The sequence below is a fragment of the Ceratosolen solmsi genome, unplaced genomic scaffold (assembly GCF_000503995.2).
Source record: "Ceratosolen solmsi marchali unplaced genomic scaffold, CerSol_1.0 scaffold26, whole genome shotgun sequence".
NCBI classification, from domain to species: Eukaryota; Metazoa; Arthropoda; class Insecta; order Hymenoptera; family Agaonidae; genus Ceratosolen; species Ceratosolen solmsi.
This window is the reverse complement of record NW_011948442.1, coordinates 68172-140260: the sequence shown is the minus strand read 5'-3', so window position 1 is coordinate 140260 and position 72089 is coordinate 68172. Positions and strand designations below refer to the sequence as shown.

General features: G+C 21.0%; 2 protein-coding genes across 2 annotated transcripts; one reads left to right on the top strand and one right to left on the bottom strand.

Annotated features, from left to right (window-relative positions):
- Positions 1 to 15704: 15704 nt before the first annotated feature.
- On the bottom strand, positions 15705 to 18110 carry lolal (longitudinals lacking protein-like). The gene is made up of 4 exons (XM_011503989.1): positions 17790 to 18110; positions 16979 to 17210; positions 16636 to 16850; positions 15705 to 15727 (listed from the first exon to the last, which is right to left on the bottom strand). Exons 2-3 carry the CDS (start codon positions 17165 to 17167, stop codon positions 16656 to 16658), a joined length of 384 nt encoding a protein of 127 aa, XP_011502291.1. The 5' UTR covers positions 17168 to 17210; positions 17790 to 18110; the 3' UTR covers positions 15705 to 15727; positions 16636 to 16655.
- A 3585-nt stretch (positions 18111 to 21695) lies between these two features.
- On the top strand, positions 21696 to 24300 carry LOC105365754 (CCAAT/enhancer-binding protein). The gene has a single exon (XM_011503988.1). The coding sequence runs from the start codon at positions 22300 to 22302 to the stop codon at positions 23473 to 23475; it is 1176 nt and encodes a 391-aa protein (XP_011502290.1). The 5' UTR covers positions 21696 to 22299; the 3' UTR covers positions 23476 to 24300.
- The last annotated feature ends 47789 nt before the right edge of the window (positions 24301 to 72089 follow it).

Genomic DNA, 72089 nt, shown 5'->3' with positions numbered 1-72089 from the left:
TCAGTTATCTATATCTGAGAAGTTATCTATACCTATATCACTATCAGAAAAGCTTTAAAAAATATATAAATGATATATTATATGAAAGAATAATATTGAATAATTTATATTTTATATAATTATATCAAATAATAAGATAATATATTATTAATAAAATTAATAATAGGATCATATATTTTTATTTTGTAATAGTTTCTAGAGTGTTATATTATTTAAAAATATTTAACTATACTTAATAGTAATGGTAACGTACAAATATTTTAAGTATGAATAAGACAGTAATATTTAATCTTAAAAAAAAAGAATTAGCATACACGTAATAAACACAAATAACTCTACGTATGCTTTACATATTTTTTAACGATTCGAAAAATAAAATTGGAATAATAAATCTATTAAAATAGTTTTATTGATTATTAAAAATTAGTTCATGATCATTAAGCATTAGTTCATTTAAAATAAACAAATTGTTTTACATAAATATCTACAGAATACATTTTTAACTAAAAAACATTATTTTTATTTGAAAATTCTAAAAATGGAACTAATAATAATTTTTATTTTGGTTATAATTTTTTGTATATCATTCATTGAAGGTATTACCAGAAATTATATAGCATTTTTATATGAAAATTTCGAAACATTTTACTTCTGTTATTCTATAAATCATTAATTTTGTTTAATTGTTGTACTAATATAAAGAATGTAAGATTTACTTTGATTAATCATAATTATGGGTAAATATAGTGAATATAATTTGCTATCTATATTTTTAATTTATTTTTTAAGCAATTTATACTTCATATTTTTCGGAGAAAGGAGTAATTTGATTTAGCTGAACAGTACGGTATTTTTAAATATTAATTGTCTGATATAATATATTACGTAAAATATTAAATTATAAAATTAATAATATATTCATATTTTATATTCTCAATCACTTTATATATCACTTTATAATCAATTTATATATTCATATTTTATATATTTTACATATTATATAACATATAAAATTATATATTATATACATTATATTAAGTTTTCATTCTTTAAACATACAATAAAACATATTATATTAAAATTTAGATGTATATAATTATTTATATTTGAATTTTATTGATAGAGTTGTAACAAAAAATCAAAAGGTTTAATTATCGGATCATAAGAAATGCTTTCAAATTTAAATATCTTTAATGTAATAAGTAACAAGTATATCAAAACTTATTTTGACGTAACTAATAAATTAAAATTTTTTATATAAAATATTTAAAAAATAATTCAAGTATATATACATAATGAAATTATTTATTGGAATAAATAAGCACATATGTAAAATAAACAAAAATTAATTTTAAAAGTAATATGAAAAAAAAATTTATGAAGAAATTTGAATGTGACAAACATTTAATTAATATTTATTTTAATAAATCTGTATATTATTGCACTTTCAGCATAAACCATTAATAGTTTAACCTTGTTTCTATGTCGTATATATATACATATTATCATATGATTTATTTCAATCTGTAATTATTCGAATATTTATTACTATTTCTAAGGAGTATCTGTTTTAATTTTTTTTAACAATTTTAACAACAAAACTAATTAATTTTATATAATTTAAAAACAAAAAAGTAATGAAATTAATTTTATGTTATAGCTGGTGAAACATTTGATTCGTGCATGAAAAAATGTATGAGTATGTTGTTTAATATTTTAATTTTTTATTCTTATTAATTTTATAACGTTATTTTGTGGAAGCAATAATAGTAGGGGCTACTTAAAAATACTTATACTATTAATCTTATATTTAAAATGATATAGTAGATAATATTTGATTTATTTTTTATTTATTTAAATATTTAATTTGAGATATAATCTTTTGATTCATCTGATGATTACATTTCTTATAACAATCTAAAATTAATAAAAAATTCTACATGGTGTTATAACTATACATATTGTATTTTCTATTTAACAAAAATATTGTACTAGTGAATTGATATTAAAACATTGTGTTAATTATCTTCATCTTACAATTACTTTATTTCAAATAATATTTTATATTAAATAATGTTGTAATTTAAAATCACTATTGTGAAAGTATGAATTTAAAAAATAAATTATTCTTTTTAGTAGTTACAATATAGTGAAAATAATATTAAATACATTTTGAAAGAAAAACATTCTTACTAAAGAGAAATTCATGTTTACCTTAGAAATAAATATCTTTTTATATATAGTTAAATCTTCTTTAAATATATAGTTAATATATATTTATATTTATATTAATTATTATATTAATCATATATTAATATAATTATTATATATTTATATATATATTATACGAACAAAAATATAACGTAACTGATATTTAAGAATTTATTACCATTTCAGCTTTTAAGATATATATTCAGATTAAAATATAATATAAATAATGCATTTTAAATAAATAAATGTTTAAAATATTTTAACGTACCCTAAATTTGAAAAATATTGAAAAATAAATGTCTATATCCACCTGAAATATAAATTTTATAAATTAAATAAAGTATATTTATTATTTATTATATTTTTTAGAAAAATGCACTGATCGCAGAATGAAACCAGCATGCGAAACTATGTGTGATGAATATCCCTAATGTTATACAAATATTTATAAAAAGAGTATCATTTCTTTTCTTTACATTATAAATAAGATGTACAACATTTATTGAACATTTTAAATTGTAAAAATGTTATAATTTATTAAAATCGAGTAATAATTGCAAGTATTTGTTAAATATTTGATGATATAAATTTTGATTTCAATATAAACAATTAATTAATTAAACATATGAATACATATTACTTTAATAAAATTTTTAATGCTATTATTCTGTGATTTTATCTTTAATCGACTCATTATTTTATCTTTAATAACTCTTTAATCGACATATATTTAGAGCTTGAAAACAAAATTTTGAGAAATTATAATTTGTTAAATTATAAAAGATTGTATATTTAAATTAATTAAAATTTAATACATTTTAAATATTGATTAAAAATATAAAAACATTAAATAATTAAGAAAATATCAAATATTAAATTTCTAATATTAACATGTCGTTTTAATAAAGATATTATATAATTTATACATTTTGTTAACTAGTAAGGCGAAGTAATATTTTTATTTATAAGTCATATTTTATTAAGTTGGGATTCAATGATTTGAGTTTTATTGTATATACTTATTATATATATATATATATATATATATAATGTATTTTTATCTAGAACTAGAATAATAATTCGGATCTTGTTTAATTGTACTCGTATATGTTATTTATTATTAATATTAATTTTAAATATTTTTTAATATATTTATAATAAAGGGATTTATTATGATATTTTCTTATAAATATGATTTTATTTCATTTTATTTTGCAACACATAATTGATGAAAAAAATATTGTTAAAAGAATCATGATTACAGTTTGGGCGTCACAAATTCTTCTTATGCACAATTATAAATCATACAGAAAAGTAATTATATAAAATGAACTAACATAAAACAATGAATAAATTAGATATAATGTAAATATGTGCTGGTTAGAAATTCGACAGTAGAGGATCTGAAATGTTATTGTACTATTATAATTTTCTAATAATGAACTTTTAAAATAAATTTTTTGTTTTACTTTTAAATTAAAATTTTTGTTCGCCAATTTTGTTTCTAAAAAGTTAAGAAAATAAATAATTAATAGAAATATTCCATTTGACTTGAAATAATTTGTTTCCAATAAAAATGTAAAACTTTTAAAGATACCACGTACAGTTAAAAGAGTTGGCCCTTTTATTCTTATTATAATAAGCTTATTACATAAGCTTATTTTGATATTTAACGATAATTTGAAAAATTAAAAATTAAAAATGATTGTAATTATTTGCATTGAAATCCATGATAAAACTAAATCAATTAAGATTTTTTTCTATTATATTATTGAATATAAATTTAATTATAAATCATTTATATTTATTTAAATATTCTTTACAGTATAAAATATAATTTTGAAATATAATATAAAAATAAGAATTATTAATTTTTAAGAAATGATCGACCATAAATAATTTATAATTATATAATACTAAATACATAAACGTATTTAAATTATTTTGTAAAGTATAGTCCAAAATAAAATACCTTGTATTTAATTTGTTCATGAAATTATTACTTTTTTAAATTGAATAAATATTTTGTAAATAATTTTTCATATTATTAAGAAGTATATATCATTAATATGTCATTAATATAATGAGACTAAAATAAAGAATAAAAATCTAATTTGCTGCATAAATTAATTTAGCATATGTACATTTTATATTCGAAAAGAATTAAAATCATTATAAAATAAAGAGTATAGAGTCTATTTTACAGAAAGATTTAGATGTTCTAATTGTATTTTAAGTAAAAATATATTCAATTTATATTGTTAAACAGAATATTCAGCAACGATCAAAGATTTTGTTCAAAATTGGGACAGAATTTGATCAGAATGAATCAGTGATGATATATAGAAAAAAAATCAATTCATATATTGGAAAATTATTTCACAAGCGTTGAAAATGAAGCAGTAATTATGAAATGAAGTATGTTGATCTAATAGTGGCCCTCAAAATCATATATATGTATATATATATATTATAGATGAGTTGGCTGTCTTTTTTTAGAACATTGTTGAGGAAAACAGTGATTCATTCTTGGCATTTTTTCACCGAATACACGACATTTTCTATGCTTAAAAATATTGATTTAGTTATAATATAAATTAAAATATACTGCTTGTAATAAACTTAACATAAATTAATTATTTCTTATCATTTAATGTGAATATTAATAGTTATTTTATTATTCGTCATATTTGATAATTAATGCATGTAATAATAAAAATATTAGTAAAATAATAAGATAATAAAATCATTTTTGTATTTCGATTGAGAAATTTAATTATAATACATGATTCTTATAAATGTGTTTTCTATTTTAACATACAATATTATTCACTACATAATACATTTTATATTTTTCATCTTCAATAATATTTTTAGAAAACGCTCATTTAAAAAAGTAAAAGTACTACTTATTTATATAGCATGTCCATTTATTGTAATCAATAAACAAACATATATTTTAAGATGATTCCCCAGATGAGAGTCTTTCTCTATTTAAATGCAATAAATTTTTTAAATAATTGGCCGAATATACTTCAATTATATTAAAAAAAATTAATAATGTCTATTTTCTACGTACTTTTAAAATTTGATTGCTTTCCTCAAATTAGTTATTATGAAAGCTTTACTATACTTATTCAGTGAGTATATTGATTATTATCAGTATATTTTATATTTATTTCTATGGACCATAATAGATTTTTAATAGATCATGAATTAAATTAAAGCTTAAATAAGCTTATTGTACTTCAAAACAGGATGTGTGTTTTAATTTTCTTTTAATGAATGTCTAAAATATTGCATTATGAATAGATTAAACATTTTTAAAAAAATTAACAATTGTAATTATAGTAATTTTCTAAGATTATTAAAAGTCAATTAAATATTACATGTGCTTAAATATATAATAATCTAAATGATATTATATATTGACATTTCAATACATAATAATCGTACAAAATACATTATTAAATACAAATATCAATAACTATTGATATATAACATTGATATATAACAATAAATATATTCTTATTATATAAACATAAAATTGATTCAATGTCTTATTACTAAAATATCATATAATAAATTACATTGATAAATTAAATTAAATGATTAAATGATTAAATTTGTAAATATTATAAATATAAAAAAGTAATAATATTCCATATATTTGATACAATTAATTAAAAATTGGATCTGTAAATGTTACAAAAATATTGCTTAAATATTGAATTAATGCTATTGGTACGGTAAAAAATATTTTGATTTTAAATTCTTTATTATAAAAATCTATGAATAAGATAAAGTAAATCAATTAGATATATTTTAGTATATTTATAAAGGTTCAAAAAGTAGTACTAAGATTATTTGACGTTTTGTTTTTTGAAACACAATAAAACAAAATGTTAGCATAAAATATATTTAGTATAAATTATATGTTTAAGTTTTATTGTTAATATTCTAAAAATAAAATAAAATAATTGGATTACAGCAAAATATTGAGCTCTCTACGTAACGGATTTATGTATTTCATTATTCATTCTGACTTTCTTTTTCGCTTTCTCAATTAATTGCTGTTCTAACTCATGATCTTTAGGCAACAAAACAGATCGTTGACTCATCAGGTTTATGAAAAATACGTGAATTTATTTTGGCTCAACTAACATTACATGCTTCGGAGCTTTCCTCTGACGTTTTTGTTATTCCCCCACTATCCGAACAAGAACGTATTAAATAGCATTGGCTAAATTTGCATCCCGTCCATCAGTGAATATACTTCTCAAATCTACACATCTGGGGAGACTAATCTGTAAAGAACTAATATTCAATACTACTCAAGCTACTCCAATTTAACCATAAAGTTCTTGTCTAATATACGTTATTGTATAAAGTTCGATTGAGATTATTGAAGATAATTGTAATCCTCGTAATGGACGTAGCGAAAGGTAAGAAGTTATAGGGCATATTAAAGTGTTTTTTATGATTTTTAACAATACTACTTTTTTTTTTATAAAATTATATTTTTGATAATATAATTTAATTTTTTAATATTCTACTGACAGAAATAATAATATGTTTTTATTAACATCAAATACTTTATGCATACTTATTTTATATTTGCCACTAATACTAATTTATTTAGTGTTTTACTAAGTCATACTTATTAATATTAAATTCTAATTACATATTAAATGATACAAAAAGAAGTTAATTATTTTTTAAAATAAAAAGTACATGTTTCAAATATATTAATAAAAATAATAACAACTTTAATACATTTTATACTATTAAATCTACTTTTTAATTATATCACGAATCTATGAAGTAGAATGTTTCATGACTTATTTTTACTTTTAAAAATACTTTTTAACTCTGTGTACATAAATAACTTTTAAAATTTTGAACTCAAATCATTTAACCATTATTTAATACTTCATTTATTAAATTTATTACATTATTTATTACATTACATTACAATAAAATACTTCGAAAAAGTTTGAGATAAAAAAAAGAAATATTTAATATTATTTATTACAAACCAGAGTTTTTAAGCTTATTAAAGATAAATTTTGTAATGTATTTAAATAATAGGATTTAAATGAATGAAATGGATGAAATATATTTATATTGTCTTTACTTATAGTTATACTTATATATTTTAAATATTATATTACTAATAAATAATAGTACTAAACATTAAGGATTCAGATCAATATTTCAATCATTAAAAATTCTGTAATTAAAGTATTTATTTGCAAAAAAATTATAATTGAAAATAAAATATTAATCTTAAAATTATCCAAAAAATACTTTATGCAATAGAATTTTTAAATAATTTTAATATATTTTTTAATTATATCAATTTTATTTAATTATATAAATAAAATTATAAATTTAGTAATTAAAACTCTGAATAACTCAATTTAATAATTTCTAGCTTATAAATGTTATTTTAAATAACAGGTTGTTTTAAAATAAATTTATATTATAATATAACATAAATAAACATAAATAAATTTTTTATTTGTTGTTAACACAGTTACAAACAACGTAATTAGTTTGGTAGAACAGCCACCTATTGTGACATCTCAATTGCAAATAGTCACAACTACTGAATCAACTGAGAATATTAAAATGAAATCTACTATCGAATCAACACAATCAGTTAAATTTATTACTGCGACAGCAATGAAATCTCAGCAATCACACGAAGTCGAAGAAATTATTGAGTACGAAGAATAATGTATATTAAACTCGTATCCCTTAAATTATTAATTAATCACTCATAAAAAATTGTGACGATTTTGTAATTATACAAAACTTATTTTTTTGTGGTAATTTGGAAACTTCAATTTTTGAGATAATATAAAATACAACCAATTAATATTTAAGATTTAAAATATTACATAATAATATTATTAATATTAAATAAAATTTAACTTGCACAATATTAATATAATTTTAAATGTTTCAGAAAATATTTTTCATATTTTAAGAAAATCAAAATTTTTTATACTTAAAGTTAAAAAACTGTGATTTTAATATGTATTTCTCTTTTTGAATATATATGTATTTATATATATAAATAATTAGGTTCTATAAATTGAGAACTATTTTCTATTAATAAAAATTATTCTATTATAAAAAATGTTTATAATTTTTACTATCATTATAAAAATTATTATTCTAAATGAAAATTATTTTAATAATTAAATTCATTTCTCATATTCTTTGAGAAAATTGTTTTTTTCTCAAATATGATAATTTTAAAGGAATATCAATGTCTTCAAACTTTAATATTTAATTGAATTTTGGATCATAATGAAAAGTCAAGTTAAGAGACATCTGAAAAATTTATAATTAAAGAATTTCATTAATAGACTGTAAAATACTATAAAATGTTACCGTACTCTATTAAATTTAAATTTGCAATGTAAATTGAATTTAAATGGAATCGGAAGCTTAAGTCAGTTAAAAAAAAATGAAGTTTTGAATGTTTTAATTGTCATTTATTTACAAAGCTCAGGATTGAATAGATAAAGTTATATTCATAATTTTTAAAATATCTGAAATAGCTGATATTTTAAGAATATAACGCTGTATTTGAGAAATTTATTAATACAGATTTTTTTTAAATGAGAGAATCGTATCGCAATTTATATAAATGCTTTAGAAAAACCAAGTCCGTAATAATCATGATAGTTCAAAATAAATTAATTTTTAGACCTATTATCATTACTATGAAAATTTACTCAATTAAGAAGTTACTCTTTGAATAACTTTAAAATAACGATATTAACGTATAGGCTTTAAATATGTTTTACAAAACAAGTTTTTAAAGATTCCATCTTCATCTATATCGCTTTCTTTAATCCTTCCTTATGTAAATAAAAAGTTTATCTCTCCATTTGTAAGCATCTACATTTAAAAATAATAATTATTATTTACCAACAGGAACTTGAAAAAATTCTTGATAGCTTGTCAATATTTTAAAAATTATACAACATAAGAAATTGAGAAGAACATTGAAGTTGATGAGAAACTACTTGCCACTAAAATGTAATAATCTGGGAATTCAGTTACTAAATTTGGTAAAAGTCCAGTTTCGATCAACATTCAATTAATTTAAACAAAATATTATTTAAAAACGTAACTATTAGTCTGAATTTACGATGTATTGAATGTTACTATATTTTTGTTTTAAATTTAAAAAAATTTTAATGTATGTCGAATAATGCTTTTATGTGTCACTGTAATCATTGTCAGTATGTAAACTGAGAAATATAGACATCTAAGGTACAATGTTTTATCCTATATTTTCATATAAGAGAAGCAGAAAATTGATTAAGATTGGATGTTAAAACAACATGAGCCTGCATTAATGAACTTTTATTATTTGTATTTTAGTAAGTTCAGTAATCTATATTTAATTATTATTTTATTAAGTTTAAGAAATAAAAAAGCATCAACAACCCAATATCAAATATATTATCTTCTATTGTTGGTATTTAAGAATATATAAAAAATAAAAATAGGATATTTGGTCATTTATTTCCTATCAAATATCTTTATAAATATACTTACACATTTTTATGGTAACGTTTATTATTTGTTCTACTTGAAGTTTAGAATGATTAATTCCATTGAAGTTGAACATAATGTAATACTTTCAATTTCTTGTTAAAATATTGTCGTTGTTTGTATCTTAACTCTTGAAATACAATATCGATTTAAAGTTTTGATTATCTCAATGTTTCTTTTATATATTTTTTTCTTGTTTAAATTGAAGATTTAAATTGAAGATAAAAAAAAAACATTCTTTTGTAAGTTTAAATTATATATTTTTACTTTCTTATATGAGTACACACAATGTATTTTATTTCTTTTTCTTTCATATGTGACTCCCCAAATACACTATATTTTGCAATGTATTTTGAAACTGTTATATTTTATGAAGTTAAATAAAAAAGATTTACACGCGTTAAGTTAAATATACTTCATTTTCAAATTGCAAATGACAATCGAAATTTTATTCTCTAGATTTCCAAGTATTAATGATCTAAGCTATTTAAAGCTGTAGGAATTAACTATACTCATAAATGAACATACTGATGAACATAGCTATTGTTTTTAACGCTTTTCATATTTTAAACATCGACACATTTATAGATGATATTTGCTCCATTTTTACATATTTATTAATACTTACTATAACATATTTGTAAATCCGTTTATATTATACGTACAAACATTTTGTTTTATTATTTAAAACATTATTAAATTATTTTTGAGTATACTTTAGGAAGACATAATATAGACTATTTAAATAAATATTAATTTGTTGATGGAAGATTGTTCATCTTTTTTTATAGTAAAAAAATCCTATTTCGACTATGACTTAAATCGAAGCAATAAACAAGGGAAAATTAGACTGCAATAATGATTGACGTATTAAGATCTAAAATATTACTATTAATGTTTTTTTTTTTTTAAAATTGGTCGAAATTTCTTTAAATATTTTGTAGTTTTTAACATGAAATAATTTACATATTTAATATTAAACAGATATATCACCATCAACATGGTTTTATGATGTCATCAATCTTTCATTGTTACTATCTGAATAATTGATTTAATATAATCCAGCGTATTTCTGTATTTATTTTATTTGTTTCATTTTAACTTTTCTATTCATAATTTATAAGCTTCAAAATGATACATTTTACAAAAATCTAAGTTTAAAAATAATACATTTACACCTAAAATAAGTTCTATCTAATTATAGAGACAAGTAATACAAAGTTTAATAAATGGAAGCATAAAAGGAATTAAAAATAGATTTGACTTTAATATCTTAATAATACATTATTAAAAAAAAGAATGCAATACTGGTATTTTTAAACAGCTGAGTATCGAAGTATCTTTTGTATTTTGTACTATACAGATTAGTCCTCTGAGACTAACAAAAAATGATTTAAAGTAAAGATGAATAACTTGAACTTCATATCGAATTATTAATTTGCAATTTTATGTTTATTTCTAATGAAAGACTTCTGTTTTGTTCTAATTAGTAGAATACCAGAATCTATATTTACAGTACAATAAAAGATCTTTTACTATTCATTGCCGGGTTAAATCCAGTTGCAGCTCAAATAATTTTAACTATCCTAGTACCGATACCGTGTATCAAATTTAATTTATCTGGTGCTAGATTAATTGATAGTATCTTTCAATTGTGATTCTCACACATATATATATATATATATATTGATTTTTTAGCACGTATCTACAAAGAAATTTCTCGAGATGGATCTTAATTCCAATACAGTACAATTAATTGTGGTAAGATAATAATCTTATATTTAGGCAGAAATTCGAATATAAATTCTTAAACATATAAAAGTAATAACTACTGTATATTTTATAACATTAACATAAAGGTTTTATATTTATAAAAACTTTACAATACAATTGAAATTACAAAGGATCAGTACATCTAAATATTTAATATATATATATGTCACGTGATATAATCTTAAATTCTATTAGTGTAACTAATGTATCTTTCAATTTTGTCCAAGGAAATTAAATAAATAAAATAAATTAAAAATGTACTAAAATAATTTATTTAGCTTTAATTTTTATCAATAAATTGGCATATTCGCAAACAGAATCGGATAAAAATACCTTTATGCATACGTTTTGTCGTAATTAAAATTTTTCTAATAATTATTTACTAAATTTTATAAATAAAAAAGTTTTAAAAAATCCATAAATAATTTATTATGCAAAGATATTAAATTTATATTAATAATAATATCAATGATTATTAAATATTTTGATTGAAAGCAAAAAATTAATTTTGTAAATTTAAATTTTATAAGATTAATGTATTTTAACGTTATCCATATAAAATATGAAAAATAAATTATATATTTATAGTTTATATATTTATAGTACTCTTAATTTAATGTTTTTATTTTTGAAACATTTTTAGAAATATTTTTTTATCTAAAAAGAAGGAAAATTCTCTAATTAATAGATTTTAAAAAGTTGGAAAACTATAATATTTACATTTAATATTTAAATATATTATTATTATTTATTTCCTTCATTCATCTGTTGAAAAAAATACGATTACTATTATGTGCGTATAAAAAGCATTTCTCTATAAAAATTTTAAAACTATAATACAATCATAATTTATACAACATACCATTCATTTTCATTTTTCAGGTTTTAAAAATCTATTTTTAATTATGTTGTTATAAATATATATTTTTATATATTCACTAAAACTGTATGTATTTATATTTTTATTATTTATTAATGTAATAATGTTGATTTTTTCTTCAATGCGGCTTCAAGACAAATTTTTAATATAGCAAATTCATTAAAAATATAAACCTAACAGAATTTTGATAAAATTGTTGATTCAATACTTAATTCAATATTGATTATTTAATGATTATAATTTTTATATTAACAATCGGTAGTGCAAGTAGTAACAATAACAATATCTGACAGAATTATTGCCATTTATGTTTTAAGAATACTGGAAATAAATAATTCCTTTATTGTTTATCTAGAATATGGTAAATTACCTATGTGAATATTTTAGATATAACATTTTTATTTTACTTATAAATGTCTTTTAATTAATTAAAATCTACGTGCATATACAATAATCAACAGGTTCTGTGGCAAGTAAAAAAAATGTAAATCAAATATTGACAAAAATTGTTCTAAATATTGATTAAAAAACCGGCATGCTTAGGAATATATTTAATTTTGCTCTTCAAAATAAATTTTTATCTAAAAATGAATAAATGAAAATGTTTTACATTAAAATTTCATAACATTATGTAGTCGATTATATATAATTTTCTGTAATTTTATTTATTTAATAAAGTATTATGTTAAAAGAATCTAAATTTGCTTCAAAACTAGTTATGTATTTATATTTAGTATACATTATTTATTTAATTATTATATAAATTTACTTATAATGTAAGTAACAGAAAATCAACTTTCAATATTATTAATATAAAATATATTATTAATTCCTATGTATATAGTATTTTACACATTTATTTATGTACTTAATGATAGGACAAAACTTAAAACAAAACTAAACAAAACTAATTATTATCAACAATTACATTAAATAGCTTTTAAATTTTCCATATTTCATAATTATGGTTTTAATCATATATCCCGTATTTTACATATACATATATTTTTAAATTTCGAAATTATTCGATTTGATCAATAATGATAAATTTGATTGATTCGAATGTTAATTGAACAATCCAATTAAACAAGTAATTATTCATTTATATGTAAATATTAATGAATTAAAATATATTATAAGAATATAAACTTCAAATTCTGTTCATTAGTGTTTACATTCAAAGTGTGATCATATCTTTTTGTACGTATTTTATTAAAGACCACGATTAAAACAATTAAAATTATATACACTGATAATTTAGTATTTTTAATATTTCTATGCAAATATATGCTAATTTTATTATGAAATATTTTAATATGTAATCTTTTTCTTTTAATTTTTGGTTATAAAATTAATACAGAAAACAAAAGATAAAATAAAGGTAGTTGGTGCACCTACTACCCTTATATTAGCTAAATTTATAATCAAATATTGTAATTAAAGTAGAAAAAGAGAAATAAAACAAAGTTTCATATATTTACACAATTTATTTTATATCTCACATCTTTATATCATAATCGTAGACATCATCGAGCCATGTGAGTATCAAAACTAACAATAATTAGAGAAATTATTTTTAAGGACAAAAAATTAGGAATATAAAATATCTATAAAATTTCAAAAAGAATTACTATTTTTGTTAGCTCCTTTAAAAAGCTTTAAACTTAATTTATAAAATACAATCGATATACAGAAAAATAATGGATTGATATTTTACAAAAGTATATTTTTATATTAAAATTCTTGTTATCAATTGTGATCGTTAAATATGTAAGAATTCTAAAATTTTAAGAATTGAACTCATTAAATATAATTATATACTTTTTTATAAGAATTGCCATTTATACCTACAAAGTCTTTATTATTTTTATTTAATGACGAAGATGACGCTTACAATTAAATACTTCAATGAACGAAACAGATTTATTTTTGGAATTTCGAACTAATTGTGTTGCTTTGACTTTATTTTATTATCTACCAACTTATGAAGTACACGTATCGTTACAGTAACATAACAATAAATTATTTTAATCGGAATTTTATTTAAAAACAGAAAATGCATGTTAGATTGTTAAGATAAATATTACAAATAGCATTACTTTTTCTTTGAAGTTTGTATACATAAAAACATAGCAACAATATTTTCCATCAATAAGTTAGAAACAAAATTTTATAGTATCAATGGTTAGAATTATCGAAAAGTATAATATTGCCCAAAATTATATTAATCTGTATTAATAAACAATATACAATTTTAAATTAATTCGAAACTCGACAATATATTCTATTTTTTATTTCTGATTTCTTTTAATTTATCGCAGTTCTTTTTTGCAATGTTCACTGTTCTCTCACCAATGGTCCTATCCTTTAAAAGAGAGAATAACTGTGCGCTCTAGCTTTACAAAATTTGCTCCCTTTATGTTACAATAATTTATTTGCCTCTGTTCAGGACAATCAACCTTTCAATATATTATTATCATAAATAAATTTGGTCTATCGGTAATAATGTGCATACGCCAATAAACATTACTGGCAGTATTTGGTTATACAAAGCCATAATTACTGAAAGTCATAACACTCAATTCTTTTATATTAATCTAGTTATCGATTTATTTTTTAAAGGCTCATTTTAATAAGCAAAAGGTAACAGATTTTAAAATAAAAATATAAGAAAAATTATGACTTGCAGTAATAAGACTTTCAAAATTATATGAGTGGCCAGAAATTATTTTATTTATAAAAAAGAAGCTTAAAAAAGTATTTCTGCATATTATTACTGTCCTAAGAAAAATTTATGAGACAATACTGACAACCACAAGTCATAAATTATAAATATTTTTAAAAATCTGATTAAATACTATACTTAATGTAATTACTTTAAATAAATGACATTTACTTTTCAGTACTTCACAAAACAGCCCTGGTCATCAATGTATACATTTAACAATGGTCATAAGTTGTATTTTTTCTGCAATATAAGTTGGAAAAATATAATTACTGTAATTGTAATAATATTGGGATCAAAACAAACATCAACAAACCATGTGATCATGGATTTAAACTTCATTAAAAAGAGTTTAAATTTAAATAAAAATAATATTCATAAGTATAGTTTTTGGATTACATTATGATAATATTAATTCTAGCCAAGAACTAGAAGTCAGTATGTCTAGTGCAGATGTGTTTAAATTGGTGTGGTATTTATATATGTGGAGTTTGTATTAACGCAATCACTTTATAACATTACGCTCATTTTTTAAATCCGCACACTTTCCAAAATATCTGAAAAATATGTAAATTAATTTATATTTATTTTAGAAAATAATAGAACTGTTGTAGTTTCCTATATATACATAAATAGTGTTTCTATATTTATTATAAATTTTAAACAAATTTAAAATTAATTATATATACTTTTCAGAATGCTTAAAAGAATTTTTGCATGATAAAAGTATTTTTAAATAAGCAAATCAGAAAAATTTTTAGCTTTGTGGATGTTTAAAGATTTCTATAAATGTATTATACTTATTTAAAATAATATTATAAAATATTAAATTTATTTGAATATTTTATTAAATGTCATTTCTAAAATTTGATATCTATAATTTATTATAATACAAAAATAAAGTCAACATGCGCATATGTAATTTAATTTAAGCTATATATAGATAATTGTAGTCTTATTTAATAATAGATTTTCTATTTTAATGTTAATAATTAATATTAATGATGTTTGAATGATTATTGAAACAAACTTTTAAAAACTTAAAAACCATATCTGTCTAAATAAGGAAAGTAATCTGATAATTTAAAAAAATATCTCTTATAATTTATATTTTTAAATGCAATGAAAAATAAGAAAAGTTGTATATTACGTTAAAATTTAAGTTTATAATGATAGCATCTACTATTAAAAAATAATCATTTATTATACTAGAAAAAATAAATATTTATTAAATAAATTTAAACTTTTACATTTTAACAATATGTAATCGTATTAAAATTTAATTTAAAATAATATTGTTTTCTTTCATTTTAATATTATTTATTATTTGTTTGCTTGTACTTAAAAATTAATAATAATTAAGGAATTAATAAAAGAATAATAGTTAAAAAAATCTTGAATATTTGCACAATACTGCTATACTTTATTAATAAATTTGCATAAAATTATACTTAATTAAACATACCGTATATAGTTGTAAAAAATTTAACCTTCCCTTTTAATGGCACCAGGAGCTTCTGCTAATCCCTTAACCTTTAATCGATCTGCTGTTTTCAAAAATGCTGGTAATTGATCTTGGGATACATTTACTTCGCCTGCATACATAAATTCTAAAATTGCTTGAAGATGACTATATGCTACATCTTTTAATATAATAATTGGATGTTTAGATGGATTTTCCTATAATCATTATATAAATATTTATTATATAATAGTTTGCAAATTAACTATTAATTATAATAGATATTAATTATAATAGAATTATATTATTTCTAATATAGTTTAAACGTTTACTTATATAGCCTTACCTCTAGTAATGATTTAAAATATGGACTGCATGCAGATAGTACCATTTTATGTGCTTTACATGTTTGACCATCACATGCTAATGTTACATCTGTGAAGCTCTTTTCATCACGCAGATGTTTAAACGATGAAACCATATTTGATTGGAAGTCATTCCATTTGAGAAAAAATTGCTGCTGTTCTCCAGCCATTATATTTTTCACAATATTTTTGTTGTTATTATGTGACCACTACCTATAAATATTGAAAATCAATCTTCTTTACATCATAAATTATCTATTACAATTTGTACTCAAATTTACAAAAGAATACTAAGACATTATTTTATATCAGTTCTCGATAAGTTAAAACACCTTATTTATAAAAATTAGAAACTAACCAAATCAAATCTTCACCTTTTGTTTTAAAATTTATAAATATAAATTTATAAATTTATAAAAGTAATAAAAAAAAATAGTATAAAAATAATCGCTGGTATAACAATCAATACTATGAAAACTAAGACCAAAGCAAACCTCTCTTAGTAACAAGAAATGAAAGAAATGAATTATTAAATAGGACCAAACTGATTTTTCGGAGCGTGTAATGAACTTGTAGGTTAACTTTACTATAATTCCCGCCTTTGCAAAAATATGATTTCGATTACCAATTACGCTTATTGATTAGCGTTTTTTTTCACTCTATCAAGAGTTAAATGAATTAATAATTACATGTATGGATAATAATAATTAAATATATATCATATACAATTCCTCATTATTGCAAAGAAATATTCGAAAATAGTTTTTCCAAAAATTGTAATAAATTACTTACCTTTTCCTTATTGAAGATGCGATAAAATTTTACTCCGCTCCTTTATTTTACGTTGGAAGTAGTTATTATGAGTAAAGTTAAGTTGAAGATACTATGATCATCCAAGGTGAACAGAGAAAAACAGGTCTGCAGTGTATGGTGAGGTTATTGAAAAAGCTCTTACTGTACAGTTAACTACACTTTTTCAGAATCTATATTATACGCGCAGTCATACACACGACGCAATTCGTAATGCTAACACTCTGTGTTATATGTAGTATATGTATTATCTAGTATTACACGCTGTCTAGAATTTAAGCACAAATAAAGGATTTAAAAGAATACAGACAGTATTCCTTTTTTCGACCAGTTCTTGTGATGACTTTTGACTCATTAGATTTTTTTCTATTAATTTAAGTTGTCTTCTTTCTAACGTTTCACATTCAATGTGAATACCCTGTTTTCGATTTGCTTTATTATGCTTTAATGCTTCTTGTACAAAAGCAATAAACAAAATAATGAAGAAATTTTTAATTCCTTGAATGTAATGACAGAATATGATGTAGTTTACGTTGATAGTCGAGAAACAGAAAATATGAATCTGTATGAATTTGATATTTTAGAGTATATCTATCAAACATTGTAGAAGCCACCTAAAGATGGCGTAGTTAATATACATATTTGATGTAGATTACTATATTGTATTGAACACAAGTTTTCTTTAAAATCTACAATTACTTTACTAATTATAATCCATACATATTCCTCCTATTTTATATGACACGATACAAAACTTCCTATTAAAATTATCTACCAAACGTAAATATTATTTGAAAACTAATAAAATTATGTAAATGCAAATAAATTATAACGGTTTTAAATTATTAAAATGAAACATTAATGTATGAACAATTATTTCATTTTACGTAATTGATATTTTTATTTTAAGTTCCGTAATCATATATTGAAAATCAATATATGATCATCATTAAATTTTCTTTTAAATTTCAAATTTACATTTTTTCTACCAAACCTTCCATTTATATTTTTTATTTATTGGGCTATCTGCGTATGTCTACTTCATACATTTAGTTATCTAAGAGTATCGTATAGCCCGTTAGTTTATTAAGTTTATAATTATTGATTTTTTATTTTACAATTTCTTATTTTACTCTTTATGATTTAATGATTTATGATTGTTTTGTTAAGTTTTTTTTTAAGAATCTCAAATTACTTTTTTTTCAGTATATAAAATATTATGTGTTGTATGTCCTGCTAGATAAAATGATATAGCTGAATAACATTTTATAAGTATTAATTTTTAAATTTTATACAACTAAATGAATATTTTAATTACAAATTTGATTCATATATCTTTAATCTGTTCTACGTTGTTTATCTATGCAACTTCTGATTTGTATTCATATTGCTTTTAATATTAAAACAGATTCTAGTTCTGGTGCATTTAATATTAAATATTAAAACTATAATTTGAAAATTATTAATTTTGTATAACTTTAATGTTTAGCATTAAATTTATTTTCTACATTAAAAATGTATGATTATAAATAAATAATAAGATAAATAAAGAATATGGTTATATATAAATAAATTTAATGAAATTATTCCACTTATTTATTGTACAATATTTATTATTAAAACCGTTAAAAATATTTTTCATTAAAATATATGAATGAAGCATTAAAAACAATATTTCAACGTATTTCTTTCCTTTTTTTAAGAAAAGAAAACAATTATTCCAAATGATACAGTTTTTAATAGTTATCGTTACAATTTTCATTGCGTTATAAGCTAGACATAATCTTAAAACAATAATTTTTGATATTATTAAAATTATAGATTATTTATAATCTTAAAATAGATTTTGATATTGGATTAAGAATACTGAAATTATAAAATTTATTTTACTTTTGTAATTGTGTTTAACGCAATACAGTATTTCATTAATTAAATTTATTAAACAAATTGTGAATAATATATTTTTTAAAATTAATTTATAAATAATTGATATTTTATACGTGTCAAAATCTGCTTTATGGCCTATTAATTTGGTATAAATAGTTTCTTCTTATATTGACTGGAACAACAAATAATATACATTTTGTAATATAAACCCTTTTAAAATATTAAATATCGTATGTATATTAGAAGTTAAACATACTACAGTATATGTAGTTTAATCGCAATACTAATTAAAAAATATGTATTATATTTTAAATTCATTTAATTACTTCCATGAATTAGAATATATAAAATCCAATATGTAACAAGAATGAAAATAATCAAGTAAAAATTACATATCTTTAATTACAATTTTTAAAAATGTAGAAAAACTAGTAAATAATTTTGACTTTATTGTAATATTCAAATATGAATTAGAAAGAATATTACATCTGTAATCTTATTTTCTATAAATTACTGATAACATAGCTGCCAAGAATTGCCAGAATCATAAGTTCATAAAAAATCGTCAAAAAATTAGATATTGTATTTTTTTCTGTTTGTTGGGTTTCTGAGTATGCTTTGGCTAAAGGAAAGGATAAAATATAAGGTAGGAGTGGCTTGTACATGGCATTGCAAAGGACGAGAGCGGCGGATTCGCCCTTGGCTTGGCCATTAGCCTCCCGCCTAGAAGGTGTTACTGCTACAGCCACCCTCCCCGAAGCCAATGGAGGAGTTTGCTTTCAATAACCGCCCCTTTACTAACCAACATATTTCATTTTTTAATAAATTTTTATATTGTTTCTTTTCACGTAATTTGATTATAAATTGGCATTCTAAATAATTTATATATTTTTGGGCATTTTATTCCCAAATGCATATAGACGGCATTAGAAGTATATCTCTTCCTGCTTATTAGTTAATTTAATATTTTTAAATGATTTGAATTAAAATTTTGCTTCTAAAAAAAATATTTTAATTTCTTATGATTATAATAAAATTTTATTATTTTATAAAATTCACTATATTTTAGAAGTAATATTTCCAAAATTTTGAAAAGTAATACCTTAATTTATATAAGCTATCGCACTCTTCAGTTTAATTTATTTAAATTTCATTCATTCGCGACCGTCAATCTATCTAATTTAAAGTAGTTAAAAGCATGTAAACATATGAATTGATTTTCAATATTTGATTTATATAATTACACTCCTAAAAATAGGAATAAAAAAGATGAATAAAAATTTTTTCTACCTAAAGTACGAAATGCTGCAAAAATGTGTTAAAAGATGGTAATTGATCAAAACATTTTACAAATATTTCTGATATTATTTAGATTATAATTTTTTATTTTATTAAAAAAAAATACAAACATAAATCATATATTATATATAAGAATACAAGACAATGTTATAAAGCACGTTCATTATTAAAATTAATTTACTATATAAAGAATTAAAATTTTTAAAATATATTTCATCAATGAATGTTAAAATGCTACTTCTAATTAACAAGTACTAAATAACATGTTATTATATTAATTAATAGTAAGTTTTCAGATACGCAAAAGAAAGCATAAAATAGTATACATTGAAATTAGTTTGTTAAATTATAAACATTAAAAAAATTTTATATTTAATATTTCAAATGTATTTGGTTAAAGTATATTAATTTTACAATATTTACCTAAAAAATTAAATAAATCGTTCTGAAAATTGATACGATTATTATGAAGATCTTCGTACGAATTATTTTGTTAATTAATTAATAATTTTGATCTTCAATAAATTTATATAATTTGTGTAATGGATATTTAAAAAAGTCAAATCTCGTTAAGAAAAAAAATTTCGAGCCAAGAAAATAATAAATATAAAAAAAGTTAGAAGCGAGTCGCAAACCAGTTTTAAAAATGGATGTAAAGATTCAGTGACTAAAGAATGATTACAGTGGAGCGCAAAAAGACGGTATAAGCGCAAACGGATAAGACAGAGCGAAAGAGAGAAAATAAGTGTGTAAAATAAAGAGGGAATAAAGATAAGAGCAGTAGTGGGAGAAAATGTCTGATGTTGATTGGACGCAGGCGTAGAGTTCGGGTCTAAGGCACGTACGGTGAATTTACGTTAAACGCGCTCTCGCTATTTGTCCGCTTGGCTTTGAAAACTTACGGCATGACGTGAAAGCGCTCAGTCGCGCGCCAACTCTCGTGAGAGATATTTGTACGCATGCTGTTTTCCACTTGATTTTGTTCACTACTTTTCAAATTCCGTTGATTCTTTCTCTGAATTTGAAAAGTCACGTGAGTTTCAGAAATTGTGAATATAGGTGTAAAGTGAGAACTACTCGTCTGTTAAAAGATAAGTTTTTTATATCTCAGAAGGTATGCAAGAATTACCATATAAATGTTGGTATTGATTCAGTGTAAGTAATTAAAAGAAAGCACAAACAATAAAAAAGCAAGATAAGGAAAGGGGGAAAGAAGAGTTAAAAAGTTAGGCTCAAAGAAACGGAATAATTGATGTTTGAGAAGAGAACCATACTGTATATCTGTGATGTGTGATTAAGACAAGTGATGGAATCGCCGAATATGTACGACGCGCAAGCCCATCAAGTAGGCCAACAACAAATGCAGGTCGATCTGAAAAAGTCGACTCAGTTGATTGCCCAGAATAACAATAATAATAATAATAATAATAATAATAATAATAATAATAACAACAATCAGAACAACAACAGTAGCCTACAGGTAAATCATAATCAACAAACAAATGGTGTAAGTAAAGTATCGGCTTCAAAAGCTAGCCTGCACCAACAGTATGCTGAGCACTGTGCTGTAGCAGGCGAGCTCACGGATCTCAACACTCCTGAAATTTCCCTGGATTTACAGCATCTCATCGATGATTCACACTTTAATGACGGACTACTTGATATGCTGGGTGCCGGAGCCGGAAGTGGTAACGGCAACGGTAATACCAGTCTTAAACATGCACGTGTCCCTAGCAATGGAGGCGGCTATCCGCGAGTTGCTACTCTAGCCTACATGCCTCAACCGGTACACAGCGCCGCAAGCTATCATCACGGAAGCAATAGTTGCAGTGACAGCAACAGTTCAAGTAGCGAATCGCCAAGTATTAAGGAGGAACCACTAGATCCTGCGGACTACCGTCGTCATTGTCAGCAATATACTCCTAGCGGCTACAATCCAGGGGTCGGCAGTTCATTTCCAAGCACAGGCCCAACATTTACAACATTAACACCTAGTTCGGGTCTGCAAGCAGGCCATCACTCTATGCATCAGCAGCATCCTCAACAGCAGCCGCAACAACAACAGCAACAACAACAGCAGCAACAGCAGCACAGTCGTACAATAATGAAGCCTGTGTTAGCACATCAGCAACAACAGCAGCATCACGCAGGACTCGCGAACGCGGTTGTTACCTCACGTAAGCAGTCAAAGTCGGTAGACAAGGCAAGTGATGAGTATAGGCGACGTCGTGAACGTAACAATATCGCCGTACGTAAAAGCCGTGAGAAGGCGAAGGTACGTTCACGTGAAACTGAGGAGCGAGTAAAGCATCTCGTCAAGGAAAATGATGTATTACGTAAGAAGGTAGAGATCCTCTCGGAAGAACTTAATGTTCTTAGATCTCTCTTTAGTAGCGTAGGCGTACTCCCAGAGCAGTTGCAGCGTGAAATCTCAAGGCACATCGACCAGTTTCAACAGCACGTGGGCGGACCGCCAATGTAGCAATACGAATCTGGGCAAAACAGCCTCCGCAGGATAAAAGACTCATTTGTAACAGAGATCACATAGTGCTAGAATAACGGAGAGCAGCCTGAGTTATTCATTGATGATCGGCCTCGGGGGAGGTGACTCGTATTTGTGTGCGCGTGCGCAGATAGCATTGTCCACCGCCAATCATTTCGCGCTGTAAAACTAACTGGTGTACCTTTCTGTATTATGTCTTACCTTGGCCTATCCTCTTGCGGCGTTTCATCTTATTCTACTTAAGACTGGCCGGATCAGCCCTGATGAGACTTCCCCATGCATTGATGGACCCACCCCCTTGTGCTATCGTTACACGAATACGTAACGTCAGAAAGCAATGTGAAAATTACAATCGCTTTAAAAGTAGAAAAATGAATGAGGACGTGTATGAGTACGAAATATAGACTAACCAAGAACCACTTGATACGATTAATTAGCATGAAAACCCTTACAAGGCTTTTCCACGTGGTGTTGTGATTCAATGCGCTCCTTTAATAACATTTAAACAATTAGACTATCATTTCCGTTAATCAGATGAATCTGTATTTCTCCATTAAGAGCTTTCGAGATTTTTTCATCATCTTGCTTCTTCTCACTTACGTGCAACTTTTCATTTTTTTTTTTATTTTTCATACTATGCAAATATTTATAAATCTCATTTTAACATTTATAATTTTTATTTTTCCCATGCTTCTTCGTCCTAATTAATTTCTATCTATAAATAGAGTACAACAAATTAAAGAAACTGGTCGTACCAATTTTGTATAGTAACATATTTTTGTGTGACGTATAATGTGATTCATATAATTAACGATCGATTATTTTTAGGAAATTTTGAATGGATATGTTTATAATATATATGTCTATTCAAAATTTCCTAAAAATAATCGAACGTTAACTATATATATATATGCGTGCGTGCGCGCGCGTGTGTGTATATTTATATTTTTCCAAAAAAATCAACGATGTTGAAAAGGAATAGGCGGAGTAAGAAAAATTGTAAGAGTAAATGCAAAAGAGAGATTTGAATATTGTAAATTACGTTTGACATATGTTTATATAATCGATTTGTTACGAAGCGCTTAATAAATACAACCTATAAAATTTACAAAAAATAAAAACAAGAAAAATATACGCATGAAGACAGAAATATCACAATGGTGTTATCTACAATTCTTGTCCTAAATTTAGTTACCATGTGTGAAGCGGGCTTCATTATTCATTCGTTCAACTATTGATTGTTGTATGAGAACGAGTGAAATTATTATTAGGATACGAATATAAGAACAGAGTATGTATAAGTTATTGTGTGTATGTGTGTGTGTGTGCGTGCGCGATTGTGTGTTTTATAGTACCAAGATACTATGTATGTATATATATATATATACCCGTGGATAACTTATATATCTGTATAAAATACATATATAAGAAGAATATTTCTAGAATTCTATAATATAAAAAATATATATATAAATATAAAATATATATATATATATATATATATATATATATATATATATATATATGTATGTATATATATAGTATTATAATGTATACATGTATAAAAGTGCATGTGTGAACGCTTGTCACAATGTATGCATAGAACTGTATACATATGTTTTAATGTAAATTATAGATAAATTTATGCTCAGATTCATTTATCCCTAATATCAGTTAAATAAGTGAAAATCTATTGAATCAGTGAAAATGAGAAGAAATGTTATGTGTTTATGCATCATGTTTATGTATATTTGTATACAGTTATACGTAAGCAGATCAAGATGAAAAAGCAAAGAGAATAACTCAAAGAAAAAGAGAGAGACAGAGAGAGAGAGAGAGAGAGAGAGAGAGAGAGAGAGAGAGAGAGATCAGAAACAGTGCATGTCTGTATGAACGACTACAAATATTGGGTACGATATTACCTGTCACAGTTGTCATCTTGTTTATGCACAAATATATTTTGATATTAAAATCTATATATAGACATACTTTAATTGATCCTTAAGCCTTTTTATTATTTATACTTTAAAAATGAGATAATTACAAAGTATATATCGGAAAATACAAAATCAATATTTTATGTTTCTAAATATTACATTTAATCCATCAAAATAATTTTAGAACTGTAAATCTAATTATTACATACCATCACCTAAAAGTTAAAAATTAAATTTGTAAGAATATCGATATATCTAAATATTTTCGAAAAAAAATATACTATAAAAAATATACTTGTTCAATCAATGCAATAAGATTAAACATCTTTCTAATTATTGATTTTGTATTAATATATTAATTGTATATAATGTATTGTATATATATTTACACTAGAAAAATTTATTCATTAACAAATAAAATATTAAAAAATTGGTAATTTCGCTTTCGTATTCAAAATTTATTAATACATTCAAATTCACAGTATTATACCTTTAATGCAGTATTAAGAAAATTCTAGTTTCTTAATAAATTGTAGTAATTATTATTTCCAAATAGATGTTTTATTATTTTTTTAGGTTATGATTTTATGATTGCAGAACAATCATATACATTTGCAGTATGAACATTAAAAAATTAAAATGTCTATTAAAAGATAAAATCATGAAAATTTATAATGAAAGAACAATAATATATTTGTTCATCCAACAAGAAATCAGCAGGTGCCTTAAAAATTAATTCATTTAACATGAATCACACTATGTTAGTATTATTGGCAAATGAATATAGATATACAATGCGTTTCAAAAAATTACAATTCGTTTTGTCCTAAAATACGATTCATGGTATCAAGCAATTTAATATATATGCATAAAAAATATTAACTACACAGTATACTTATGCACTTAATAGTATTCAAAAAAAGAAAACGGATTTGTTAATTATTTCAATATGAAAACGTAGTAATCTACTACATCTTTTACAGTAATTTAGAAACATTTAAAATTCGATAATCTAAGTTTTTAATGTGATATAGCGATAATAATATTTGGATATGAAAGCACTTTATTTAATTTTTCATTTTGATTAACGAGATCTTAATTTAAATTTGAATGTTTTTTCTATTAAATTTTTAAATCATACATAATATTTTTCCAATTAAAATCTTGAACTTCATAAAAACACACCAATAAAAAATAATTTATGATTTTATTTAAAAATTTCATAATTTAATGCAATTAAATAATGTGAGATACAATATTAAAATAGTATACATATGCCATAAAAATTATTTTAAGATGCTACATAATTTACTTTTTACACGATAAAAATTATACAGTAAAAATGTTTAATTCGAATTAAAACTGAAAAAAAGAATGTAAATTTTTTATTATGTATTGTTTTTATATTTAAATGTATTTTTCTTGTATATATATTTAAGAATATTTGGTTTATTATTATTTTTCAAATTTTTCGAATTAATTTAATTAATAATATTTTGAATAATATTTAATTTTGCGATTGATATATTTCTAAAAATTAGCGAGTAAATTTTTAATGTTACTTTTTTTGTTTGTATATTTAAATCTTTCATTATTCAATTAAATAAGCTTGTGATAGATTATTAATTGATTTTGTTGCATTTTCTCATATATAATAGAAATATTTTTTTTATATTGGATTATTCAAGATTATTTTGAATAATTATTCTTCTTTAAGACTTCATTTAAGATAAACTATATTTATTTAAGTCGTATATATACAGAATTACAATATGTTTATCGACTGATATAATATTGTGTAAGGTCTACAAGATAAATCTACAGTATAAATCTTATAATATATTAAGTAAATTCATGTTAAAAAAAATCACTGGCATGTATCTATAAAAATATTGACCGATTATTAAACGATTATATGATTTTAATATTAAATTCATTATTATATTGTATGGAAAGTGTACTTATTAAAATAAATTTCTAAAAAAATTAAGTTATATTTATCTTTGAAGTAATTTATATAGAATATAATACTTCAAGGAATACAAATTATAGCAATTATGAAAATATGTCTGCAGCTGATATATATATAGCTTAACTATAAAAATATCATGTTATATATAAATATAAAATAAATATTTTTTTATCTCATTAAATGATTTATTATAAGCCTTAAAAATAGTTTTCTGCGAAATGAATACCTTTTGTCGTTAAATGCAGTTTTTAACACTGAGTTATTTTAAGATACTGTTATGTTCATCTGATGTGACGTTATAAATAGGAAGAGTTTGTTGGCTACTAACTAAGTTGCTGTGTGATATTTTGCGTTTATTTGCCTTCTTTTTTTGCAACTAATGAATAAATGGAACAGGGAAGCCCTTTCGCAATTCAATGTCTTTCTTGGCTTCAGATTCTCTCGAGTTAAATGAAATTTGCTAATAATTGGTATCATACAGGTTTCCAAATAGTAAATGTAACTGTTTTCAATTTTTCATATAATAGAAATTGAGATTATTTATTATTAATTCTTATTTTTATTTATTTTATTTAAAAATTGGCAAATAAATTATTTGCTTATAATATGCCAAAAATTTATAATGTTTAATAATTTTGGTATAGAGTTTTTTATTTAATTTTGTATATTCAACCATTATTTTCATTATTCTCATTTTTTATTTATATGCATGTGGTATATGCGTGTGTGTAAAATTTCATAATAGTACAGTTTGTACATTTACATACAAGAAATATGAATACCAGTATATATATATTTACATTCCAATTTTAAATTAAAATTTTTTTTAATGACCATATATGGTAATTGATCATAAAAAGATTTCTTTATATGTGTATAATTATCAAAAAGACAGTTTACTGTTTTCTTATAAGTGTATTTATATATTATATGTTCAACAATTTTAATATAACTAGAATATTTTTCTTATATAATGTATTATCAACATTTTTTCATTATTGTTTACTTTAAGGTTTTAAGGCATTTAATATTTGAATAATTTTTTTAATATATTTTGGATTATAAATATAAATATAATTAAAATCTATAAGTCAAAACAAGTATAAAAATAATTTATTATAAAATATGTTTTCTTAAATTGCAAGGTTTTTAAAATTTATCGAATCTTTTATTATTCTTATTATTATTCATATTTATGAATACTTTTATTCTTTGAATAAAAAAATTAATGCTTAAGTATTCAACGTGGTAATGTGAAAAATATGTCGATAATATTTTAAATAGCATTCGAAGTTTAGGTAGCATATAGATAGCCAAACAATGTTATAGTACATTTGACACAGCTTTGTTTATACTGCAATAAAGACGAATCTCTAAATATATTCCTAAAATGAAATATATTAAATATATATTTTGTATTGAAGTTAATGTTAAAGATAAATTTGTATCGTAAATAAAATAAGAAAAAATTAAATTTATGTTCTAAACATCAATATTCACATACATACCTTGCTTACTCTTATAAACATGAATGTGCATTTATAAAAATTTCGGTGGCTTAACAACTTTCTTTTTATTATTAATCTCTTAGTACTATCTATAATAATGTAAAATTAGAATTTTCAAATATCTAGGAAATACCTTTCTAAATATTATATCTTATGAGTATTTTTTTGTAAAAATTTATTTTGTGATTGTAGGTTTTATAGATAAATTTCATTTATAGGGTTTGTTATTTATATATAAAATATTTATGCTTAATAATTTATATATGTGTATATTATCTGCATATTATTGAAATTGTTGAAATGTATAAGTCAAATTATATATTAATTTAACTACTTATATCATTTCTCACCAATTGTAGGAAATAAAACTAAAGATATATTGATATTATTAAATCTTAAAATGATACTAATATTTCTTTTCTACCACTTATTTTTCATACCTTATTATCAATATTACAATAAATAAAAAATATATTATTTAAGAAAAAATATAAGTAAAGCATTTTTTAAATGAATGATTATAATAAACTATAACATAATAAACTAAAAGTAATTTATTAAATTTATTTATATATATATATATATATATATGTATCAAAATTAAATTTATTAATTGCTATTTAAGGTACAGAATAAAATAAAAATCAGTTAATACATTCGTCTACACACATAAAACTATCATCAATTAATTTATCTATCTATTAATAATATGATTATTTATTCTGTCTCCTGCTATAATAAGGTTATGGTCAAATTTTTACTAATATCATTTACTAAAATAGGGATATCAAGACTGCAATAATAGTGTAGTCGATTGCATTAAAAGTAGATGTAATAGCATTAGAAATAAAAATAGTGTGAGACAGTGAGAAAATCTTTAAATCGAATAGAAACATATTACAATAAATTATATAAAATTAATTATTTTTAATCAATAAAAATATTATAAATTGTTAAAAATTATTTTCAATTAGGTAACAATAATATTACAAATTTATAAAAATTATTAATGTTATTCCAATCAACGATTTTTGATAATCGTTAAGTAATAGAAAGTTACGTTAGCTTATTATATATTTTCTTTTACTAGATATTATATAAATAATGAATATGTATAGTAAATTTAGTTCATTATTTTACATAATGATTAAAATTACATCTGTACAATAGCTTAATAACGAAATAATACTAATTTTCATAGTATTTCCCTTTCTATTTCTAAATATATATTTATTAACAATATATAATATAATCATATAATTATATATATAGCTTATAGCTCAATAATTTTTTTAATTTATTTCTTTAAAAATTTATTTATTTATTTAAATTATAACATTTGAACATTCTGTACATTATTTATTCTATTTGAAAATTAATATGATTTTATTAAATATTTTTCAAATAATTAATTTTTATCGAATGAATTTCATAATAACGGTTAAAATTATATAAATTATAGACAGTTCCGGATTCCAAAGATAGAGAATGAGAGAAAGTTAGGATGCGTCAGACAGACATACTGAAAGAGAGAGTTTGAAGACCACAAAATGGAGGATAATATCAGATTTAAAGTACAATGATAAAAAATATTTTCAAAGAAAACTGGGAAAAAATATTTTATTTTCGTAATGATTGGATAAAAGTAGGATAAAAATAATAGAAATTTAAAAATAAAGAATGAAATAGTGTAAATAAAAGATTAAAGTATGAAAATAGATTCAATAAATTCAGAAGGGAGTCAAAAAGAAACGAGATTGAAATATAATCTTATTTTTTAAGTTTGATATATTGATATTTCCAGCTGTATGTAAAAAATATTGTGAGGGTTTCAATAAATTTGTTTTTTTTTATATTTTTACTCGTGTTAGTATTTGTATAACTTCAAATTATACAAATTGAAAATAAATAAGGTATTTTTGGGTGTTCAAAACTTTACTTAACATAGCAAAAATTTTATTTATATGGTGTATCAATAAAATTTTTTTTAATAAAATATTGTAAATATAAAAGAAAATTGTAGTTGAAAATGTAATAATAATAATGATTTTTATTAATCAAGATAATAATAATTTTCTTAGCATTAATATAATAAAAATAAAGTAGAAAAGAATCAGTCGCATCGTAGTTATTCGCAAAAGAGTTATGTAATTACAATTAATTTTATTCAGTTTGAACAAAAATCATTCAAAGTATGACTTTCATACTTGAGTATAATAATAAAAATATATTGTTTTCTTATATGACAAATCAATTGTGAAAATGACTTCTATCATTTATATTTAATATTCTTTTTCATATATTTCGGAATAAAAATTTCTTAATGCAATAAATAAAATAAAAATACGTTTTTAAGTCGATAACAAATAAAAAATTCTAAAAATTAATTTACAAATATAATAAGAGATAAGTAAATTGTCAATTGTATAATCCCTTTACTATATCTTACGCATTATGAAAAACAATACAATAAAAACATAATTATAGTTTAATCTACCAAATATATATAGTTATAAATTGTAATGTTATAATAATTAAAACTAATGTAATGAATAATGTGCTCAATTTCTGAAATGAAGTATGTAATAGAAATTATTGAATGCCAATATGCTTTTAGGTATACAAAAGAGAGAATAAAAATATGATTGCGCGTAATTAAATTATACGGTTTCATATTCCGCGTACAATGTAGAGACAAGGGTGTAGTATAGATCTTTTTCAAATTTTTTAATGAATGCGTTGCTGATACACTCTTCGTTGCAGAGATTGTGGGGTATAAGCTTAGCAGCAAACGTATAATATATGTATACGTGATGTAGGTGTGACCTCGTTTGAGAGTTTCACTTTTCTACAGCCTTCGTTTGTATCGAGGTAACGATAAAGGAAGATTTTAATGAAATGTCTGTGAAAATATAAAATTTTATACTGAACTGAACTTATTATGAATATCTGACGATTTTTATCAATATAATCACTATTGTTGTATATATAAATCTATATATATATTACAAAAAGTGTAATATAATATATTTACAGATTAATAAAAAATTATTGAGTAATCAAATATATAATAAATATTATTAGAGTAAATTGTATTAATTATTTAATGATCTAATTAAATTGTTAGTAATTTGTTAAATTATAATTTTTTATTTATCAGTAAATAACTAGTAATAATAGAACAGTTAAGAATTTATCGTTCATTTTAATCGATGACAATGGATTATAATTGATTATAATTCTCTTAAGTTTAATAGCTTTTATAATAACCACGTACGAACTATGTAATTCTGAAAAGAATGTTACAACAGTAATAGTAATGCATGGATTACAATCTTTTCATGCATTTCATGTTACGTAAAAGATTATTTTGCCGACCATAAGGAGGAAAATACCGTTTACAATCATTTCTGTCTGCTTCACTCCTCTCTCACTTTCCCACTCAGTTTCGCACTCTCTCTCTCTCTCTCTCTATTCTTCTCTCACTATCCTCTCTCGCGCCTTCTCACCCTATCCTTCTCTCTCTCTATCGGTTTTTCTCTCTCTAGCCCCTTCTCACTCTCAACCCTCCCTCGCTTTTTCCTTCTATCTCTCTATCTCCATCCTTCTCTATCTATTCTCTCTCTCTCACTATCATTTCTTCTCTTTCTGTTAATTCTTTTCTCTCGCCTTCATACATATTCTTATAACTTAATATTAATCTTTCCGCTATTAGTTCACTTTTTAAAACTTTTTCTAATGCAAATTCATTTTTTAATAATGTCTTTCTTTGTTTGTATTGATATTCTCTGGAAATGAAATCTGAATTCATTAATATAATCACTAATTTTAAAGATTGAATTTCTTATATATCAAATGTATATATGTACATAAATATCATGAAAGTATACATCCATCGGTAAACTCGTTCTCTTATTTTTTTAAAAGATTTTATTTACAATTTCCTTGGCATGTCTATATGCTGTCTTTAAATAATCTTTCTTTGCCTAATATGAAATTTTCTTACCTTTTCTATGCTACTATTTTTTAAAAAAACCAATAGAAATAGAAAAATAGAAAATAAAAAAAATAGAAAAAACTAGTAGCTTAAACGTAGATAATTCAGATAGTATTAATGATTGATATAAATACTACTGACCGGATATACTACTTTTCTGTATTGCATAAAATTCTCATTTCTCTCAATAATTGATTCACTAACATTTTTTAAATTTAATAATATGATATTAGGCACCAACGACTAGAATGCTAATTTGGAACATGACTTGATTAGACACTTTCTCAATATCAACTTTATAAATAAAAATTTGGACCAGCTATGCTTTCCAGTAAATCATTGTAATTTGATGAATCGAAGTGTTCCTTTGCTCCAAAATAATTAATTAACTGTATTCTTAGGATAAATAATACTGACCCATGTATGCTAAGAAACAGTTGAAGATTTATACTCTTACTATAATTATTAACTCTATTCAAATAATTGTTGGTCATATGTTTTACAAAACAAACATTTTTATTATAAGTAACAGCAGTATAGCATTTATTAATTTTATATGAAAAGTTGCATAACAGTCATCTGGTACATATGGAATTAAAATAATTATTTGGGTATATTGTTTCTTGATTATTTCTTACATAACATTATACTTTGCTTTTATGACATATATATTAATCGTATTTAATTATTGTATGAATTTATGTTGGGTAGAATCATATGGAGCTTTGTGTAAACAGCTTATTTATAAACAGAACACTATGTGAAATTATGCAAAATTAAAAATTAATTGATTATAAGATTAATCTATTTGTAAGTATAATTATATGAGTCACATCGATTGTATTAAATAAAATATCAAGGAATTTAATTAGAAATCTTCGAAATAAATGTAAAGTATACATGAATGTATTTAAATATATAAATATTCTTAATGATTTATGTAAAAAAAATGTTATGTTTTTGTAATAGAGGGAATACACATATTAATATGTTAATACAAAATTATAATCTAAAATTTGAATTATATTATATTATAAACAGCATAACCTTAGTTCACGTGAATTCACATTAGTAATTCTTAAATAAAAAAACATTAAAAGTTAAATCGATTATTATTATTGTTATTATTATTATTATTATTATTATTATTATTATTATTATTATTATTATTATTATTATTATTATTTTAGTTAAATTAGTTTCAATCTTTTTATTATACTTATTTGTATATTTTTTTGGTTCTTGATTTAATTTGTAGAGAACTAATAATTTTTATGTAAATAAGTTTCATTTGATTGTATATTAGAAAAATAGTACAACGTATTCTTAATTATATTAGTATTTAAATTGGTTGTTTAATTATTTAAAAAATGAAAAAAATTTTCCCCAAACTTGGTTATCAATATTGTCATACATTTTATTCATTTCTAATTTATTTCTTATATAAAAATAAATATTTTATTCTTAATTCTCATTTTAATATTTTTAGTAAACGACTTTGTCATTACCGGACTCTGTTTAGATTACATATAATACATAGACCGAATTCTTTCTTAGCCTAATCTAAGTAATTGTTCACGTTGAAAGTTTTATAACACTGCTGCTCTATATTATGTTTATTGCATAGCCTACATTTTATTCGTACTAAAACTGATTTATTTATCGTTTATTGATCCGTAGGGGCTGTGGCACATTTTGGTTCTTTAGTTTATTTTTATGAATACCCTTTTTAATTCAAATTTCATATTGTCATAAAATACTAGGTTTGTAAAGAGCAAATAATTTTCGTGATTTTTATGAATACTCTATATTTCTACCACTTAACTGTGAATAAGTAAACAATAGATAGTTCAAGAGTCATTTAGAAAATTATTAATTCATCTATTTATATAATTGTGCATATCATTATTTAATAGGGTATCAACAAAATTTAAGAATATAGAAAAAAATATGAACATTTATTTGTTATTATTCTTTTATCAATAATTTAAATTAATCAACATGAATTTAATGTTTTTTATCAGTCTTATACAAGAAAAGGATAAGATATACAAATAATATCGTATATGAAAGTTAAAAATGATAACCGATAATATTAGAACAATAAATTTTATATTAATTTATAAAAACAGGACCAAAGATCCAGTTTGTTTTGATAAGCATTCAAGTCAATATTCTTAAGTAATTAACTATAGAATTATTTGAATTTATATTACATTATATTACAATAGTAATCAACTAAATTTATGCAATTATGAAAATAGTGCATGTAACCAAAAGTAATCTCATACATAATATAAGTACATATATATTCTTATTAAAACTAAAGGAACAAAGTACAATAACATTGAAAAAACATCTTACAAAATAATTAAAAAAAATTATTACGTACAAGATCCTGTTGTTGAAAGATAAGCTTTAAATTATTATATTAGATACGATAAATTAATATATGAAATATTAACAAAACTAATTAAGTTAGTTTTTAATTATTTAGATTTCATATTTTCTTAAGCTATGAATAACAAAAAAATTGAATAGTGTATTACACTGATATATTATTTTAAATCTCATAATCAATATTAGTTTCAAAACTAATACATCATATTCTTACTTTTTTCTTCTTCCTTTATCCGGTTCTTTATGATTTTATATATTATTTATTAAAATAAAAATTTATTAAAAGTACACTTTATACAATAAATAGTAATTATATGTATTATGAACATTTGATTTTATATTAATGATCGCATATTAATTTAATATTTATGTGTATTAATTTATTTAATATCTAATTAAAAAATATTCAAGGAATATAAATGCAAAAAAAAATACTAATGACAATATTTCATGAATTATAATAATTTTGTATTAAGTAAGTAATAAATTTGGTAGTAAATAAAAATTATATTATTAATGTCTTACTTATTAATTAACTTAAAATAGTACTTTCACAAATTAGTTTAAACAAATTAGTTGCTAAAAAATTGATTTTTCACATATTATTTTATAAATATTAAAAATTACATGAAATCTATACAAAATAAATGTATACAAAATTCTCGATTTCTTAACAATCTCATATTGATATAATTCGAATGTACACTAAAGGGATAAAATATGTTAGTACAAACAATCCGTTTTAAAATTTTAAAGTTTATCTTTCTGTATGACATACGGCAAAGTACTAAGAAATCTATTCCTTTTACAAAAAAAGAAGAGCGTTTTATATTTAATAATATTCAATCATTTCAAATAATAAAAATACGAAAACTATAATAAAATTTTTTAAATTTAATTGTTTTAAAAACATAAATAATACTGTAAAAGTCAAATTTTTATATATAAATATTATATATAAATAAATGCTTTTTTCTTATAATATTGAAAGTTAATAGTAATTTTTGTAACTATTCAAGAAGTATAATTTTATTTTACAATTGACGCTTTTTAGTTTACTACGTTCTTTATATTTTTCTATATCAAAAGCTAGATTCGTCTTCTACGGATATTTAATATTTTAATATTTCAATATCTTACCTTCAGAACTTTCGGTGATACAAACGAAATTGTATTCAAAAAAATTATAAATGTTGTAGCAATACTATATATATAAGGTTATATCGTATTTTACATCATTTACTAATTAAAATATTATTTATAAAAATAAATAAATAATCATAAATAGCACAGATTCTAAACGCGCACTTGCAAGTAAAGGACAAGAACTAATGACAAAAAAAGTGCGAGGAACTGAATCTCGTTTGGTTGAATAATAACGAGTGTAACAAATCATACACAAAAAAAATAACTTGAATTCGATTAATAGTATGATTTTATTGACATTTCTATTCTTTTAAAACATTAATTATAATGATAATTTTATAATTACATAAAATAGAAATGTACATTATCAAATATAGTTTTTAAGAAAGAAACTTTTAAGAAATATTCTCAACTTCGAAATTAAGAGTAATTAAATTACTTTCTACTTGTGAAATCTCAAATAACTTTTCATAAATATTATTGAATTACTAAATCTACTTTAAATATTATTATTTAATCAGTATTATTTATTTTTTATAAATTAAATATTTTAATTTCTAAAATCTAAATTTTTTTAAATATTTTATCAATTACAAATATAAATTTTAAATTTCATAAATTTTTCGTCTTATCTCTGACATAAAGTCTTGGTTTAAAATGAGATTTGGAGTATAAATATAAATAAATAATAGTTGATTAGAGCAGTCGTAAAAAAATGAAAATATCTTTATAATTTTTAATATATTAATGTAGAATAATACATTTATTTAATACATTTAATATATTTATAATAGTAAAATATATTAAACTCTAAAAAAGGTATTTGAAATTAATAATTTTTGTGAAATAAGAATTAAAATATAATTATGTGTAAAATAACATAATATTTGCAAAGTATATTTATAATTTATAAAATAATATTTTGGGTGATTCTTTCTCATATTTCTGAAAGTGTAAGTAATCAACATTATTATTTTAATAATATATTTTCATAGTTATAACTCATGCTATAAGGTTTACAAATTTTTATCTTTTAAGTATTTTATCATATCATATATGCAAAATAATAAATATATATGCTTTATATATAAATTAATTTATTATTAGTATTTATAAAGTTCATTTAAGTATTAGGTTATTTCATTGTTTCGTTTTGTTTTTTAATTTAAATTTATATCAATAACTGATCATCATTAATTCGAGAATTGATTGAAATTACTACATTAAGTAAATACAATAAATATACAAAATTGTAATATAATTGTATTAGGATATTATATTACTTACTATTATTGAATTATTATTTATCGGATAAATATACATTGAAAATATATTTGACCAGATAAAAATATATAAAAGTATAAATTACATCATGATGTACTAAAATTAATATCAATTTGATTAAAATGATTAAATGGCATAATAAAAATTAGATAACTGTACTTTTCTATTAAAAAAATAGCAATGGCTATAATTGATGCAATAATTTAAAGGGTTAAGGATTATAATTTAAATTATTAAGGACCTTTGATTGTCAATAAATTTTGATGTGATAGTATTGATATTAAAGAGGCAGTATAATTAATTTTAATAATTAAAATAATAAATTTAAGAAAATAAATTGAAGAAAATAAATTTTAAATATTTTATTTGATTAATATAAAATCATCGTCCTAATTTGGATAATTTTAAGAAATTGTGATTTATTATTTCTGTAATATTCTGAAGTATTTAAATTATTTAATAATGCAATTGTTTAGAAAAGTGAAACGTTATTTAAATTGATGATATTAATTGCTTTAAATTAAACTAATTTAATGGATATTAAATGAACGAATAAAATGTATAAGTATACCAATACCAGAAATATTTTTTGTATTAAAAAATGAAAAAATTTCTTTGCTTGATGTTTCACATTCCAAAAAATATGTACAAATTCCACATATAGAAAATGGATCATCCAAATGGAATATGGAATATAATATAAAAGAAGAATCTGAAGAGTGAACCTATAAACTCCAAAACCAGAAGTATTTATTATATGATAGTGTAAAACATAAGTGCAACTTCCATGTCATCGATCCGTTGAATACTCGAGCCTTTTCTTAGCCAGCCAACCAAGACTCTTTAGTGTACCTTTCCTCTATTAAACTCGAAATGAATGGTATTACGATGGTGCCATAATATCGCACGTCAGCTATTACCACGGTTGCAGTATTACGTATCTCTCCTTCCATATCGTTCAAAGCTTGGTCCCTCTCTCTTATAGCATATCCTGTTCATGTGTACGCGCAAGAAATACTCTTGCTTGCACTGCAACACAAGGAATCAGGTCATCGCGTTGGAAGAAACAAGCCACACTTTAACTGCGGATTAGAATTATCAAATAGTCTGGTGCGGCAACAATGATGGCAACTGCATTGAGAAAGCGATTGGCATTTCCGATGTTAAAGGATTTTTGCCATGAATGGACACCAAATACATTCTCTTTCCCAACTCGGGATGCATGGTTTCCAAATTTTACTGTATGATTTGAAAATAAATAGATATACAATTATATATTTTTAATTGGAATAATACGTTTAATACTGGGCGTGCACATTAATAAGAATTAAATAATAGATTACAGTTTTGTAAACTTTCTCTGCAGCTTTCAAAACCGCTTTCATTTATGATGAGTTTATACTGACCTGAAGTTCATTAATTGAGATAGAATATGTATTTTTAAACTGATATGTAAAATTAAATGTATTCTATAATAAAGATTATCTTAATATTTTATCTCAAATGTTTTGAAATGGAAAACAAGTAATTTTCAATCTTTTAAAAATAAGTTTACGTGTTGTATGCATATCTCAAACAAATTATTATAATTTTATGTAAAATATGACAGATACTTTAATGATTAAATATATATCAATTATTGATAATTAAATTTTTCGTTTGTTTGTTTGACCCATTAAGGTATTACAAATATTAATTTAGTATTCTACTGATTTTTTTATGTTATAAATTTGTGAATAAATATACATACCTTATTATATATTGTTAATTTTAATATTTATCTTATTTAAATTGATTTCTAATAAAATGCCATGATTGAAATAATTATTATTACCTATTAAGTAACTGTAAAACAATAGAAAATTTATCCGTTATATGCTAAAATAATTAAAAAAATTAATATACAGAAATATTTAATATTTTATAAATAAAAAATTTAATTAAACACCTATTTATAACAGAGGTAAATTTTACTTCTGATTGTTGAATGATATAAGATAAAATAAAATCGTAGTTTTAAAGAACTCATTTACATTTAGTTTATATAAAAATAATTATGTAATAAAATAAAATATATTTAAGAAGTTATTTGTTAATTTATTAATTACTTCTTGATATTTAATTATTTAATAGCTCAATAAAACAATGAAAATTATGGTAATTACATGAAACAAGTGTAATTTATATATATCAATATGTTATGCGTGTGAGTGTATATATATATATATATATATATATATATATGTGTGTAAAAATTACGAGCTGATGTTTAAAGTTGTAAGAAATAATAGTAAATTTAATAATAAAAATGGAATGCTTATTAAAATTATGAAGATATTACAAAAACAAATAATCACAGTTCACATTAATTATAAAGTTACAGTTTCTTTTTGATAAAATTTTCATTTTTATGGCTTTGTTTCATATTTTTTTTATCTTTTATCATTACATTTATCCAAATCATTCATCTGTGCTCTAAAAACTCTTAAGAGTACGCTTCTACTATAGTGTATTTTTAAATTCAAAATCAATTTTTCTTTGTGCACTATCTCCTCATTTCGAATAATGCTTATTTGTCACTCAATTCCATTGCATGTTTAGTAGTGTTACACTGATTATATACATGTAGTGCTAAATAAATAACTAAGTGTCATAGAAAATTTAATACATTAATATTTTTAATATATTAATATTTAATATATATATATATATATATATATATATATATAATAAATGTAGCATATTTAGGTAATTAGAATAAATAATATTTTAAGTTTTTGTATTTATATTTATTTTTAGATAAATAGAAAACAATGATTAAATATGGAATATTTCCTGATTTCAAAACTATTAATTAATGTATTATTAATTATAATAATTTTAATTCATTTTTCAAATCAAATATATTTGGAAAACTATAACCATTTTTTTATATACTTAAAAAATTCAACGATGTATACAGAAAAGTTTTTTGATCATACTAAAAAATGAATAATGATAACAAAAGTGAAATATATTTTTTAAGATTCATTGTTTTATTTGATTAATTATTTTGTAAGATGGTTTTGAATTTTCTATTCATGAAGAAAAAGGTGTCGACGTAAGAATAGATCAACTGAAAACAAAATAATAATGAATAAAAATAAGACCCTATACATATTGTTGCAATTGCTTAATCATGTACATCATTATAATCAAAGAATAGTGTAGTGTGGATAATACGTGCGAAGTATCTACATAGATTTCTTATTCTACCATGATCAAGTAACAACGTCAATAAATGTAGACGATTGGATAATAAAAAATAATAATGTTGCTGTACAACAAATATAAGCAGCGATTACATAATATCGAACTTGTATTATATCTTGTTGATTATTTTCTATCTATCAATAAAGTACAGATGTATTAGTGTTCATTTTCTTTTTTTATTGGTATAGATTGTCTATTTGATTATTGTTTTAGTTAAAAATTACCATAATTATGACTAATAAATAAATAAATATTTTAATTCTCATTAATTTAACTTTTAACGGGCATTATCTTTTCTTAATAAATTACTCTATATATTTCCACATAAATTAAGTTCGACTTTTATTCGATCATGCAATGTAACATGCATTGAATAATTATACTTGATTGATTTGATTTCCAATATAAAAAATTCCAATAAAAAATTAAATTTCCGTATTAATGATAAAGAGAACTTTTTTCTATTATTGAAAATAATCATAAATTAAATTGTACATATATACAGCTGAGTATAAAATCCAATAAAGCATAAAGCTAAAATTAATTTTAAAAGTTGTTATCTGTACTAAGTAATAATTAAGAAACATTCAGCGCAAAAAATGTTTTATTTTTAGGCAAATAAAATATTTGATTAAATCTAAAGAGTATAGTAACCATTACACACCGCTTAGTAATTCATGAAGTATCACAAATAAATATTTCTAATAATCGTAAAACAGTAAATGCAACCTTACTCGTTGCTATAATGGGACAATTTTTCCTTTCTTAGTATGAGGGCACTAAAATTCCTGACATACATATGACAGAGGCGATAATAACAACGATGGCGACGAAGCTGAGGAAACTGTCATTTATCTATTTAAAAATGGGTACATGTACATATGCTTACGCAACTCTCGAAATATCCAAACAAACGTTTCCTAAAGTTCAAACAAAATTAGCCATTCGTTTAAATTACATTAGTTTTGATTTTTATTCTGATTTTCTTTATTCTCAGCTTTCTTATAAAAATAAAAAGTAATCTAGAAGAAAAAGAACGAATATACTTAAAGCGGTTTGTTTGGAAATTTGAAAGGCAACATTTTGTATAGAGCTTACATTTTATTCTACAGATAAATTCTATTATTTAATGTCTTTTAATATTTATGGTATTTAAAGAAATAATAATTCGATTATAGAAATAAGTTTGTCAGAATATGATAATAAATTATATATAGAGATATAAAATCAAAATTATAAATTGGTCATAAATTAGAAAATGTCCTTAATAAATATATAAGTAAAATAATATCTTCAAACATAAAAAAATTGTATTCTTTGTCAATAAAGTCAATGAATTTGGTATAAATATATATACAAATATACTTTATTATTTTTCATTGCTATACAGTTTATTATTCTATTCTTTTATCATCTTACATTCTTTTTTTTTGCCGTTTCATTGCATATATACAGATCTATAAAATAATTTAAATATATAATAATTATATATTGTTTTAACTATATTTATTTATATTTTTTATTTATCAAGTTAATGAATTATTTATTTATATTATTTATTTATTTATATTATTAAATTATTAATATTATTAGAAATCTGATTTAATTCAGTTCGACATCTTAAAATATAATATAGTAACTCAAAGATTGAAATCAATTTTTTAAAAGATTCAAAAAGAAATATATCAATAATACAATTGTGTTCCGAATTTTGGCAATAATTAATAATGTTGACAGAATTTATAATAGCTTTTTTAATTCAACCAATGTAAATTTAAACATTTTTTTATAATTTACGTATAATTTACAATTATTAATAAATTTAATATCTACAATCAAAATTTCAGGTAAGATCGTGCATAAATTTAGAAATTTGTGTTAAACGTAGCCTCTAAAATTTTTTCTTTGATTTCTCTTGATTCTTTATCTTCAATAAGTTGACACAATATGAGTCAGATAGATAAGAAATGAAGAGTATAGTCAACTAGAGGATAAAATTTTTTAAAATTTTCATTTATAATTTCTGAAAGTTAAGATAGTTTCTTTGAAGTATTATTGAATTCTTCGAATTTTACGTATATTTCTGAAAATTCTTTAGATATAAAAAGCATAAGTTATCTTGATGAATAAGGGTTTAAAAATATATAAAATAAAGAAACGAAAATGAAAAATGTATACAATTGCGAATTAAATATTTCTAATTAAACAATATTATAAAATATTATTTATTATAATGACATGTTTAAACAGAATATTTAGGTATGATCAATATTGACATATTGATACATTTTAGTAAATTTAATACAAACTTTGAGTTAAATTAATTTTTTAATTCTAAGTTTTTGCAGTTTAGATTCAGATACAATATAAATATTATTTATTTTCAGATATATTAAAATCGTGGATCTATATATAATTTTGTTAAAAATTGTTAAATTCAGTTATAAAATAATTTATAAATTCTTATTTTAGACGAAATTTTTATGATAATCCGTATAAAATTATATAATATATTTAAAGAACAAAACCTATGTGAAATAAAATTAATAAATATTATAAAAATGAAATTAATTACTTAGTTCATAAAATATTTCATTTCTTAAAATAGGAAAGATTCTTTGATTCTTTGATTCTTGATTTATATTGTATATGTTACACTTAAATTTGTTAGGACATTGAAGAAAGCAGATAATAATGATAAGATGATAATATTCGTTTTACGACTCAAAACATAAATTAAATAACATAAATAAAATAAAAAATAAAATAAACATTGTAAAGGTAGTGTATATCTATTTATTGAATAAAAAATCTAAATAACTCGTAGTTGAAAATATAATGAAATTGAAATTATTATTTTAGATATTTATAAATATATCGATTTATATTACAATTAATATAAATACAAATATTGTAATTAGATATATTCAATGAAATCAAAATATAAATCTTTATACATTAGTATTATTTTGAATATTACGGTATTCTGATTTTATATAATTTTTAATAAATTTGATAATTAAAAATGTTGTCTCTGAGTATAATTAATGATTAATTATAAAATAACTTTTCACAAATTAGGAACAAATATTGTAAAAAATATTTTATACATGTGTTATGAAGCATCATAGTTTAATAATTTCACACGTGCGCGGGCACACACACGAACACACACACACATATATATATACACGGTAGTATGTAATAAATATATATTTATATAATATGGAACAAAATTATATTTTTAGATTTCATTATAATAATGGTAATAGTATTATTATGCAAATATATACTATTTATTTTGTATTTAAATGATTTATATATAAATATTCCCAAATTATATATAGAACATTATTTTAAAATATATTTTCAAGTACATAACTTATTAGGAATAAAAAGTTAATTTATATTTAATTTATGCTACATATAAACATTTACGATATAAATAATTTATATTTCTATCATTTATATTTAGAATATAATATAAATATATTTTATATATTTATATATTTTTTATATATTTGTAAAATTGTTCTATAAAGAATCCGATTTAAGTAATTAATTTGTACTGAATTTGAAATGTGTTTCAAATGAGGATATTGCATTAAATAATATTGAGACATATATTTGAAACATAATAATGATGAATGCTGTTAAGAAAATATTTAGAAATATACAAAGATTTCAATTCCCCTCTATTATTTCACTTTAGTCACTATGTACAAGAAACCAATAAAATAACAATATCATAAATGTATGTCATGTTTTATATATCCTTCAAACTTAATCATCTATTCGAAGTGAGCAATTAAAAATATATATTAACAGATAACTTAAAGAACACCAGAATGCAACTGAAAATAGACAAACCAATAGATATTGATGACTTTGTATAGTTCAGTACAAAAGAATACAAAGATTTAATGACAAAATACTTTAATGTGTAAAAGCACATAATAATTAAGCAATCTTTCAAAATAATTTGTAGATTCTCTCAAAAACTTTACAAAATGAAAATTAAAATTAAAGTATATTGAAAAATTAGATTAGTAAATTGTTTAATAACGAAATATAAAATATACGAATCTATGAGTATACTTTTAATGATTCAAATAGTTACAGATGAAACTATTAAATTACAGATTAAATGAAGAATCAGTATCAATATAATAATATTAAAAAATTTAACCACCAAGTTTAAGTTGATTAAGCTAACAAACTATTCGTGTACCAGAATTACAAATAATGATGAAGGATACGATACATAAATAAATACATAATGAGAGAAAATGATGAGAGATCAAATTAAAAAAATTAATTAAACATGTTTAAATAGATTAATTTACAGATAAATAAACATAAATATAAAAGATTAAATACAAAAAAGAAAATATCTTTTATTGATATGAACAAAATTTATCTTTTGTAATCCGAATGTGCATTTTATTTGTATACAAATTTATAAAAATTAATGTAATCTCAAATAAAAAGTTACAAATGATTATATAAATATCTAAAACATAATATAAAATTTGATAAATAACAATAACTTCATAAGTAAATAACAACATGGTACGATTTGAGTCTAGAATTATACAAAACTATTCGAGAATAATATATAAATGTCAAATACTGCTTAAGAAATATCAGAAAATATAAAAACAATAATGAAATTTGCCAACAGTTAAAATTATTCACAATAATACTGTAAACTTTAGTTAGATAAGCGCATTCCAAATTTTAAGGCATTTTATATTTTAAAGCCAATTAATGATTATAAATTCATGATGAAGGAAATTATAATGAATGACAAATAAATATCCATAGTTGCAGGATGAACATGCTGAATTTGAGTTACTGTAAAAGTTTATGTGTCAAGTTTTATGGGCTTTTCACAATTACTATGAAGAGAGGCAAAATATTTTTGCCAGCAAGATATGAAATAATTATATAGTATACCTTGATGAATAGTTTTGCATAATTATATCTGATATACGTATTATAAATAAATTTCCACTTTCAAATTAAAAAATTTATCAGCGTATTAAATATTATTAATTATTTTAATACTATCTAAGATATTGATCATCACTTTTAGTATTCATTAGTTATTTTAAAATAGTAATTTTAAGAATATGTTATAAGTATTTTATTATAGTAAGTATATAAGTATATAACTAAATTTAATTAAAAATAGTAAAAATCTTTTAATTTAGACTTATATATTTAAAAATATAATTCAAATTCATATAAATAACTATCTTTAATTTAACTTTTTTTATTCTGTTTTACAAAATATATAAAAAAATTTTTAAGTAAAGTAAATTATATGAATAAATTCCATTCATTTTTTTAGAAATTTATTTCATTTTTCAAATAAGATTTTATTTGTCATAAAGATTTTATATAAAAACCAAGGTGTATTGAAAACAGATATTTTTTACTCTAACTGAATATTTTTTTATATATTTTATTCTGTTAATTTTTCACGAATTTCACTATCGTTCGTCTCTTAAAATAAATTAATATTTTTTTTACAAACAATAACTGATACAGGTACTATAACAATTCTACAGTTATTGATACAAAAAAATTATACAAAACCTAAGTATAAGTGAAATAGACATATATATTATACATTGCATTATATTTTGAAAAATATAACATTTCTATATTTCCACTTGCGATATACACTTAATATACACTTGCATGATTATACACTGATGTTGCATATTAAAAATTCTGATAAATAGTACCAACAAAAAAAATACTTCTTATCAATTATTTCATTACATATATTATATTATTAATTAATGTTTATATTTAAACAATAACAATTTTTTAATCATAAGATAAATTATTTTATTATATTATTAATAAAATATTTAATCAAAAAATAAATAATTGATTATATATGTGAAATGTTATAAATCCTAAATATTTTTAAATTGCATCTACTTAAAGAACGTATTTAAAATATGTAATGAAATATTTAATTTTAAAGTTCTTGAATTTTAATAATAAATTCCTAGAAATTGATATAAATAAAGTATATGATTATTAAAGTTATGATATGTTATTATGATATGTTGATTAGTTAGTATATGATAATTAAAGTTTATTCTGTTTATATTATCTATTTAAAAAATTTTTGTTTGTTGCATCAAAAAATATTATCGATATTATTATTATTAATAATAAATAGTTTCAATTAGTACTAAAAATCAGTTAAAAGTTTATTGAAATCATCTTCGAAAAATATACTTAAAGTACTTTTATAATTTCGGTCTTCTTTTAGAATTCCTTTATATTGTAATAATTATAGATTTTAAACAATGCTTACATAAGAATAATTTTTTTAAGTTTCAATTCATAATGTTAGAAGTGATTATTCTTAAAATTTCATATTTTATCGAAATACGAAAATTATTTTATCTATAATATATAGTGCTCACAATAATCTGTATATTATTTTTTAATAATAATTTGGAACTATTCGAAGCAAATATTATATTTAGTAAAAACGTTCAAGACAGAATCTATTTTGCAACCTAGTTTAATAAAAAACTATTCGAATACAATATAATCAATTTAAAAATAAAGCACATAATTTTCTTATTAATGGAACCAAAATATTTATTTTATAGTTATTGTAACTACAAATTAGAATAAAGATTAATCGTATAAATTATTAGTGCACAAAATTTAGTTTCACATCACTTTTATATTGTATTAAGAATAACTCTGCGAATGCTTTAAATACGTAAGAAAATAATTAAGAAAGGAAGATTATTGATTTCTTACTAATCATCTATATAAACATAAATCTACTCACATTTATTCCTTATTTGCCAATCTACCATTATCTATCTATGTCGTTTTTTAATATAAATGAAAATTAATTTTTATTATAAATATAATATAAATTATATATATAAATAACCTTTTTGTAAATTATTTATTAAAATATTGGTCGTTTTAATGCTATTTGAAAGATATTATTTTATATCAATATATTATTACGGTATTATTGACATTTAGGATAATAAAAAATCTAGTAATAAACTTTACTATGTGAAAAAGACTTAAAATATTTATGGAACAGAGTAATATTAATCTAATATTTATTAATTAATTTGATAAATTTATAATCATAATATTTAAAGATAAAATATTATAATACTATACATTTATATACATAGTCTTATTTTTTTTTGTTTTTTTGTTTAAACTGAATGAGAACAGTAATTGATATATATATATATATATATATATATATATATATATATATATATATCAATTACTTTTCTTATTACTTAGTAACCAAACTTTTAGTAGTATCTTCTTTTCTTAACATTTTTTTAATACAATTGAAATTTGGATGTTGTTTTTTTCATTTTTACTGTACTAACAAAAATATAGTTTTATTTATTTATAATGGTAAGTCACAGGAGTTATTTTCAGACTTAATTTTGAGATACAGCTGTTTTCTTACTTGTACGAACAAATGTAACCATAACTAACGACGTCAAAGCATCAGCTAACTTATTTAAATAGTGAACCAGGAAAAATGATTTATATTCGACTTCAAAAATTTAAACAACATATAAACTTTAGAAATACTCATAATATTTAAAATGTTATAATAAAAATATAAAATTATGTTATATATAGAATAATGTAACATACGTACAGAATAATGTTACATATACATAGAATAATGTTTTTAAAATTATTATATAAAATTTAAAGGAAAAAAAATTTAATGCAAATGTAATTATTTAAACATTTTTATTATAATGTTATACATAATATGTATAAAATACTAGTGGTACTGATAATAAAAGTACAATGTCTTTATATTTTTACAATATAATTATGGATCTTCATCATCATCTTATTTAGTTTATGTAAAAATAATTCACAATATATGTTAAATAAGAAATCGACAAAAATACATTATTATATTATTGTCTCGTAGGATTATTTTAATTAAATTCTCTACGCTTTATTTGATAGATTTTTTTATTAGCTAAAAGGAACACATAATTAAAATATTTCGCAAAAACATATAAAAATAGTAATTTTTTTAAATATTAAAAAATGATGATGTTAATTAATAAAACTTTAAATTTATTTTCATTTCACAACTTTTTTGTAATATGCATTATTAAAAGTAATTCATGGTCAAAGTAAGAGGCAATGTTAATCGTTCTTTTACTTTATTTGTATTATTAATTAAATAATATTTTTATTTTTATACTTACTCATCTTATTGTTTGCAATATTTGCATACTTTTCTTACTCTCTTACTGACTTTTTTCATTTAATTTCAATAATAATTTAAATATATTTTTATACGTTTTAAATATATTTGTATACATTTATTTAAAAATGCAATGTACAGATATTTGTTGAAAATATCACTTTTTAATTTTTATTAACATTATAAAAACAGAAAAATTTTTTATTATTTTTTATTTAATTAGGCTTTCGTGTTTTATTACATATAATTTCGTAATATAAAGATAAAAATTAGTGAATTTGTATCACCGAAGAAAAATGCGTATAATTTTATGTATAAACTGAATCTAAATAGTCATAGGTAAAAGAAAATCAGAAAATCTTGTACATTATCAGGCATTTATAAATTAACTTTAAATAAATCTCAAAAAATCGAAATATAAATACATTACAGAATCTATTTGAACTAATACAATCATTTTATTGAATTAACTAATATATTAATAATCTTTAATAATATTTCCGAATTTTTATTCATGGTTTTTATTTGTTTCATATTTTTTTCTTATTACTTTTATTGATTGCCATATATAATTAATTAATACATTCTTCATAATTTGAAAACACATAGTACATATATTTTAAGTAATATTAACATATATATTGAAAAATTAAAATATGTTTTATAGTTAAAAATAATAAATAAGTGCAAAATTATACAAAATTTCTATTTGATATAATTCAGTCTGATTCTGTAAATAAAAGTATGAAGATAAAATGAAAGTCAATTATGATTTTTATTTTTTTAAATTTACTTTTGTTCTTTAATCCATATATTCTTTATAATAAATTGAATTAATAAAGACTATGCTAGCTGATCCGAGGCGTACGTGTCGAGTGGCATTCACATTTTTATCATTAGCTAGAGTCAATACGTAGAAGCTTGTATCTTGACGTTTGCGTTTCACAAGAACGAATACAACTAATATGGGAATAGTGATATTTATTTTTAAATATATATTAATTTGTTTATGTTCCAAAAAAAAATGTATTATTCATTTATATTTTTTAAAATTTTATGAAAAATCAATTTTTACTTTTAAATCTAATAAATAATATAATTGGTTTAAAAATATTATATTAGGTGCAATATTTATTTAATTAAATAGTAAATATAAATGTTTATTCAATAATATATTTAAAATAATAATATTATAAAATTTGTATGTTTATAGAGATAATATTTATTGTTTAAAATAATATTTTTATTTGCATACTAATGGCCATATACAGATTGAAGTAAAATTCTAACTTTCCTAATTAATAATTGTAATTCATAATAAGTATTCTAAATAAAGAAAAAAGAAATTTTAATAAGAGAATAATAAATTTTTAAACAATTAAAAAATTAAAAATTTTTGTAATTTTTTATCATAAGCTTTTCCATTAAACTTCAAATATAACAAAATAATGATATCGAATAATAATTCTATCTATAAGGTTAAATATTGAAAATTAGATAATACATTAAAAGAATATTATTATATATTAATAATTAACAAACTATAGAAGATTTATAATTTATATATAGAAGATCTATACAACATAACATTACTTATTTTGAATAGAATGCGTTTGTTTTATAAATTAATATTTTAAACTTTCCAATAAATAGTATTTTCTAATAAATAAAAAATGGACCAAAATAAAAGAAGTTTTTACACCATAAAAGGCAAGTCGTGATTGTTCGAAAGTAAGCAAAAATCGAAATGTGTTGTAAATATATTTCAGTTTCAAAAAATAAAATGGAGAGAGAGAGAGAATACGAAAAACAGGACTAAGTTCGAGCTAAAATTAGTTAATAAATTGTTAAAATTAAAATAAGAAACAAAAAAGATTAATAATTTTTCACTAATTCAAATAATATGCTATTTTATATTAAAATAATAAATAACTTACTCTTTATTTCAATAAGAACGACTTTAAATAGTTGGAATGCATATTTTGATAAGGTTTTTCGGAAATGGAGAGAAATATTAATTAATAAATGTGCAATAACAATTCATAAGCACTGCTTTTAAGAAAAAATAATTGAGTTCCAAATTTTATGATAATTATAATATTATATATTATATTATACTACGTTTTATGTTAGATTATACTGTTATATATTTTATTATACTATGTCATATATTATATTATATAATGCATATATATGTGTATCTATATGTATTATACAAATCAGTTGTAAAATCTTTTTTAGTTAAATATTTAAAAACACATTAGTAATAAGGAATTATAATCAACAATTACAAAATATATTTTCCAGAAATAGAACAGAATTAAACGCAAATTAAATGATGATATTACTAATAATCTGCATGCTTCAAATAATGAGAATCTTCTAATAACGTAACAAAAATTTTAGTAGATAAAAAAATATGTAATTGGATAATTTTAATAAACATAAAAGCAAAGAATAATTAATAATTCATTTTTTTTCAGCAATTATATTACAAAATTTAATATATTTTATTATTATTTAATATTATAAAAGTATTATTATTGATGACTTAATTAAAGCAATTATTTATTCCAATGTTACGCAATTTTTTTTATTTAATTTAACATTTTCTTCTTTTCTTAACAATATTGAAAATTTAAAAATATTTTATTAACGCATGAAATATAACATACATATAATTAAATAGTAAAAATTTTCATAATTATTAAAATAAATATTTACTTTAAATTTGTTAATTGTTCAATATCAAAACCTGAAAAATTTGTACTCGAACATTGAGTATATTTTAACATTTATTAAGTTTAATTATTTTATGAATTTACTTTTTTAAAACGTAATTTTGATAAACTTTTTATTTCAAAGTCATAAGAAATAAATATGTATACTTAACTATGTAATTTTCTAATTTCTTAAGAATACTTTAGAAAATAAATTTAAAAAATATATATTTATGCGTATGGATGTATAATTTGAAATTTAAATAGATAAGTATATTTGATCAATATAGATAATATAATGAAAAATAGCATATATTGTTAAAATGTGTCAGCATTAATTCTTTCATGGAATTATTATTTTAATTATTGTTTTTAATAATAAATAAACTAAAGTAATGTATTACTACGACATTGCTACCTAACACTTAGCATAAAAAAACAATATTTTCGTATTATGATTTATTTACTTATCACCCTCTAAATATTTACATAAATTTTGTTATAATATATAATGCAACGTAAGGATTATTATGCCATCATTATTTTAAGGTTCGTAAGTCATTGCAATGTTTAGAGTTATTTAAAGCTCAATAAAGTTTATAAATAGATGCTTCTATAAATTATAAAAATTGTAAAGATAATACTAATAATTACATGATCGATAATAAATGAGGTAAAAAAGAACTTTAATACAAGGAAGAACATTGATAATAAGATTGGAACATTGAAATAGAGGGTCAACAAATTAAAACATATTCATAGATTTTATTGTATTTCTCATGTGTGCATTGAAGCACATAACTATAATTGCGTACAAATATGCTTTGTAATTCAAGAAGAAAGAGGTCTACTCTCTTATCCTATTCTTTTTCCTTCTCTCTCTCTCTCACTCTCTCGCTCTCACTCTCTCTTTCTGAGTTAGCTCACGTGAGAGACTTGTAGTTGATTGCAACACAGACAGAGGTTATTCGTGCTCTCATCGCAGTTGCCGAGATCCATAAGTGTGCCAAGGTGCACTTCTTGAGAAAGTCAGACCAGTCGGCCAATGCACGAGCTCACCCGCCTGAGCCAAAGTATTTGCGAAATCCGCCCCCCCCCCCTCTTTCTCGCTCTCTCTTTCGACATATGGGCTCTGTTTTCCGTACATCACCAGTATATACGGCATTGAAGAAATTGATTTTTTCACCTTTAACATTTTTGTTTATAACATAATTTCAAAGTATGTTTTCGGTTACTTTTATGTACAAGAGTGTAATGGTAAATCAACAAAAATTTATTATGACATCGAATATATTAATATTCCTTGGCTAATATTTTTGATAACATATGTATAGTAATCAGATATATCATGTAGTTTTAACATTTATAATTTTTATTTTGTTTATTTTACGGCATATATTGCTTCAAACTAAATATTTTGTTGTTTTACATAAAAATGATACTACAGTCATCATAAATATTTTTTATTTTATATCTAAAAAACATAAAGAATGTAAGACAGTTGTTTTTTATTATATATGCATAGATATATATATATATATGTTTTTTATGACAACTATAAGTTAATAACAATATATATTATCTTGATTTGTGTTAGAGGTAATTTTATTCCAATATATTTTTTATTATTTATTATTTACAACTATAAGAAATTGATATAAAAACTTTTTAATAAATTAACGAAAATATTCTCATATATTTATTTATATCTAAGCCATATTGAAATAATAATGAATGTTAATTTCCGGACATTGAAGTACCGGGCATTTCGGCGTTTGGCTTTGGCTCAGTTTGTTTCACTGCTTCCTTGTATTCTAATAAACTACTCAAGGACGTCTTTCAATGTATTAGGATAACTTTGTCATATTTAAAATCATTATGACGATTAACCATGCTGCAATGATCGTAGAAAATTGTTTTCCCGATTTATTATAATAATATATATATTTGTGTGCTGTCCCATAGACCATTTTCTAACTATTCAGTGATACTTCTACAAAATTTGTAATGCAGATTATATTTAGAAGATATATTATACATATAAGATTATACTTAGATTATACTTACAAATTCTTCTCAATAATGAAGATAACCATTATTATTAATAAAGAAGTAATACATAGATTTTTTGGAAAATCTAAAAATATAAATATGCGATAATTTTAATGAGTAATTTCAAATCAATATTTGCCAAGTTGTTTGCACAAATTTGCCTACGGTGTAAGCACATTGTTTTCATTTTCAAATATGCAAAAGTTCATGAAATGCAAGAAAAAATAAATTAGTTGATTTAATAAAGGTATAATTAATAATAAAATATGATCAATATTTTTATGGTTGGCTTACAACCGTACGTAAATTGTGCAAGAAGAAAACTTAATTTAAATCGGTTATGTTATCAATATAGATTTATAACAAAATAGTAAATGTTATATTTCATGTAACTTAACAGCGGCAAAAAATCAAATATGAATAAGATTCACGACAAACAAAATATTTCAAGATAAAATTTCGATGCCTAGTCAATAACAAGGTTATTTATGATATTTACAGATATTTAATAAATTGTATATTAATGTAAGAATTTGTGCAACGTAGCTTAAGTACTTTAGTAATAAAATGAAATTTCAATTTCAATGTACTTACAACCCATACTAATATAATACAGTAATTATATATAAATATATAATAAATATAATAAATATTATAATAGAAATGTATTGAATAAATTTATAAATCCAAATGCAGGCGTTATAAATATATAAATAAATATAGTATAACCATATGTTTTTAAATTAAAGAAAAATAAAATATATTTATCAGTTAGAATTATCAATTTTCTTATGAATTTTTTATATTTTTATTCCATGTGCAATTCGAATATTTTATTCCTTCTTTGATCTTCAAGGTATAGGCGCTGTATGGTTTCAGTTCTGAATTATTTTGGTATAATTTAATTATTTCTTATTCATAAAATAAATTACTACAATTAATTATATAATTAGAAAAAAATAATAAAAACAAATACAATACAACTCTTACTTAATTGATATTTTATTTGGCATCTTTTTTCCAATATATATTATTACGCAAAACAATAGGTTTCAAATGTAGATTATATATATTATACTTTTTTTGTAATTGTTTCGGTATTTATAATTAGGGAATGTTTAATTTACTAAATTTCTATTTGAATAATAACGATAATAATTGTTAAACTTATTGTGTTAATATTTATAATTGTGACGTTATTAGTAAAATAGACAAATAAGAAATTCTATCTTAGAAGATAACAATTGGAGAATTTTAAGCATAATAGTCCCATCAAATAATTTTTTTAATATCAAATTTAACATATTTTATTAAAAACGAAATAAATTAATATTGTATTTATTTTATATTAAGCATCCTATAATCCATATAATACAATATGGATACGATTCAATATAATTTGATATAATTAAATTTTAATTTGACATCAGTTGCTATAATTACTTAGTTATAGTTATAGTTATCAGTTGTTATAATAACTTTTTTATGATACAGTCAAATCGAACGTTTTTATTGTTTATTAAAATTACTTTATTCCTTATTTATAAGGAACTATTCATTTATATATTTATTGAAATTTCAATTATAATTAATGTTTACATAATCTATTAATTTATAAATATAACTATTATATTTCAAATTATTATCTATTATGCGAAGAGGAGTATTGATATTTTAAATTAAACCAATTTCATTTTTTAATGTTAGATTCCCGGAGTATTGTATTTTAGTATGACTGTTAATTCATATTTATTATCTAATGAATAAAAATTCCTACTGAAATAATATTACCACGATATCACATAGAGGCAAATTAATTGGCATCAGTCTACTTTACAATTAGTTTGTCTATCATTGACCTAGTATCCTTGGGCTTGCAGACAATCCTTCTCAGATTTTGTCACTATATTTCTAAATTTTGTTTCCTATTCATAGTTTGACTAATGACTCGTAAATTGCTCTCTTTCTCTACTTTGATATCTTGACCTTTGTCGTATATTAATATTGAAAATTTCAAATTTTATCTTATTAGTTGCTGTCTAATAGTTATTCTAATTGTCATTAATTAAAGTCTACTTGTTATTATTTATTGATATTATTTATTGCATTGTACAGTTTAAATAATCTTCTATATTGAATTAGATAAGACTAATAAAATAAAATGTGAAAACTACCTTCTCACTTCTCTGTCTTTCTCTTCTTCGTCATTTCATTTATCATTACTAACAAAATCTTTTATATTTAAAAATATTAATTTTTATTATATATAAATCAATAAATAAAATTAATCATATAAAAGTATTTTATCATATTGTATAATTATAATCATTTTATGAATAATGTGTTTTATAGCATATGAGTTATTTAAAAAGCTTGTTGATGAAAGTAATATTTTTATACTTCATCATACTTAAAATGTATTAAATAAGTTTGATAAATTATACCTGAAACCAAATTATTTCAGTAATTTATTATTTTACTTAATAAGAATATATAAAAATATATAAAACATGTTTTTCATTAGAATTATTTTGTTCTCCTATTTAAATAAAATTTAAATAACACGTATGGATTTATAAGAAAAAATAATATACAATTTACCTTGTATTTCATCATGTAAGAGATTGATTGTTCATTTTCAAGTATAAATTAGTTAGAACACGTAATATTACTTTGTTTGGGTGATAATAATCCAATAGACACTTATTAGTTGACAAAAATATATTTTAAATTCCAGAATTTTTTTTTAAATTACATAAAAAGTTCTATTCTGAATTATGAATTATTTACATTTTTTTTATTAAAAGCAATTCATTTATTTAAGGGAGATAAGTTTAAATTGGCATGTTTTGGCGATAAAATTGATAGTACGTAGAATGCTTTGATAAATTTTTTACAAATATTTTTTCTGTCTACATTATATATAATATACATGATACTATATATAAATATTTCTAGGAAAATGATATAACTATTGTGATTGTAAACACTATATTTTATCTGGAAGGAAAAATAAATCAATTCATTTTAGTGGAAAGTGCAAATTAAGAATTGTCTCAATTCTATATTTTTGCAGAACTCAAAATTCATCAATGTATCAATAGTATAGGATAATAAAGTCTGCTATAAGCAATGTGAAGTGCTTAGGTTCCAAAATTAGTAAGACATGAACTGAAATAGTAATATAGCACACAGACCAAATCTTGGTCACTAGTGCATAAAATTTAGAATTAGAGAGATGGTACGGACACCACTAGTTAATCTATGAATACAAGACAATTCATAGTTGAAAGAAGTGTTTAAAACAGGCCAGCGCCTGTAATGTAATCAGAAAATATAATTCAGAGTTGTAGGCATAGGAATGTATATTATAAAATTACAATAAACACAGTAATTATCAGAAAGTTTATTTTTATTATTTAAAAATATTATGTTTTATGATGTATAATACTATCGAATATATATAAGCATTGAACTATGAATATTTTTATTGTATTGTACCCTTTCATAATTTAATATTCAACTTACTTATATTGCAATTTTGTATGAAAAGAAAGGATCCATATATAATTGATGACAAGTAGTACCACAAATTACAAGAGCTGCTATAATTTCAATGAAATAAAAGGTGGTAGGTATTAAACAGGTACTAAACATTTTTATAGTGATAGAAAAAAAAATAAATTCAGAATAGAATAAAAACTTAAAACACTTAAGTGTTGTAATATCTGATGTTTCATTTGAGTTTTTATAAATTATTTTTCTACTTTAAAATATTTGAATGCACATTTCAGAACCGAATGAAATGAAGCGATAAATTTAAAATCAACCAGGCAAGAACCATGAGGGAGTTTTTTCTAAAATAATATGTAATTAGTTAAAAAATTTTAATTTTTCTTACTATACATTTATGTTAATTAAAATATTAATTAAAAATGCAATATGATTATTAATATATTTATAATATATTTATAATATTTTTATTATGTAACAAGAAATCACATTTACCTAAATATCTAGTTGTGTGTTGGTTCATAATATAAATTTTTGTCACACAGGATCTTTTAATAAGAAGTTGAATTGAGGTAGTATTAATTAAAATATCAATTAATTCATGCAATTTAGTTTATATACCACATTAATTACATATTTTAAAGAATGAAAAACAATTATAATTAAAACCATTCTACTTATTAAGCCAAAAATAGTGCTGGAAAATATATAAATGCTTTGGTTGCTTGTATTCAAATTCTGTCTCAAATAATATCCGATCAATCCATACTACAGGTCAAAAGAAGGAATATATTACACTTTACTGTAGAGCAACAATTAAAAACTTATGCATTAGTATTGGTCCAGTAGCAGTAACTTCTAAAATGCGATGAATAAGAATGTTTCCATTCTTTAAGTATTACTGAAATATAATTATGCGTATGTGCATTAGTACCGTGGCAAAGTAGTTTATTTGATTTAATGAAAAATTGATCAAAATACCAATCTATATCCTCTTTGAAAACCCCCTGAAACATTGATATATTATTTGGCATAGAACTCTAACAAATTTTAAATGCATGTAACATTGTTTTTATTTTATATATATTGAAGAAAATAATAAATAATAAATCCAGTATAAGAATATAAATATATTTTTATTTAATACGATTAATGTGTGTTATTTATAAATGATGTATTGTTTATAGTAATACTTAGTATATTAGATTTATCTTACATTTAATTATGACTAATTTATTAATTATTTATGTCAAATATAAAATGAATAAAATAATAATCAATGCACTGTATTTTACGTGTGATTTCATATAATATTGTAAATATTTTATACATTATCAATGAAATATTTAATATCATTCGAATATTTTTATACTAATAATTAAGAAACTTTAAAATTCTAATAAATTTTGCCAATTCTAATGAAATTTTATATTTGCTATCGATAAATTACGGACAAATTACTGTACAAATTATATATTAAAATCAAAATGTTCAACGAGCTATATATAAAACTCTAATATGAAATTTAAATGTAAATAATATATTGCAAATTAATAAAAAATCGTTTAATATCAACCTTCGTCTCATTAAAAATGTGATACTAGGTAAGTAATACGATCCAATTTTATGCTTCTATATCGCTTTTCTAACTTAGTTTTTTTTATAATTCTTTTAATACTCTACTTCGACTATTTTACACACTTTGCAGGTATGCATAGTTTGGGGGGGGGCACAAAACACAGGGCACACATTAGTATATGCCCCTGCTGTTGCACTTTCTGTTAATAAGTTAATAAATACGCTAGATATCTCCACTCGATATTGAACTGTCTCATAAACGTAAGAAAGTTGAATGCGTGTATACATTAGTTTAATGAATGATAGTGAATTGAAATTGCAATGCAATGAAGGTACTAGGTTGCCAACTCTGATTCTGCCTATCTTTGAGCAATCGATAGTCTGGGGCAAAGCAATGACAAGAAAAATAAAAGATTCTACAACACCAAATTTTTCACAGTGCCGACGTCAGCCGTTATCGTAAATTGCTATTGGATTAAATAGATATGTTGAAATTACACAGAAACTTCCTAACATTTAATTTTAGTTATTTCAAATAGAAGTACAAATGTTTTATTCGTTTCTGTTATATTTTTATTTAAAAATTAAATAATATGTATTTTATAATAATTATTCTTAACGAAAAGGTATACGGTAAATCGGATAACATAATATCTCTAATATATAAATTAAATTATTAACAGGATATATAGATAAGAAACTGTTAATTGGTAATAAAAAATTGCAATAAAGATTTTTAGAAAATAATATTTATTAGTATATCAGTATTAACATTTTTTAGACAGTTTTAAAAATTAGAAGACTAAAATTATAGAAAGTATATACTTTCTATATGACCAACATATGTTAACATATGTTTTTTATATTAATACCATTCTTTTTATTACATTAATAAATATTTGAAGTATTTTATATAAGTATGTAATTATAATTATGGTATCACAAAACAATTTTTAATACTATTATTTTAATTATTATTTAATTACATATTAAATATCACACTTTTTAGGAATTATTATAAAATAATCGAATAATATAATCTTAAATATATGGATTTATTTGCTTTAATAAATTCACTGAGAAAAAAATTAATTTTTATGAGTATTATATATTTATAGATATGTTTAATTTCTAACGGTATATAAAATTAAAAAATCGAATTAAAATGCCTCAAACTTTTTATAAAATTAATTGTTGTATAAAAGAGATTTTTCATAAATTAAATATACCGTTTGATTTGAAAAAATTTCCTTCAATATTGTTTATATTATTTAGTAGAATTAATGTAGAAATTTTAAAAACTAAAATACATTGTTATAATTGTACTTATATACTAAACTATATACTATATAACTATATACTAAACTATATAACTATATAAACTATATAACTATATGCTAAAGAATTATAATTAACTATTATATTGTTATAATTACTAAGCACTATATATTAATAATAAATAATTCTTTTTATATGTTATGTATTTAATATAATTATATTAATTATTAAATATTAAATTTGTCTTGAATAAATGTCGGTTTTTGATGAGTTTTACAGGTTTATTTTTATTTTATTTTCTAGGTTTCGAATTGGTTTCTATAAATATATTTTTATTTCTTAATCTGTTTTTGAGTGAATTTTGAGTGAATTTTTAATTAGGTAATGATATTGGACTTAAAGAATTAAATCATTTAGACTATTTAATAAAGGAGAAAAAATCTAAAATTTTTAAAAATAGCTATACCTACAATTTTTTCCTTGTTATTTTATCAGTTTAAAAAAACTTTCGCAAAATAAATTACGGTACAGTACGATTAATGGAAAAATTTAATTTTTATCTAAACTAAAATTTTTTATTGTTGCTCATAATGTGAAACACATCATTAAAAATCATTAATTATTGTTAAAATATGTTTTATTTTTACTTACTATATATCTTTCATCACTTAATTTCATTTATTAACGTGCTCTAACATACATTAGTAGGAATACAAAGATTTCCCAAGCTCATTTAAAGTCCACCTTGATACATGAGACTGCAAAACATCAAAAAATAGAAAACAGAACTACTGAATTGGTAGACTATAAATAATTAAAAATAAATATTTTAATATAAAAGATTACATTGAAAGAAAATGGTATTACAAGAATCAATTAGGCTCTACATATATCGTTCATTATTATCAAATAAATCGCAGGGCAGTAAAATGAGTAATACAATTCTTAATTATTTTGTCTAGTATTCTTCAACCTGTAAAACAATAATTTGTATTGAAGAGATAATAAATTACTATTAGTCCTTTATATTCATGTTTCATGTATTAAATAAAAAATTGAAAATGAACGATTATTATAAATTGGCTGTTTCTATTTAGAAGAAATATTCACATTATCAACTTTCAATTTTACTATTAAGATTTTTTTCTACTATTAAGATTTACCGTCCAAGTCTTGTTAATTTATTGAATAATAATGTTTTTCAATTATATGATTTTTCTAAATAAATAACGCTTGAAATTGAATGCATTTTAATAACTAAAGCTAAAGTTTAAAATTCATCTGTAATCGAAATTGCACTTTCTTTTTCATCATTTCATTGTAATTATTAGTAATTTTGAATAATTATAACGTAATTCATTTTGACTTCTTAAATGAAGCAAATTTATTAAAAGAATAATCTGAAGAATAATATGCTTAGAATTTGAGCACTTAAAGACATTAATGATTATAGTTCTTTTTTAATTTATTGTAATTTTTTTATAAAATCAAAAAGGATCGTAAGCAAAATTTAGTTAATCAGTTGCTTTGGTTTCTATTAAAATAAACTTATGAGTATCTCATTGATTTTTCTTGATTACAATAGTTGTTTATACTAATTCATGAATTTTCGCTACTTTATTAGTAACAAATAAAAACTTTTACTGTTAAGTATTTTTATCCATACTAGAATTAAATCAGAAGTTTTACTCTATCATTCGTTCATTTCTATTTATTTTATCATAATTTGATAAAGTAATTAAACTAACAATTTAGTGTTTTATCATTTTAATTATGTTCCATTAAATTTGCTTTAAAAATTCGTGGTGCATCTTTCGTTTTTGATTTTAAAGTAAAAATATAAATTTTATTTAAATGAAAAAAAAAATGTTAACGTATAGAGAGCTGACAAATGATTTTCTTAATAATAGTTTTTACAAACTACAATTTATGAGAGATTTGTTAAAGTGATTCTAGCATTTAATTTTTATTATTTATTTACATATTATTGAAAAATTCAACTTGGTGCATTTGTTCAGTATTCTCATTGAGAGAGTCAGAAAAGTGCAGTGGCAGCTACGTAATATACTATAGAAACATAAGCTCGCAAGCAGGCTTGCCGTATATAGATCGAGGGCATTCTACTAATAATAGCTAATTCAAAAAATTTTTAGCCCTTGGTTTCTATACCTAATTTTTGACTTATATATGCATACGCGAAACAACTTATACATACAAACTTATGACTTATATATAATCAAAGAATATATATCATGCATGTATGTATCAATATATATGATTAAAATTATATGAATATAAAAAGTGATTTACAATTGATAAAATCTATAGAGTATGTTAATATGTACATTTAGTAAAAAACTTTAAAAATTATATTTTTGGGTTTGCTTTATTAATATTTTGAAATATCTTAAATGTGTTAATCATTATAAATCACCTGTTGTCTTATTTTGTTTAAAATATTTACACTAATGTTAATTACATATTTTAAATCAATATTTCAATCGTACATGATTCTATTCACTTTGAATTTAAGAGAAATTCTAAGAGTAGAAATAAAATATTAAATTTAAATTTAATTATATTATTTACTTGCAATAATATGAAGAATTAAAAATAAATACAAAAAATTATATGAAAATATGAACAAATTATAAAAGATTTTCAAATACAGTATTTTATACAAGATTCTACATAAAATTTAATGTGCCCACTGAGTTCTATTCAACAATTTACAAATTTACAAACGTATTCATGCTTATTATAATTTTAATCATTCATATACTCTAAATTATTGTTATTATAATAAATTTATTAATATTAAATATTCGTTTGAATCATTTTATTATATTATGTTTGTATTTTCTTTAATATTTCTTATAAAAATTGTTCCATTTAAGACTATTTTGTTTTTTTTTGTCACGTAGATTTATTTTGTAAATTTTTTTCTACTGCTTTAAATACTAGTCTGAAGATCATTTTTTATATTATTAATCATGTATTGCATTACTTATGGTTCAAATAGATACTTTATAATGTTTGTTTAATATTTTTAATTTTTTAATCTGGACCATTTTCACATAATTTGGTTGTACAACCAACATTTAAAATAGTTTTTATATTAATATATGTTCACAATATGCACCAGCTTCAATAGAATTTAAATTTGTTTTGGTACAATTTTTGTTTTTTAATACAAGCTTTGTTTTTCAATTAGGTGCTCCATCTTTTGTGATCATAATAATAGTTAGAATAAAAAATTGTTAAATGTTTAAATAAATTTTTTATTGTTTCATAAAATAAATTATAATAATAGATAGTTAATCAATAATTTATATTAAAATATTTTGTAATAAAATACAGTTTAATCTTAGGTTATTCAAATTATATAAATGATACATTTTATTAATAATAATTGAAAAAAATAATGGGATAAAAATGGTTAAATATTTATTAAATATACAATATTACATATTCAGTTTAATATTAAAATGTATACAATAAAAATCGAAATATTTTCAACAAATTTTCATATTGTAATATGTGTCATCATGTGGATTGCATCATATAAAATTTGTGTATCACATGTACGAATGAATGAATATAAATATAATTATACAAAACGTATCTTTTAATTACAAATAATTAAAATTAAAACATGTATGTAATTTCTCTTTAATAATCCTCATAAAACGCTATTCTTTAAAATAAAAATTCATTATAATATATAGCAGCATACAATGTATATTTAGTCACTGGAAGTAACAAAAAAGAAAAATTGAGAGAGAGAGAATCGCTTATTTAATTATGAATCATTTCAAGTAAAAACAAATCGAGTAATAAGTGAATAAAAATTTTGCACGTGAAAAAAATGAAAAATAAAGTAAGAAAATTGTGAAGTAGTTTTAAAAAGTAAAAGTTTTATCATAATTTTATTATATAGGAAGCATAAACCTGAAAGTTACGATACATTAAGACGAAATTACTTCATCATTTTTCTCCAGGTGGATTAAAGCGAGAGTAACCTTCTGTTTGATTCATTACTCATATACATTCTATACAGGGAAAAGAGAGATCATGTTATCACAAATTGGTTTTTTTCAGATCAATCCAAGCATTAAAACATTCGGAGAGAAAAATCTCTTATAGAGCCTTTGAAGAAAAAATGAATGTATTATTGCCATTCACGTTATTATTATTACTTTAACATTTTTGTTTAGAAAAAATTATTTATTACACTTTAAGTAAGCAATTACTTTAACCATTTTCATCTTTACTTTCCATATTTACAACAAAAAGCATGTTTGTGTTTCAACGTATTATACGTGTATAATCTTTAATCAGATTTAAATATGGAGCTATATTTTTTATCATCATAATCATTATAAAACAATATGTCTATAACTTCTTTTAATTTTATAGCAATATTAGTATTATTAATATAACCACAATATTCTTGAATAGTCAAATTATACTTAGGCATAATTTTACAAAATAATATAATAATTTTTAATAAATAGATTATCTAAATATATTGTATATGCTTTTTAAAAATAATTATTTCTAATTTTAAAGACTAAAAACCATTATTTATGTATATATTGACTACAATTTAATATGATTTTATAAAATTAATAAAAAGTATTAACATTTTCTTTGCTGTGGTAAAGTAATAAGTATTGGCCAATTTCATTAATGTGAAATTGTAACATCATATAATAAGACATGAATTGCAACGATAAAATTATTTAATTAAATATACAATATGCTATCATTACTATAAAACATAACAATTATCGCATCATATCGAATTTAAAATAAAGACTTGTATTTAACATTTTAATTACTTTTAATTATTTAATAAACATTAAATAATATTAAAAGATCTCGAGTAAATATTTTTCTTAAAACTAATATTTTTATAAATATATAAATTAATTGTTCATACTACATGAAAAATACAATTTTAATATTGTCAAGATTTATATGATATTTACTTAAATAATACAAATTTACTTTATTTTAATATTAATTAATTTAAGAATAACTTATATACTTATTAATAAAATAATTGTTTCTTTTGTTTTATTTGTATTTATATTAACATATGTGTACTTTATTTTAAATTTACGTTATATTCTAATCATTTCTTTTGAATTAAGTAGTCTTAATATTTATTAATTCTATGAAAGAATTTTATTACTAGGTTTAAATTAGTAAAGTCACATAATAATTATAATAGATGTTATTACAAGTTAAAATCTGTTTTCTTAAATAATTTATTATGTTGCTTCTTACAATTTATTTAATATTAAATATTTCTTTATATATATTTTTATAATTAAGTGCATGATAATGTCCCATAATAATTAAATATTCAAATACTCAAATACTAGGTAATTGTTATTTAATAACTTCTAAATGAAAATCTTAAATAAATCATTTACTCACAGAAAAATAGTTATATGTTTAAGTGTTTGCGTTCAGAAGCTTTAGAGATGTCCAGATACCGTTGAAACACGTAACGACTGACCGTCGTGCTACTTTCACTACTTTATATTTAGGTCATTGTCTCCACGATTGTAAGAATACCATTATTTTTCCATCAACTTTTATTTTATCTTTGTGACTTTTTATCTCTCAGTTTAATATACTATTATTTATATAAAAATTTTATTTTCTTATGGAACTAATGTAATCAGCAAAGTTTAAATACATCAAACAAGAATGTATTTCATATCATGCTATTCAAAATTTGTATTTTATTTTTTTTAGATAATTTCTTTATTATAATTTTTAAATAATTTCTTTATAAATATATTTATAAATTTAGAACATAAATATTTAATTAATTCATAAATTAATAATGTTGTAGTTTATTTATATATAATATATTTTTGTTTACAATACAATTCACTATTAATAACATACACATCATACTGAATATTATTAATTGAAAAAATGAAATGGGTTATACTAAAAAAAGGATATGCATAAATAGTAATGTATGTTCATATGTGATACATTGAAAATTACTGTATGCTTACTATTTTTATATTTATAATCTTGTTCTAATGTATTACGTAATTTCAGTTCAAATATTTGTTACAAAACGCTATTTTCTTATCAAATAGTATTTTTATTTGCTATTACTTTTTTTACGTTTAACGAAAAATAAAAGCGTATTTATTAATTAGATTATTTTTCGATATTTTTGGGAAATCATAAAATTTAAAAATAGGAATTAATAAATAATTAATAATTTAACTATTTTCAATATTTAAAAGGTAAATTATTTTTTATTAAATTATAAATTATTAGTTAGAATAAATGTTGATATTTTCTTTCATTAATATGACCAACAACGTATTGGAATCAATCAAGTACTTACTTAACTCTCAAATAATATTTTTAAATAAGAGGTTAAAATCTTGTTATAAACAGATTTCTCTTTATATCAATAAAACATTTTGATACAACGAAATTTATTTCGATAGCATAATTTAGGATGTTTAATTATATAAAATAATCAATTCCTTTAATATTTTACCAATAAACAGAAATTACAATTAAATTTATTATCATTTGTAATATAGATTAAGTTATTGAAAATATATAACACTTACACTATTGACAAGCCTAATTATTAGTATTAAAATAGGTAAAAAAAAATAAATTAGAATAAATTTTTTTGTTTTAAATTATATATATATATAACAAAAAAAACTTTATATTATCTGATAAAAGTGTTTACATATGATTTGTATAAATCAAGTAGAAAGAAATTCTAATAAAAATTTAGATTAATTGACAACTATTTGCTATCTATTTAATTAGTGTATATTAGAAAAATAAAAGAAACTACTTTTCATGCTCTCATGTAAAATTAAAAAGATGAAATGGGACTAATTGAATAGAAGTTTATTAAAAAAATGTTTTAAAAAATCATTGGATATATCATTAATATAATTTTCAATCGTTTAAAGAAAATATTACGGAGTTCAATTTATTTTTTATGAATAACTATAAGTAAATATATCATAAGTTTTATTTTCAATTTGAAATATATGCCAACATATACATTCATTTTTCATCGGAAATCAAAACAATAATTAATTTATTGAGATAGCAATCAGCTCTCTAGTTTTTTTATACAAACATTCTGATCTGTAAAACCTTGGAACTTTTTTCATATAATATGCGTTGTACAGGAATGAAGACAACGTCACTCCGCAGCAGTTCAAGCTGAAACTATTGGTATTTCTCAAAATCACATTAATCTGTATAATTTATATGAATAATAATTAAGTTTTTATAAAGTGGAAGAAAAGTATGATTTTTTAAATAGTCTCTAATCAATTTTTAAATGATAAATTTACAATTACTTCGAATTCTTTACTTGGTTACTTAACACATTTCATATATTTTAATTATTCTAGCAAAAAATGGAAAATTATTAATTATTAATTTATTATATTTAATATATTAACATTTATTATAATTAATTATTAATTATTTTTAGCTGAAATATCAAATTAGAATATAATTAAAATATTAAATAAATAATAATTAGATATTACAATATTTGTTATTGAAAAAGGATCATAAAACAGAGACTAACATCTTAAATACTTCAATAATGTATAAGTTAAGTCACAAATTTAAATAATTTTATTATTTAAAAATCAATTAAATAAAATTTTTTAATATATTATTATTACATTAAATAATATACATGAAAAAAATTTATTATTTAAATATTATATGAATATTCAAAACTAAATTTAATATAGTTGTAAAATAGTCTTAAGGCAAATGACAATACTTATTTATAAATAAAATGTATAATTACATATTTATTTTGTATTCAAAATTTTTTGGTTTTATTTTAATTGAATTAAACTTTAAAACTTTAAAACTTTATTTTCCTTTATTATATTATTGTAAGTTTAAAAATAATGATATGCATTATATTTAAAAGTAAATTGATATATATTAATTTCATTGTCTTAAAGAGAAAAAAATATATAAAGAATTATATAAAGATTTCTATTACGAATTCTGTTTGAAATTTTTTCTACGACATAACAATTCTGGATTCAAATATATATATTCTATAATATTAACTAGTATAAATTTATATTTAACATAGTTTTATTCATACATTAATACTGTATAGAAATCTTTAATTTCTTTTTATTATACACCAAGTTTCATTATTTTTATGTGTTTCTTAAAACTATAAATATTGTAAGCATATTCTAAATACATTTATTTTTATTTTATAGTTATTAATAATATTCTTATTTTTCAAGTTATCAATTAACTTACATCATGCATTGAATACATTTCATGATTTCATACTATTTTTAATTTTTCCCTTTATTCAAGGTTGATATTCGTTATAATTATATAAAATTGAGGATGCTTTATTTATTAGATATTCATTAAGTAGATTTGAAAATGAACAGATTTTATTTTATTTTTACTACTAATAATGATATAATATCAAACATTTCGATATTATTGTTAATTTTATATTTGAATTATTTTCTTGTATTTCAACTTTTAAAAATATAATAATGCCCAATTAATTTTTGTAGTTAGTTTTGTCTAATATTTTTATTTTTTTAATTTTTATTTTTATTTTATTTTTTCAATTGTTGTTTCATTTGATCCTCAATGTAATTGGCATATTTTATAAATTATTTTTCAGTTTTCAAGAAACTCTATATACTATGAAAATTATTAAATTTTAAAAGAATTCATGTCCATAATATGATTTTGAGAAAAGTATTCCTATTTGTTAGAGACTGTTTAAAAGTTAACTATATTATTATTACGTAATTTTATATATATTATTTTAATTAGTTGATACATTTGTTTAAGTTTCGTGTTATATTTGGTATTAAATTATTTACACATCGTTTAAATACTTAGGAAATTTTAAAGCAAAATTTTCATATCTACATTTTGCAGCATTAATTTTAGTAACATGGTATAGTATTTATTAGTAATTAGTAATTAGTAATTAGTAACTGCTTTGTATCGCATTAAACGTTTTTAACATAGAAGATATAATTGTCATTTTCGAACAGTAAATATATGGCTAAATAAATTAGTTCTTTCATTGCACAATTTAGACAGCATCTAATATATAAAAGTAAATAGCGAATATTTATTGTTTGAAATAAAATCTTTTACTTATAACATGTCGAACGGTATTATGACAACTAAAACGAAAGTTTTATATTTCTATGGTTATTTTATGACAAAATTTTGCTCGAATGAATGATTTTTAAACAGTTTTCGTGTGAGTTCTACATGAACTAATTGTAATAGCCTCTTAGAGTTCCAGTCTTTATAGATACAATTGTGTTTCTTTTACATATCTATTATTCATTTTTTTGTATTTAATAATATTTTTTTCCTCGATCTGGTATAGATTAATTATCAAATCATTTTTACATTATATGAGAATATTAAATTTTATTACTCAAATAATGATAAATATCAAGTTTTATTACATAAATAATGATAAATATTAAACTATATTATCTTAATTTTGCACATAAAAATTGTTTTTTCATTAAAAAACATTAAAAAATAGTTAATATAATTTAATATAAATGTAAATTTAATATTAAATATATATTTTGTATAATAAAGAATTCAATAATAAATTATTTATATTAAAAAAATTATCGAATAATCAATTTATTGATTTGAAAGTCCAAATATTTAGGAACATCTTAAATTACATGAATTTTTTTAAATAGTTAGAATTTTTTAAAAAAAGAGACATTATAGTTTTATTCACCAGGAAACAACTTCTTTTTAAAGTAGCATTTAATACAAAATCTATCATATTCTATTAGTACAATAGATTACTAGAACACAGTAACAAATTAAAAAATATAATAGTTGAGGATATTCAATGAATAAGATATCAAAAGAGAAATTTGTAATTTCAGCATGTCATTATAAATCAATCTTTAAATAAAATAATATTAATAATCCCAATAAATAAAAAACAACCCATAAATCTTTCTTACGTTAACATATATCTGTAATATATTTTAATAGTTTTACATTTACTTATACTTAAAATTCAAATATACATACACAGTAAATATTATAATAAAAAATATCATTGAGGTAATTCTTATAATTAATAGACTAAAAATTAACATTGAAAATTGATCATTTCACAGAAAATTTTTATTAAAATAAATATTACTTTAAAAATGGTAATATTGATTTCTTTATTTACTATTATTAAAATTAATTTATGTTTAGCAATTAATATCATTAAATTTGTAGCTTCTAGTAGCAAATATTCTTTACAGTTGAAAATGACGATCTTTATTTTTAATAATCAATAAATTAAAATAAGATTAAGTAAATGAACCACCATTACTTACTGTATAATTAAAAAATAAAATACTAGTAAGTATAAAATCATATTTTACAATCTATATTAAAATAAATTGAATGTGTAATCAAAAGAATATATAATAAAAAATACATAATAAACGGTGTTAACGTTTAAGAAGCGACCATCTTATCCTGATATGGGTTCCTCATTCTGCTATGCGAGAAGCAGTAAACTGTTTCGTGGCCACGAGTATGATAATATTTCTTCCATTTACCCAATTCTGTACTCGCTTGTTCGTGCAATTGTATAAGTTATGTAATCAAGTGAAAGTAGCACAGTGCCGAGAGCACACACCGCCATTCCTGCCATGGTGTCTGCACGTCATCAGTCTCACTACTTAGTCCAAAATCCAATAGAAATTTTTGAATTTCGTAATCTTGAGTTTTTGAGATTCTTAAATGCTTTCATATAAGTAGACATGCTAGATAGGTTGACAATTATTTACCAAGTTGTATGATAATAAAATGTAGCACAACCTAAACAATATATTATATTAAATTCGAGAAAATTGAGTTATTATTGAAACAAATATATAATGTTTAAAAAGAAGGAGAACGAAATTGTTTGATAATATTTGTTTATGGTTGAATATTATTTTATTTTATAAAATAAATTGCCACTAAATAATATAAATAAATAACCTAAACGTAAAAATAAAATTATAATTGAAATATAAAATAAGTTTAGTACTGCAATCCAAAAGATATTTTTCACTTATATTATTAATTTTTAGTAACTATACAATATACTTATAATACAATTTCTTATATAAAAAGCAATTTACTTGTATCTACATGTTAAAATAAATATGTTAAAATATTTTGGTAGAATTTTGTTTGTTTTATAAATTTTTTTTTTTTAATTTAAAATACTATGAAAATTTATTTTACTTTTTATTTTTAAAACTTATTATATTCATAGTTGATTATTGTATAATAACAATTTAAATATTGAATTAATAAAATATTATTTTAATTGCAGAAAATTTTATAATTAACAGGCGTTTATTACACGATTTTTTCTGTGTATATTCAATTATAAAAATATAAGGATTACTCTAATTAAGATAGTTTTTGAAAATAAATTTCAAATTATATAAAGTTTAAATTAAACATAAATTACTAATAGTATTGAACTTTTCGTATACGTAAGATTTAATATTTTTTTAATAACTGTTTTACACGTAGACAAAAATTATAATCGACAATACAGATGGTGTATTATTTTTATTTTTAAGTATAAACATACGCAGATG

What these genes read in the sequence shown, in the direction of transcription:
- lolal (XM_011503989.1), bottom strand. Translation starts at nt 17,167, where the DNA reads ATGGCTGGAGAACAGCAGCAATTTTTTCTCAAATGGAATGACTTCCAA. An exon ending in ATTTTAAATCATTACTAGAG is followed by an intron (nt 16,851 to 16,978) that starts GTAAGGCTATAT and finishes TAATGATTATAG; the next exon opens with GAAAATCCATCTAAACATCC.
- LOC105365754 (XM_011503988.1), top strand. Translation starts at nt 22,300, where the DNA reads ATGGAATCGCCGAATATGTACGACGCGCAAGCCCATCAAGTAGGCCAA.